This window comes from Durio zibethinus, chromosome 7 (assembly GCF_047325235.1).
Source record: "Durio zibethinus cultivar Kanyao isolate XHJ-2024 chromosome 7, ASM4732523v1, whole genome shotgun sequence".
NCBI classification, from domain to species: domain Eukaryota; kingdom Viridiplantae; phylum Streptophyta; class Magnoliopsida; order Malvales; family Malvaceae; genus Durio; species Durio zibethinus.
In genome coordinates this window covers 21862307-21934395 of record NC_143168.1, presented here as the reverse complement: position 1 = coordinate 21934395, position 72089 = coordinate 21862307, and the positions used below count along the sequence as shown (strand labels likewise).

The window sequence follows — 72089 nt, the reverse complement described above, 5'->3', positions numbered from 1 at the left end:
ATGGTGTTTAATATTGAACTAAGCACATATTTTTTGCATCATCTTGCTTTTTAAATTTTTAGCATTATCTAAGATAATCCTTTCAGGAAGTTCATATCTATAAATTATTTTTCTCTTGATAAACTTACAGACTACTGATTGTGTCACACTTGCATAAGCAGCTGTCTCAACCCATTTTGTGAAATAGTCAATCATTATAAAAATGAATCTATTCCGATTTGATGTTTTTGAAGCAATGAACTCAATGACATCTATACTCCGCATAAATAATAGCAAAAGTGGTGCCAAAACATGTAAAGTAGTAGGCAGAGCATGTATCTTGTCGACATAAATATGACATTTATGACACTTCCAAGCATAATCGATGCAATTAGCTTTCATTGTTAACCAGTAATATCCGACTCTCATAATCTATCTCGCTATCATGTGTCCATTTGCATGTACTCTTCACACTCTATCACACATATCTTTGATAATCTTCTTTACCTCAGCTATATTTACACATCGCAATAACACATAATCTCTGCTTCTTTTGTAAAGAACCTCTCCATCTAAAAATTTTTCATAGCCAATCTCCTCAAGATTCTCTTATTATTCTTTATTGCCTAATCTGGGTATTGCTGACTTCTTAAATATTGTAAAACATCATGATACCAATGGTTTCCACCTTTTTCCTCATCCACGTTGGCGCAATGTAATGGCATGTCTTTGACATTTAACTTGATGTGTTAAACCTCAACATTGTTATTCAGCCCGGATCATTACAGCCAAAGTGATCAAGGCATCCGTAATTTGATTTTTTTCATGAGGTAAATGTTCAAATTAGACTATTTTGAACTGCTTGCATAACTCTAAAATATACTTATAATATGGGATAAGCTTTGAATCTCTTATCTTTCATTCCCTTTTTAATTAATAGATAACCAAAGCCGAATCCTAGAACACCTTTAATTTTTAATTTTTCTATCCAAAGTAGTTTGTAAACTTATAATACAAATTGAGATAATTATTGATAATTAATCTTGGTAAAATTGGATAAAAAATTGAGAGTCAAATAATCAGACTTGATCTCGCTCGTGGATAGATCTAATACATTTTATTTTAGATTATATTTGCTGTATAAGATGATGAATAAAATAAGATAATAATTATCTTATATTATATTTAGTTTATATCTTAAAAAAAGTAAAGACGGATCTAGGATTTTTTTTTTCAGTGGGGATAAATTTATTATGTAAGGCTAAATGCTTAATTAAGGATCTGATGTTTACATGTTTTTTCAATTAAATATCTAAACTTTAATTTAGTTTAATGTAAGATACAACGCTTTTGAATTTGTTCAAATAAAGACTAAGTTATGGCTGTGACTTACACGCACTGTTAAGTGTACTTTCTGTTAACATTTTTTGTTAAAGCCATTTAACTCCAATCGAAAAAACATAACAATTGAGCACAGTAATAATTGATAATCAATATGGAGGTTAGGAGCAAAATTGAGCACAACAATTAGCCTTCAATAATAAAGCAAGGGAGGTTGGACAATAGTAATTCACAATCAGAAGCCATTGAAAAGCAAGAAATTTAGACAAAGTTTTGTTTTCATTGTCAATATTAAATTATATATAACTTTATTCAATTTCGGATATTTTCTTTAAAATTTACTTTCTCTTACTAATGATATTTGTCCTTAACTAATTTAAATCAAATATTAATTTAATTTCTCTATAATTTATAAGACGTAAGATAAGATATGAAAATACAAAATAGGACCAATAAAATGCTACTTATATATATGTTAAATTTTTTAATAATTTTAAAATTGATGTTAGTATTTTTTTCTAAATTTTAAATTTTGTTAGATTACATCTCTACAATATTATTTTACATCAAATATATATTATTAAAAATTCTAAATAATATTAAATAAAAATCTTATCACATTTCAATATAAGAAAAAAACAAGAAAAGAAAGTACTTTGATATGTTAAAAATGAATTTTTATATCATGAGTATTTTTTTTATGGTTCCATTTTACCTAAATATTTTACTATAAAAGATTATTTTAGCTTAATTTGTGCTTTTTTTCCCTTTTACAAATATTTTATCATTTTATACTTGACTTGGATATTTTTATAATAATATAATGATATTTTACATAAATTATAAAATAAAGTTTGCCAATGAAAAGAGAGAAAAATAGTCAATGGCGCAAAAGAGAGAAAAGTAATACTAATTTTTCACTTAAGTTAATTAGAATGAGACTTAGATAAAACAATTATTTATAAGCTAAAATTTATTAATATTTACATATAATACTTTTTTTTTAAATGTGAATTTTTTTTACTAAAATATATCTATACTTTATAATAGCTTTAAATCCCTCCCGTTTATATTTTTCCTCTTTCAATTTAGTGGGGGCAAAATGTAAAAATCTTAAAACTTTTATGTAATACATTAATATACTTAAAAACGGTTTTAGAATTTCAGTCAGAGTAGTTGACCCCACTGCCCTCGATGTAAATTCGTCTCTAAAATAAAGAAATAGAATTATAAGAAGGATTAATCATTCTCTTGATATAAGATGATTTAATCTTCTCAAAGCAAAAAAAATTATTTTTAATCAATGTGATTGAATTTATATGTCCTATTATACTCTTAAAAATTATATTAAAATTTTAATTTGTATAAATATTGAAGAAAGATTATTTTGACCAATAAATAAATTATCCTATTCTAATCATTGTACACATCAAATACATGATAAAATGATATTATTTAATTTAATTTTATTTATAATATCATCTTATTTTATCCTATTATATATCAAACACATTCTTAGTATATACAATGAATGATAAAACAGGATATAGAACAGAATGAATATCCTTAATCATATAAAATGAGATATTACATTGTAAAAATTAAAATTTGAGACTTTATCTTTTAAAAAAATCAAATATTCGAATTTCAAGATAAACTAGATGAGATTTTTTATATAGAAAAGGACTAATTTTATTATGTGGCACAAGATTCTTACACACAGAAACAAAATCATAAAAGGGATAAAAATTAGAAATATTGGGTGCTTTTTATGGTATTAGATTCATCCTTTATAATTAACCCATATACACAATTCTTTAAGGACCAAAGGCTAATTATGGACTCATTTTAGGCCTATAAACGATATTAATTGCATAGAAGCTTTCAGTAACTCGTCTGGATATGGCAAAGAGAAAAGAATTCGAATCCTAAGTTTTGATTGGAAAATAATTCTTAAGTTTCTTTCTTTCTATTGACACACAAATATGAGGTTTTTTTTTTTTTTTTTTCTGTTCAGTCATTTTCAGGACGATTTTCACGTTTATATTAATTAAGTATATGCAACTTATCTTAAGCAAAGTAAACGTGAAAAAAATTACTGTAAATTCGTTTGATATGAAATTAATCTTTGATAACTTTAAATATAAAAAAAAGCAAAATTTGTTAAAAGTGTAAATATAATTTTTAGCAAGCAAATTGAAACCAAAAGGAGTGATGGAGGCGGCCTTTTTTTTTTTTTTTTTCTTTTTCTATATGTTTGCGACAGTTTCTGAAGATTAGTTGTAGATGCCCCTTTTATAGAAAAATAAATAAATAAGAATCTTCGTTGAAAATTATTTTGATGTAAATTAAAAATTAAAAATTTATTTGAATATAATAAAAGTTAATAGTTTATTTAAATAAAATTGTAAAATTTTAAAAAAAATTTATTATTTTAATTTTTTAAATTTTCAAATAAATTATTAATTTTTAATTTGTACTCAAATAATCACTAACATAAATAATTATTTCATTTGAAATATGGGTTTATTTGAATACAAATTATAAAGTATAAGAACTTATTAAGATACAATAAAATTATAAGGGATTATTTAATAAAAATAAAATAATTTAAGGTTTTTTATAATATTTTAGCCTTAAAAAAATATATTCCAATGAAAAGAATTGAGAATTGACCATCATAAGTACCTTTTTTTAACGGGGAATTATGTATAAAAACAAATTAAAGAAATCCTTCCTCCTGTTCCTTCTTCACGCTTAGGGTGTCTTAATTTTTTTTCTTTTTTTTCTTTTTTTTTTTTTTTGGCCAATAAGGTGTGTCTTAATTTAAGTGATACACTTTTGCAAACAAAAACAGTTAGGAAAGCAAATTAGTGGAATGAGTTCATGAATATTCACTGATTTATAAATCAAAAACCATATCGCAGAAAAGGAATTGAACAAGAAAAAGGGGCAAAAGTTTTTCCCATCATGCAGAGTGAACCTTTTCTCCTTCCAAGTTTGAAAACCTTCATCGTTACGTTATATTTGGCTTTTTATTTTCAAGCTTTCACTAATCACTATCAAGATCATGCATTGACTATCTTGATTACAACCAAAGTTACAGAATCCTCAATGTGTTTGTCAGTTAGCAACTGAGGGAATGGATCTTGAAAAAACAAGGCAATAATTCAAGTTGATCAAAAATGTCTAGCAAAGGTAGTACACCTCAAAGAGAAACAACAGGCTCAGAAAACAACCCTAAGGTCTTAACGCACAAATTTTCTACCAGGGTAGTTAAAAAGCCATTGATAACTTTGGGTCAGATTTTGTACCATTTTCTCTTCACTTTTTCCTCCATGACTACAACAGGTCACAACATACATATACTTAATTTTATTGTCTGTTAGCATTCAGGGGAATGGATCTTGACAAAAAGGTGTAAAACATTCTAAATATATTAATGGGTCATCGGCTTTTTAATTTTAGGAGTTGAAAATTGTTAGATTTGACTAAAATTCTAATCAGAAATCAAATTGAATTTTGGTAGAATTTTATTAGTTACATAACTATTCGGTGATTAAATTTATTTAAAGGATAAATATATTTAATGGTTAAGAATTCTTAATAAGAACTTTTAGTGACCAAGTAATAGGTTCTATAAATCTAGAGTGGTGTTAACTTTTAGAATAATAAGAAAAATGTAAAATCCTATGAGTGAAATGGACTTGTAAGGATGTGACGAAAAGTTAAAAGAAAATATCTAGTTTCATGGTCTATGTGTTTAAGTATTATATAGCGTGGAAATTAAATTTGTTTCGGAGGTTGAAATTAGTGTTTGCTTTAAGTGTTTTGTATTATTTGTAATATTTTATTTATAATAATTTTTTTTATTCTTGGATATAGGCAATTGGGATTAAATTATGTTAAATATTATTCATTATGTATGTGATTTATTTTGTATTAATCTCGGATTGAACATCTCAACAAAAATTAACATCAAGCTCAAAGTCTAGATTCCTATATATAAAAATTTTCTTTTTCATGGCAGTTAAATTGTTATAAATGTCTTCATATCTTCTGTCACTTTTTTTTTATGGCTTTTTCTTTGCAGAGATCAGAAAAGAAAATGGAACTTGACAAAATGCACCCGTCTGGACTTTTGTTCAAAAGGCTAGCAAATTACATTATAAACTTTTAAAATCATCATGCTGCAATTTTTCCAGATAATTTTTTTTTTTCAAGTTCGGCGAAGTTCTTGAATTTATCCTCTCATTTTATTCATATTTTAAATCATTTAAATCATGTCTCTTTCATATTCTAAAATTCACTTATATTATTAAATCAAATACTCGAGTGTTTGATATTTCATTCCTCTCCAATTTGCATTGAATTTCTAATATATATCAAAGCTTTTATATGGCCAAGACTTACGTGACAATTTGCATTGATTAATTGCAGCTTTTCAACCTTTTTATTTCATTCAGCTGAAAATATAAATATATTTCTCCTCATTTTTCTTGCTGTGATTATGGGAATTAGTCACAAAATTCACATTCTAATTGTTTTTAGTGAGTAAGGGGAATGGATCTTGACAAATTGAAAGGGCACTGCAATATGCAGTTAGTTTATATATATAGATATGACCTCAAGGGTGGTTTAAAAATAAAGCTACGAGTAGCTAGGTTCAGTTAATCCCACTATTTTTTCTTAGTTACAATAATTAATTAACCAAGCAGTCATCCTTGACCGACTCTTTAAGATTTTTTTAACAGAGAAGTGTTACACCAGTAAATGATGATTACAGTTCTTTTAAATGACTAAATCCCAAAAAAAAAAAAAAAAAGACAAATTAGATGCAACCCAGAAGACAAATGATCCCAAATTTACCTAAATCTGAATTGGACTTTTACCAAGAAAGATAAAAAAAAAAAAAAAAGTCAATTTCGTATTAATCTATGTATTTGAGCTAACTGAGGAAAGAATTTATGAGGATGGTTGGTACTAATTTTTCTGCAAAAGCAAACACAAACTATTGCAATATTAAACAACATCTTAAGTATTAACAGTAGCATTGACAAATGACACGTGTTTTATTATTATTAAAATTAAAGAACGGGTGAGTAAAGGGATGTAATGGAACAAAGTTATTTTTACTCAGTTTGTTTATCCTCCAAAAAGATATAAATGTTTTGTTTTATAAATACTTTTCTCACGGTATGAGATAATTCTTGTTGAGAACAAAATAGAAGAGTTGGAAGTAAACCCATCCATAGATCAAGTGACTGCCATCGATGCAGGCTTGGTCTTGGATAAGGTTTTCCAAAGACAAGCCTGACCCAACTCAATTTGTGATAATATATTATCATTAAGTAATTAATTTTTTAGTAGTAAAATTTAAATTAAATGAGCTTAAATATTAGGCCGAGTGAAGCAACCTTTAGATATGTCAACTGAACTTGAGATAATCCAATTCGAACACAGTTAGCTGGAGTGGAAAAGCATACATGAACTCTTAAAATATGTGCTTCTTGCCATGGGATAATATCATGAATATCTACTGATTGATAATGAATATTTTATATAATATTTAAATTTAAAAAATATATAATATAATATGTAAATTACAAAATTATTAATTAATGTAATAATTAGATAATTATTTATTTATCATGTGTCATTATTTAAAATTAATCACATTAAAGATGAGTATCACATTAATCAATAGATTTATAATTCATATACCATTCAAATATTATATCTAGAGATGTCAATGGATAAGACAAAGCATTTCTCATTTTCATCCTTGAATTTTTATATTATATTCATTTTCGTACTCATATCCAATGAGTATTTTAAATTTATTCTTATTCTTATTTTTATAAATATTTAATGAGTATGAGTAATTATTATACCTATAGCTTTTAATAAAAAACTAAAAACTGAATTTTTTTTAGCTTTTTTCATCCTTGAATTTTTATATTATACTCATTCTCGTACTCATATCCAATGAATATTTTAAATTTATTCTTATTCTTATAAATATTTAATGAGTATGAGTAATTATTATACCTATAGCTTTTAATAAAAAACTAAAAACTGAATTTTTTTTAGCTTTTTTCATCCTTGAATTTTTATATTATACTCATTCTCGTACTCATATCCAATGAATATTTTAAATTTATTCTTATTCTTATAAATATTTAATGAGTATGAGTAATTATTATACCTATAGCTTTTAATAAAAAACTAAAAGTTGATTTTTTTTTAACTTTTTTTATTTTTATCTTATATATTTAGATCATTTTTTTATAAATATATATTAATATATATTTTTTAGTAAAAATATATTAATTTTAATTAATCTAAAATAATAATTTATTATTATTTAATACTAAATATATATAAATATATACGTAGGTTTTTGGTATGAGACAGATTCTACTTACCCATCTCTACTCTCATATCTAATAAAAATTTAAAATTATACTTATATCCATCCCCATACTCTTAATATGATACCCATCTCTATCCCTATTTGAATAAAAAATTAAATTTTTTATTAAATATGAATAAAATTACCATCTCTAATTATATCAAACACATTACTATAATTAAAGAACAAAACACTTTACCATAATTTAGGAACAAATCGTAATATTAAGCCATTTTGTCATTTTAAATCCATAATGAGCCTAAGGTTTTGGTTAAGCACAACCTCATATGATAACGGAGCCCATTTTGGTAGGACTTGGGCTAAAATCCCACATTTTATTGGGTTATTCAATTCAATTGGGTGTTAAGAGTAATAATGGATCTTGCTTATTTCGCCCAACAGATAACAAGATTGAAACCAAATTTATTTATCAAATTGGAATTTGATAATCTTAACTATAATCTTCTCACAAATATACGAGTTATCGGCCACCCACAAAAATTGCCTATAAAGAAGATTAACATATAAAGGATATAGAAATATTTTCTTATCTACTAATCTTATTGACAAAATATGAAAATTAGTTAATTCTCTTTTCCTATAACCAAACCAATAGATAATTGGAAGAGTAATTGTGTGTATATACAAGATATCAAGAGGGTAAAGATTGTTTTCATTTTTTTTTTCATTTAAACATTGTTTTCATAAAATAGAAAATTGAAACTTACTATATGTCACTAATGATTTTCACCATATTTTCCAATAATAAAATATTTTATTTAATAGACTAACGTTTTCAAAAATTTTTGTCTCACTTTTATCAATTAGCATCCTATTTCGATACTAATTTTATTTATAGTTTATATTTGTTATACTGTCAGTGTATAAATGTTATATACTATTAATGAATCAGATGATGATAACTCATTAATGAATAAATATCAATAATTAAAATAAATGTACGAAAATTAAAATAATTTACTCATTAATGAGGTATCATCATCTGATTTATTTCATTAATGAATTGTTATCATCTGATTTATTGATAGTGTATCAAATATAAATTTATTTATTTATTTATTTATTTATTTTGATAAAAATACTGATTTTATTTCATTGCAATGCAAACTCAACTTTAAATTCAACTTTCTATGCAATTAAATCAAAGGAATATAGATTTATTTCTAAAACTAATATATATTTGCTTAAAGTAAGGTAATAAAAATATATATAATTTTATCAAGTTGATTTATTTGCATTTTACAAATGTCCGGACATGTGTAATATTAATTACTATTTCCATCTCCCATATAAAATCTTGTTTATTTATCTTTAATTGTTTCAAAATAATGCATCATTTGAAAGTTTAAAAAAAAAATCATTTTTACTTTCTTTCATTATCCTTAACTATTTTTACATTTTTTTTCAAGATAAAGGTAATTCAAGAAAGAAAATTTATAGTTAATTAAAGTCAATTTTTAACTAAATCTTTTTTTTTTGAAATATCAAGTTAATTTTTTTAAAACTTTGTGTAAACTGGAAAAAAATTTTATAGTTAATGATAGTCTAACTTTAATTTAAAATTTTTTTGAACTTTGTGCAAAGTTAAAATGAGACATAATAATATAATTTAACAATTCGAGTAAAACACTAATAATTTATACACTTATTTTATATTTTACATAAAAATTACATGTTATAATTTGTGTCATTATAAGATATGAAATAATATTTTTATTTTTATTAAACACATATATGATTTTTACTAAATTTAATATATGTCATTTTCATATTTTTTTCGTATCATTTTCATGTTATATCATTGTGTTATGTTTTAAATTATCAAATTATTTTAGGTTAAATTATGCCGGAGATCCTTTACCATATAGAATTTTGAAATTTATTCACTTTACTATAAATTTATACAAATTTGATCCTCTTACTATTTAGATTTAATAATTTCAATCAAACATAAACAATATTAATTTATCTCTGTTAAAATCAAAGGTGTGATTTTTACTTGTTGATTTATGTGTTAATCATGTTTGACGTGACATGATGACTAATTAAAAAGATTTTTAATGTTGAAATGTAATAAAATAATGTTACATAAATTTAGTGATTCATATATTTATATCATATAAAATATTAAAAATTGTATATTTGGATTGTATTTTACATAAAAATTATATGTTATAATTTATATCAATATGAAAACATAAAATATATATTTTTGATTTTATAAAACTTATATATAGTTATTATTAAAATTTTAAGTCGTACAACTTTTGTGTCATATATTTGTATCATATATATGTTGTGTCACCGTATCGTATTTAAGATTATTAGATCTAATGTCACATGAATAATTTAAAATTTTTCAAATTAAATTTTAAAATTTATTTCTTGTATATTTTTAAATCTAACTAATTTCTCTTAATAAAAAATAAAGCCTTTTCTTTTTTTTTTTTAAAAAAAAACCCGTACCAAGCGAAATGAAAACCAAAATATGAAAGTAAACAAAAAAATCCCTAATACTTATTTCTTAATTAGTCGAAGATCTCAAATCCTTACTACCCATTTCTTAACCAATTAAAAGATCCCAAATCCCTAACGTTAAAATATTTGATGTTGTTCTTAACATATATCTAATTGTGCTACCATAGAATTAAGGGTAATAATAGTTTAAATTGGATTGAATTTGATTTAATTTTTTTATATAATGCATAATATTAGTTTTTTAAAATTTAATTCGAATCTAAATTAATCTTATATTGAAATTGATTTAATCCAAACTGAATTTTACATATTTGATTTCGTTTATCGGTTTTTTAATTTTAAATTTGAAATATTATATATTATTTTAATAAAAATTTTAATATATTTAAATATAAAATAATTATTTTTATTTTATAAAAATTTAAAAAATATATAAAAATTAATAAAAATATATAATTCGATTCGATGTAATTTTTTTTATTTTTAACATTTAAATATGAAATTTAATTTAAATTTAATATACACATTTAATATTCAAATTTGATATAAATCAAATAACAAACGAATTTAAATCGAATGCTATGATTTTGAATCGATTTTTGGTTTTTACAATTTTTTTCTCACCCCTACGTAGAATTCCATCCATTTGATCGGTTCTTTGCATTAGGTTCCATGGGCTAAAATCTAAAGATCTGAGATATATATATATATATATATATATATATATATATATATAAAAGATGCATTGACACATACAAGGGCCATACTATAGGCATTAGAACTAGTTTCGAGTTTACATTTCTTTGGGTTTTGCTGCGAAATTGGTATGTTTTTAATGATATTGTGTGCTTTTCTCTTGCTCCTTGTGTACTGTTGTCGAGCGAAATTGTGACTAAGGTTAGGGATGGTAAATTTATCTGAATTTGTTGGGTTTAGATCTAATTTTATAAGGTTGATTTTATCAAAAAATTAAGTTTTAGATTGGATTGGATTTTTTTTTTAATTAGGATCAATCAAAATAAAATTTTAGGTAAATCAATCTCAATTCAACCTAATACATATAATATATTTTATTATTTATTTAATTATATATATGTGTATTTTATTAATAAAATTATTATTTAATATTTTAATTTAAAATATTAACTTAATAAAAATATTATATTTATGATAATAAAGATGTAATTTATATTAAACAAATAATATTTTATAAATATTATACTAAATTAAAATTATTAAATTAATTTTAAATTTAATCAATTACGATTTTATACATATACAAATTAAATTCGATCAAGTACAAAAATAATAATGTTTTATGCCGGAGTCTAAGCAAGTAAAAATTCATCCCAACTGGCTCATTATTGTCTTAGCCAGGGCTTATTTTCAGTTGCTATGAGTTGGTTACCAAGCTTGCAAAAAGATTGGTGAGAGCTTGGGAAAGTTAAAATTTTGGGGTTTAAGGGGTTTTCGGAAGTATTTTTTAAATTCCAACAGTGGAAACCAGAGAATGGTGAGAGAAAAATCGAAGAAAGTTTGGTGATCATAAGAGGTGGTGATAATATTAGATCTAAGTTTTTAGGATTCAGATTTTTTTTTTTTTCATGAAAAAAGAGATTTTTTTGAAAAAATATAAGCTAATAGATTTGTAGAGGAAATTAAGAGAAGTTTTCAGGGTAAATTTTGATGATATTCCAATGATGGTCAAGGCGGTAGATGATGATTGACACAATCTTCGATTGTCGGATTCCAGGTTATTGAGGATGAAATTTTTGGGTTTATAAATTTTTAGTGTTTTTTTTTTTTAATTATTAATATTTAATAAAATAATAGAAATAAATTTTAAAATATAATTTGAAAAATTTTAAATTACCACATGACATTATTTTGTTACACCTCAGCACTAAAAATCTTTTTAATTGATCATCGTGTTACATCAACCCAATCAATGTATGTGTCAATGTAGCTAATCAACATATAAGTTAGTGAGTCAATTACCACCTCGTTGATTTTATTGGAAATAAATTAATACCGTTCATGATTGAATTAAAATTATTAAATTAAAATAATAAAAAATTAAATATATATGAAACATAATAAAAAAATTAAATTTCAAAATTTCATTTAGTATAGAGTTTTTCGGCATAATTTGGCCGATTATTATAAATAATTGATTAAAATTGAAAATTTATTTTATTTTAAAAAAGGAAATATTTTTAAGAAGAAAAAAATGAGTTTCCATTTCCAAAACATAGGGATAATCCCTCTGGCCCATAAAAAAACCCACGAAAGAAAAATCTTACTACCATTTGGCAATTAGCTTGATAGCCAGAAGCCCCGAAGCCAGAGGATAAACAATACCTCTTCCTCTCCCACCACCAAAACCCGTATAAGGATCTAGGGTTTAGTCTGACGACCACTGCCACCGTATTCCGGTCTCCGCCACCACCACTACCATCCCTAATGCAACCTTGTGAATAATAAAAAATAAAAAATGGGCAGCAGCAGCAGGTTCCTAATGCTCCTTTCCCCCTCTTCCCCTCTTCTCCACAACCATCGCCCCCCTTCCACCCTCCTCCGCCTTTCTCGCCACCGCATCCGGCTCTCCTTCGTCCTCCACCAACACCACCCTTCTTCTTCACTTCGCCCTTTGCACTCTACCACTAAAAACAGAAAAAACTCGCCCTTTTTCCTTCTCAAACCTTCCTCACGCCATTTCCACACCCAAACCGCCTCCGCGAATTTATCTAACTCCTCTTTATGGGCCCCACCCCATCATCCCTGGCCTGAATTCTCCGGTCTCCTTAACAACATCTCAACAGCCGGCTACTTCAATTCCACCCACACTTCCACTGAGTTTGCGGCGGCTGCTTCCGAGTTCCCGGAAGAGTTTCTGGGCGTGCTTCATGCGTGCGTGGCATTCGCGCGTGATAGATCAGACCTTTTAAGGTAACAAAAATGGAAGTGAGAAGAAAATTTTGCTCAAATTATGTCTTTTTCTTCGCTGTTTTGAGTTTTTCTTGTATTGGTTTTTATGGTCAGATTGCTTTCGAGGAAGGAGATTGACGTGGTGGTGCGAAATGGGAAGCCTTTTTTGTTCAAGGACGGAGAGGAGTCCGCGAGGAAGTTGAGATTGTTTCTCGACAGTGGTGAAGGCAATGTAAGTGTTGGGGATTTTGTTTAATGGATTGTGTTGAAAATATTTGCTGTTTCATTTGTTCGAATATTTGATGTAGTTAGATTAAACTGTCAATGGTGTTCAAAGTTTGCTTATTTTTGTTTTAACTTAAATGTATATCGTAAGGAGGAAGTTAAAGCGCATGTCTTTGTTTTAGGATGGAGAAGCCGATAAAAAGAATAGAAACTTTTGTGCTAGAAATCAAGGCCTTTAGTCAGTTAATCGTGAAAGAGTTCCTAAAGGCCTATTCTTGCATCGTAGGACCTCCTAGAAATGTTCCTACGTATGAATCTTGCGTGGTTGTATATGTGTGATTAAAATAAAATTTATGTTAGAGTTCTTTACATCTTTGATGCTGTTGATTCAGAGCTTTAAAACTAGTTTATGCTATGTTTCTAAGTGTTTTTCTGTTTTTAGGTTGCAGATGTTGATAAAGCAAACTTGGTTGATTTGATGAGGTTTTTATTGAGTTATGCAAGCAATCTTTCTGCTTCCTTTGAGAGAAGCAATCTCTACAACAGTGAGCCTGTTGAGTCATCCATCCGACATTTGCTGGGCGAGTTGGCCAAACTGACTGACAGTCCTGCAGTGTCAAACTATTCTGGATATGAGCAAACTCAACCCCCAGATAGATATAGACAAATGCCAAGGTCTTTTGGGCAGAATGTTGAAATGAAAAGAGGTGACTGGATTTGCCCAAGGTAGAATCATTCATTTTCTGTCATCTTCATAGATAGTCTAGCTGTGTAGGGTTATATAACCTTTTTGTAAGCTCTGGTGGTATACTTGAATAAGGTGGCAAACATTGAAATTTCATTCCCTTTTATCATTGTGAATCTTTATTGTTATCTCTGATTAATAGCATTTTATTCTTTGTGCAGGTGTACTTTTATGAACTTTGCAAGAAATGTGAAATGCCTTGAGTGTGAGGAAGCACGGCCCAAGAGGCAATTGACTGGTGGAGAGTGGGAGTGTCCCCAGTGAGTGTTGCTTTTATTACTCTTTTTTGTTTTGTTTTGGGAATTAAAATGGTGGATTTTAATTTATTCACTCCTTTATACAGATGTAATTTCTTTAATTATGGGAGGAACACTGTATGCTTAAGGTGTGATTGCAAGCGTCCTGGAGCAATCTCACTTGGTAATACCTACTCCAAGCCAGGTTTGGCATACAGCAATGGGATTTCTTCAAATAAATCTGATCTTGATAGGAGGTTAGCTGCCAATGAAGAGAAAGCACAAAGATGGTTTAGTAAGGTTTCTCAGCTTGATAGTACTTCTGATATGAGCAGTGCCATAGCAGATGAAGATTTTCCTGAAATCATGCCTTTGAGGAGAGGTGTTAACAGATTTGTTGTAAGTACAAGGAAAACACCTCTGGAGAGGAGGTTGGCCAATGCTCAGTACCAAAGAAACGTGGATAATGATGGCGTTGCTGAGCGTAATAATTTTCAGACTGGGGGAGTAAATAAGACACTAGATGCAAAAGTGAGCCGGAGTTTAGATGAGATCCTTGGTCGTTCATCCACCTCTTCTGGATCTAATGATTATAGTATCAATAGTGGAGCGGAGAATCCTGTGACTGCATCTACTTCTACTTCTAGGCAGGATGGTCATCCTAGAGGAACCGATTCCAATTATGTTCCATTTGTGCCATTACCAGCAGATATGTTTGCCAAGAAACCTGAAAATTCAAAGATACAAGAGAGTTGTAATACTGTATCAAACGACGACCAGTCTGTTGTTTCAAATGCAGTTGGTAAAACGGATGCTGTTTCCAGGAGTGAGGAGTTGAGCAAGTCTCTAACAAGTCAGCAACTCTTTATGAAGAATGAAAAAGAGAGCAGGGACAAAGAGCTTGAACAAGATGAAAAATCTGAGAGATGGTTTAAGAAGGTTACCAAGCTCCATAATGTTACAGATCTTGGCAATGCAAGTTCTTATGAGGACTTTCCTGAGACAACGCGAATGCACAAAGGAGAAAATCTAATCAGCAGAAAGAAAGACCGTTCTTTGACTTCTCCTACTTACAAGAGACGTGCCGCAATAGAGCAAGCTGGCAATACCAATTATGTTCCCTTTGTCCCTTTCCCACCTGACTACTTTGCTAAAACGGATAAGCAACAACATAAGGGAACAGATTCTAGTGCAAAAGCAACTGATGAAACCTCTACCTCTGTGATACCAGAGAAGTTATCTGAGGTGTCCATTACAGAGAGTATGCAGCCAGTGCAAAACCAGCTGACGCAAAGCTCAAAGCCTGCTGGAGAGAACTTAAATGAGATACAGAGAGATGCTGCTTATATGGCACAGACTAGTGGGTATTCAAACCAGAAATTTATCAATCCAAAAACGAGTAATGATGATAATTTGAGCAGTGAGTATTCTAAGAATGAGAGTAGGGAACGGATGACAGATTCAACAGGAAGTTCACCCCAACCATCTGGGAATCAGAATGTTACAAGCACCTGGAGTGGAAAGAGTTTGGAAGGTTCAGCGGTGAAGGAACCAGATCCATTGGACATGTCGGAGGAGGCCAAAGCAGAGAGGTGGTTTCGCCGTGTTGCCCAAATAAAGGACATTTCAGAGCTCAGCCAGATACCGGATGAAGATTTCCCATCGATAATGCCAATGAGGAAAGGGGTGAATAGGTTCGTAGTAAGCAAGCGGAAAACACCACTAGAAAGGAGGTTGACATCTCAACTGTATCGTAGAAATCTTCCAGTTGTGAACTCGGATACAGGAAAAAAGGACAGCGACAGTAGCTGAGGTAACAAAATCAATTTGTATTATCACCATATATCCATATCCTTCTGAAACATCCAATAATTATGTTTGTTGGCTGATTTGCTCCTCTTTATTATTGGAGAAGAACAAGAAACCTGCCCCATAAAGTGTACCATTTTACATTTTTGTGTACTAAAAAGTTCTACAATTGCAAAATATTTCTAATTTTGGATTACATATCTTTATCATTTTGTGTTTTCAACGCATTGTTTTGTGCATTAGTTAGGTAACAAAGAATATAATAAAAAAAAGTAAGGATTTTGTCAGCAATGTTAAAATATCACTGTCTTGTGATCATTTTATTATATATTATTGAGGTTTTTCTTTTCGATACTTCTATTATTCAGATTTCGACCTTTCACTACTAACGGAACTGAAAATATTAAGAAATCCTAACTAGATGCATAGGGAAATGAATAGAGAGAAGTAGAAAGGGTTAATGATACGAATTTTTTTTTAAATTATAATAAAAAAAAATTTAATGCGATACATGAAATTTAAAAATATTTAATGTTGTATTTAATAATAAATTTGTTAATTAATTTGATACTTGAAAAGTTATTTATGTGTTGTCTCGTTATTTGTAGCTAGATATCTTCCAAAAATGTAACTTCCAAAAATGTAACAACAATCTTTCTCCCAAGATTCTTAAACTCTTTCATTTACCTACTCTTCCTAACTTTTGCAGCCTGTGGCTCAACATTCATTTTAATTATAAATTTTCGTGTTGACCAAAATCATTTATATTTGTCTTTTAACCTGTGAGATACTATTTACTTTGATCAGAAAATTTTACAGTTTAGTCTCACAAAATACGTTTCACAGATTTTGGGTTTAGATTTTTACAAATATATTATATCATTTTTATACATTTTACTAATATGAGATTGGAGGTATTACAATATATATATATATATATATATATTAATTCTTGTCCATTCCTCAAAACTCCACAATTTTATTAGCTGTTCACTTTTCTTTAATTACCACTGCCCTTCACTTTGTTTTTCCATCAATATCTGTCTTAAATTTACCAAGAAAATTGACTAGGAAGTGTGGTACAATCTTCCTTGATGTCATCACTTTTCTTGTCTTTCTTTCCCTTGACTTTCTGGCTACTGTTCTTTGTGTGATATACAAGTTACTTGATGAGTTATTTCAAGGTAAAGGCTCTCAATGTTATTGTGAAAACAAGGGAGAGAAAAATGGGGAGTGTTTTGGTGAAGAGATCAAGGAATTGTCAGAGACTTTGTATGGGAGGAAAAATGTTTTCAGGGAAATGGGGTTTCTTGGTTTTGCAAGAAAGTGTGAATATGAAAAGAAAAATGATGATGATGGTGGTCGAAAAGAGTTGGTGCATAGGTGGTCTGATTGTGGATGCGAGTCCTTGGTTTCTTGGATGAAGAAAGATGATCAGAAGCTTCATGTTTTTGTGAAAGAGCTTCCACAAGGTAAATTTCAGGGAATTATTGTTTAATTCTTGATCATTAAGTTTGAACAGTACTGATGAATTAATCATTAAAAACGACATTGAATTATATATGTTCATTTTAAGTTTAGACCTTTTCCCTTTCTCTTGGATCATGTTTGATGTTTTCAAATATTGCTTCGCATCTAACTTTCCAAGTAGTCCAGCAAACAAACCCTATAAGGATAACATCTGAGCCTTATCTTTTTTTCGCTCAATGCTCTTGCATACAACCAGCAACCACTGATCAAAGATACTAACAGACCCAGTGTTTATTCTTAAAGAAAGTGAGCTACCAAACCATACCAATCTAGTCCACTCGCTCTGCAACAGAATATGCTCAATTGTCTACTTTTCTTCGCCACAAAAAGGACATTCCGGACTTGGCAGGATCTTCCTTTTATGCAAACTATCAAAAGAGGCCACTGCATTTAAACATGCTCTCCATATAAAACTTCTGATCTTAGGCAATATTTGCATATTCCAAATAATCTTCCAAACCTTGTCGTCAGGCACATGGGAGGAGGATGCTCCACTGTTTTTTCTCTCCCGTGCATTTTTTTTAGCAAATATAGTATCCAGATCGAACTGAACATTCCCCTTCTTCATTTGCACTCTATATCAGCCTATATCTCCCCCCAAATTCTGACGAATTGGAACCACCAGAATGGCATGCTTCTGCTGTGGAGTCACATAAGCATCTATATCTTCTAGCTTCCACATCCCTTTGTCCCAATCTATGATCTGTTCTAGTCTTTGTAGTCTGTTCATACCCCTGCCTTCTGATTGCTGTAATTCTTCCCTCCCAAGTCTTGGAATCCACCTATCAGTCCGAATGTTAACCTTCTCTTCACCAAATTTTCTTTAAGAAAGTCTTTACCATCCATTAAACTGCTCCAGACCCAGGATGCGCGTGCTCCTTAATTTTTCAGCTTCCAAGAATAAGCAATTTGGAGAGTACCTCCCCGTCAGTATCTTGACCTACAAAGCATTAGGATTTTCCATTGTTCTCCAACTTTGTTTTGCTAGCATCGCAATATAAAAAATACTTGAGTCGAATCCCATCCCACCACCTAGTTTGCTCTGAGTGAGTTTACTCCAAATGATCCAATGAATTCTCTGTTCATCCTTTTGCTGCCCCCACCAGAATTTAGCTATGATAGAATTCAGCGTATCACATAGCTTTTTGGGCAATCGAAAGCATGCCATAGTGTAGATGGGAATCGCACATACCACTGCCTCAATCAAAATTTCTTTACCAGTTGAGATAGCAAGCCACTCTTCCAATAAGTGAGACAGAATGGGTCCACTACGACTGATTTTAATACCATCAATATAATCATTTGACACAGCTTGATTTACCAATCCAAAGAGGACTTTCTGTCTGGTAATTGATGGTAAAGATTATCAAAGCAATTATGAACAGCTTAGCCATAATGTAGGCAATTCGTTGATATAAATACTAAAAGAGATTAGATTGAATTTTCTAGAAAGGTCCAAGGACAAATTGGGAAACAAAAATTTGCAAGTGCTGGGAACCAAACCCTAACCTTGTTGGAATCGACCTCCTAAAGAAGGTGGATGAATCATTTGAGTTAAACGAACATATATCCATTACTATAACTAGGATGTAACAGTTGAATGTTGAATGAAATTAGCTACTGATTTTGATGCCAATCTTTTTGTTTGACAGTGAGAACCGATCAGGATTCAGGAGATCCAGCTGAAAATATGATATTTTTACATGGGTTCCTTTCTTCTTCCTCATTTTGGACAGAAACAGTTTTTAAGAATCTATCTGGACCTGTAAAGGATCAGTACTACAGACTTTTTGCTGTTGACCTTTTGGGATTTGGCAGAAGTCCAAAGCCAAGTGAGTTTGTATACGTTGAATGATAATGTGAAAATGATTGAGAAATGTGTAATCTCTCCATATCAGTTGAATTCTTTCCATTTGGTGGCACATTCCATGGGTTGCATAATCCCTGTGGCCTTAGCTGCAAAGTACTCAAAGTTTCTCAAATCAGTCACTCTTGTTGCACCTGTGAGTAGTTTCATTAACCTTAAATTGTTCAATAGAATTTGAAAATCAGCCTTTTCAGTGCAAAGATTTCTAAAACACCCAAAACCAATTTTGAAATGTTTCTGTAACATGTTAATTGCTACATTTAGCCTTACTTCCCTTCTGCAAGAGATGGAACAAGTACTTCAATGGTGCTCAACACACTTGCTGAAAAAACGCTGTGGCCACCATTAGCATTTAGTAAATCTGTTATGTCATTGTATGAGCATGTGGGTAGATGTGTTTGTTTCCTCTTTTGCCGGAACCATAGGACACGGGAGCGGATTCTGAAGCTATTGATTCAAAGAAGGTAACAAATTACTGATACATGCATATACACAAATATATGCATTCAACATGACAAACATGATAATCATATGTTTTAATTTTAAGTTGTGTTTCATGATTTTACTATTCCAGGGAACTCAATTTCATGAAAGTAGACTTGACTAGGCATACCCATCATTCAGCTTGGCATAGCATGCACAATGTCATACGTGGAGAAGCAAAGTTCATGGATGACTATCCGGAAATTTTGATTAGATCTAGAGTAACGGTTTGTATCATCCATGGTGATAATGTGTCATGGGTTAAGTTTTCTCTCAACGAAGCAATAGATTGTGCAGCACTTAAATTGATGCTTCCACACAAGTCAATAAAAAATAATTCGATATTTGAATAGGTAACCAACAAGTCACAAGTTAAACTCAAGCATATACAATGATATATCGGAGTAAAATGGGAGCACACCAAGGTGACCCTTGGCATTTTTGTATACAAAAAAATGTTTTATTAATATTGAGAATAGTACAACGAGTTTTCCCACCATCATTGGAGCCAAAGAAGCAACCTTAGATAAGTGGTCTAGCACGTATCTTAGCCAGTTAGGTAGCTCAACAATATGCCGACTGCTTACCCCTTTTATAGAGCTAATGGGATTTTATAGCTACGTTACTAAGAACCATTACAATGTTTGAAATAGAGATACTTTTTCCTAGCACAAGAGATCTACCCTCCCCTTTGGTACCTCTACCTGGTCATGACCCTATACATGGGTGGCACATGACAACCTATTCTTGGTCATAACCCTATACAAGGTTGGCTCATGACATCATCCCCTACCTATTCTATCGATGTCCTTATTGACTTGTTAGCTTGGAATTCTTTAATATTTTGCTTGAGTGCTCAGAGGTCATAATCTTTTTCCCAACTAGTTTCTTCTGGTCATAAGCCTTTCTACTTCACTAAGTATTTATGGACTGATCTTCGAGATGCTTTAGATAACCTGTCAGCTAAAATTTCTTAAACTTGACGTTCTGATGGTGGCTTCATGGAAATGGTAGCCCTAGTTGATTCACTGTGATTTGCATTTGTGTGGTTTGCATGGTAAGGCTTTAAGTTGCTCACATGGAACAAATGATGCACCTTCATCCATTTTGGCGAGTTGATTTTGTAAGAAGCATTCTCCGCTTTGAAAAGGATCTTTATGGGACCATTATATTTTTGCACCAATTTACAATCCCACTTCTTCAAGAACCTAGTTTGTTCATGCACTAATCTAATAAGAATAAGATCACCAACTTTGAATTGTTGTACCCTTCGACCTTTGTTTGCCTATTTCTTCATGCGCTTCGATGCTTTTTATAAGTATGCTTACGCAATTTCAGTATTTTGTCTCCATTCTTTGCTAAGGTTGAAGGCTCGCGAATTCTTCCCTCGATATGGCTTAAGAGACATATGAGGTAGTCTTGATAGTTGTCTAGTGACCACTTCAAACCAACTATTGTTTGTAGAAGAACACTTGTTGGAATTAAAACAAAGTTGAGCTACATCCAACAATAAAGGCTAATTCTTCTGATTAGTTTGAACAAAGTGTCTTAAGTACTTCTTCAACAACCCATTAAATCGTTCAATTTGACCATTAGTTTGCATGTGATAACTTGAAGAGATGTTGAGTTGAGATTCCAAGATCTTGAGAAGTTTCCTCTAGAATGATCGAGTAAATCTTGGATCCTTTTCATTGACAATGTTTTGAGAAAGGTCCTAGTACTTGATTACATGCTTAAATATTAGTCGGGCTGTATCTTTCGTAATGTAATACATTTAGGCGAGAATGAACGTAGCATACTTTGAGAAACGGTCAATCAGCACTAGAATAGACTAGAGATCGCTAACTTTAAGAAGGCCTGATATAAAGTCAAGGAAAATACTTTCCTAAGGTCTTGTAGGCACAGTAATGGTTCAAGCATGCTTACCAGTTTCTTCTTTTCAAGTTTATCCTGTTGGCAAACAAGGCAAGTCTTCATATAATCTATTACATATTGCTACATGTGAGGTCAATAATAGCCTTGTTTCGATAAAGCCAAAGTACATTGCCAACCAGGGTGACCCACCTATGGTGTGTCATAGCATTCCCTCATTAACATTCAAACTTTTTTTTTGACATAAACAATCGAAGACCTTTTATCAATAAGGCCCTATTTTTCTGTCAAAAGTATTTGGACTTCCCTTTTTCTACTAGCTTCAGAATGGCACTGGCCTGTGGGTTTTTTCTCATATTATCTTCAATTAGCTTGCGAACATCTGTTGTGATTTTACTAGCTACCATTGGGGCAATTCTCCTAAGTGCAGCCAACTCTGCTCGTCTACTTAATGCATTTACCACTTGATTGGTTCTTCCAGCAGTGTGCTCAAAACAAAATTTAAATTTAGCTAAAAATTTTTACCATCTAGCTTGCTTAGTCGTGAGTTTTAGTTGGGTGAGAAAATGACTAACTGTCACATTGTTCGTCTTTACTATGAATTGTGAACCTAACAAATAATGCTGCCATGCTCTTAAACAATGGATTACTGCCATTAGTTCTTTTTCTTTAGCCATTTATCTTCTTTCGGCTTTGCTTAACTTTCGACTTTCAAATGTTATCGGGTGCCATTCTTGCAAAAGTACTTCCCTAATAACAAAATCAAATACATCTGTTTAAACTTCAAAAGGGTTTCCAATGTTGGGAAAAACCAAGATAGGGTCCTTCATCATGGCTTCATTCAATCCTTCAAAAGTCTCTTGACATTCACTTGTCCAATACCATTTATGCTCATTTTTCAATAGCTTTGTGAAGCTGTGATTCTACACGAGTACCTTTCCATAAATCTCCTATAATAATTGTCCAATCCTAAAAATGAACGGAGTTCATTGATATTTTTTAGTGTTGCCCACTCCTTGATAGCCCTAACTTTCTTAATAGCTATCGAATATGGCCTTGTTCAACAATGTGGCCTAATAAATAAATTTATTCCTAAGCAAATGCACTTTTCTTTCTTTTAACATACAGTTGGTGATTTTGTGGTCTTTGAAATACAAGACATAGGTGCTCTTAATGTTCTTCCAAGGTAAAATTATAGACCACTATGTCATATAAATAAATGACCATAAACTTGTCAAGATAGTCATGAAACACCTAATTCATTAAGGTACAAAACATGGTAATTAGTCAATCCAAAAGGCATAATAAGAAATTTAAATGCACCATACCAAGTTACATAAGTAGTTTTTGGCTTATCTCCTTCAACAACTTTGACTTGATGATAGTCGGATCTCAAGTCTAATTTAAAAAAGTACTTGTTTGGCTTAGTTGATCAAATAAATCCGTAATAAGGGGAATAGGATATTTATTTTTCATAGTGACTTTGTTCAGAACATTATAGTCCACACATAACCGTAACTCTCATCATGTTTTCTCTGAAATAGCACAAGTGCCCCAAATGATGCTTTTAATGGTCTAACGAACTCGGTTTGTAAAAGCTTATCTAATTGTTTTCTCAATTCAGCCAATTCTAAAGGAGCCATACGATATGGGGCTTTAGCTGATGGTTTAACTCTCAGAAGAAGCTTAATCTCATGGTCTATCGATCTTCAAAGAGGTAGGGCCTTGGCTAATTGCTTTAGCGTCACATTCACAAACTCTTTCAATACCTTTTTCACCTTATCAGGAATTGGTTCCAACTCAATCCCCTCATTGTAAATCGACATGGCCATATATGAAGGCTCTCTTCTCTTTACCCCTTTCTTGAATTATAATGCTGAAATAATTTTCTTCCCATTTTTAAGAAGGATAGTGACCGGCACAACACACTAGCGTTCCCTAAAGAACAATAGATAACTAGCAGCAGGGATTGAGATTTCTTGAGCCAATATCTTAAAGTCCAATCCTAAGACAACATTAAAGTCATCCATGAGGGAAACTATAAAATTTGTATTTTTTTCTCATGGCCTCAACTTGGTCATCACACTCTTAAAGCTTTCACTGAATGCAAAGGCTGACGAATTAACTGTTTTCATTTGCCCACAGTCTTTATTAACCTTGAAATCACACATTTTTGCTTGGTGTGATGAAGGTATCGGTTGCACCTGTATCTACCATGGCCTTTGTGATCTTTCTATTGAGTACTAGGTCCACATACATCAAACATTTTTCATGTTTTTTCTTTATCATGTTTAGTTGGGTATGAAGGGCATTAAGGAATCACATTAAGCCCATTCTTATTGGCTCTTTTTCAAATTTTTTTATTGTTTTAGACGCTTTAGTAAATTCTTGAGATGAGGCTCTTAGAGCATTAAGGGCACCTCTATGTGGGCATTTGGTCACCTGATAAGGCTTTTAGCATAGAAAGCAAGTTATTGGTTGCTTCGGCTTAAAATTCGATGCATTATTTACCTTGGGTTGGGTATTGTCTCAACTAGACGGTCACATATCTGATCTCTACTAAAAGGTTGATCCACTCTGACCATCTTTCTCTCACTCCTAAAGTTGGAGTTATTGTTACCTGATGAATGATTTTTCCTTTTTGAGGGGCCATCATTATAATCATGAAGACATTTGGCAGCAGCCATGGCCGTGGCCACATCTTGCACTTTTTATCTTTACAATTTCGTCATGGCCCAAGGTTTAAGGCTTTCAAGGAAATAAAACATCTTATCTTTTTTAGACATGTCTTTAATGTCCAACATCAAGGTAGAAAAGCTCATCACAAACGCTTGCATCATTTATGTTTGCACCAATTCTCGAAACTTCTTTTGGGTCATATACTCCACATTATCAGGAAAAAACTAATTTTTCAACTATTGCTTAAAATCTACCCAAGTTTTAATAGAGCATTCATCATATACAAATTTTGAATGCCACCATAGCTTGGCATCCTTGGCAAGATATATTGAAGCCATTGAAACCTTATCCTCATTTGATTTTGTGCGCACAGCTCGAAAGTATTGTTTCATGTCAAATAGGAAGTTCTCAAGCTCTTTTACATCTCTTACCCCCTCAAAACATCGAAGCTTCGGCACCTTGGCCCTTTTCTCTTTTTTCATCGAGCTAGAACTTGACCTAGCCACAGCCATTTATAGCACATTCACTTGGGCCATGAGCTCTTCAAACTCTTTTTGGAGGACATTCAAGGCATCTCTAGTCTTATCACCCAAGCTATGTGGAGTACCGAACAACTTTTGCTGGGATGTCTCAATCTCCTTCAGTCGATCATGAGTTACCACATGAGCTTTTAAGGCAGCCTTCATGGCCTTAAGCTCATCAATTCTCTGTTGGTCACTAAATCCACCACTTGTAGCCATTTTATCAAATTTTTAGCACTTTTCAACCATGCTCTGATACCACATGTCACGGGTTAAGCTTTCTCTCAATGAAGCAATAGACCGTATGGTACTTAAATGGATGCTTCCGCACAAGTCAGTCGAGAATAGTTCGATATCTGAATAGGCAACTAACAAGTCACAAGTTAATCTCAAGCATACATAATGATATATCGAGACAAAATGAGAGCACACCAAGACGACCTCTGACGTTCCCGTATATAAAAAAATATTTTATTAATATCGAGAATGATACAATAAATTTTCTCACTATCGTCGAGGTTAAAGGAGCAATCTTAGATGAGTGGTCTAGCACGTACCTTAGTCAATGAGGTAGCTCAACAGTATGTCGACTGCTCACCCCTAATAGAATTTTATAATTATACTACCAAAAATTATTATAATATTTGAAATAGAGATATATTTTTTTTTTAATGCATGAGATATATTCTCCCTTTTGGTACCTCTACTCGATTATAATCCTATGCATGAATGACATATGATAACTTATGTTCGATTATGATCCTATACAAAATTAGCTTATGACAATCCGATTGTTTCATTAGAGTGCAGCAACAACATCAAGAAGAAGTTCCTAGACGTGGAACTTGACATTATTCAAAATGCTGATCACGGTACTATAATCTTTCATAGAAAGAAAGATTTTGCTATGAGTTTAGAACATATATGGGCATCATCCCAGACGTGACCAGGACAGAACAGAATCAATTTGAAGCTGATACAACACCAAGCCGCTGTCCCTATATATTGTGTGATAATCCCAAAGCCTGTACCAGAAATAAAATTTAGGAACAGGAAATTATCCTTTTTTCTTTTTTTTTTTTTCCTTTTCTTCAGGTGATTATAACTAGTAATTACCATGTGAACAGAATTTTATTTTGGTATTGATGATAGTTTAAAATTTCAAAGCATCAACAATGAGGAGGGAATCTGTGATTGGAAAGTTGTTGGATGTAACTTACTTTATTTCTTTGTTGATTGTAAACCAATAAAAGGGTGCAATGAATTTAAAACTTGTGCTAGGGGACTAAGTGCAGTGAGAATCTCTCGTTTTCAAATGAGGGTTTATAAAGAAATAGATATGGTCGGTTGAAAGAATCTCTCAAGATTTAAAGCCTGATAATTAATTATCTTGTACATCACTTTCATCAGCACTTGATTAGTTTTCATTAATTTTAACACTAACCACACTAAATGCACGAGATAATTAAAGTGTTGGATTTTAAAATTTTTTTTAAAAAATTTAATCTACTTAAATAATATAAAATATTTATGAAATTTACCCTAACTTTATTTATTTATTTATTTATAGTTCTTATTATTTATTAATGTTAGTGGTGATTTTTTTTACCTAAAATACCTTATCTCAATGCAATTGTTTCAATGAAAGTTTTCAAAAAAATTCTATTGGTAGAGAATGCTAATAAAATGGTCTTTTTCTTCTTGAAAAGTACTTCAATTTGAAAAAAAAAAAAAAAAAAAAACGTGAAGAACGATGGATTTGATGGGAAAGACGCAAAAAATGCTAAATTGGATATAATTGTAGGGACAATTAAAAAGTGTGACATTTTGGTTTTTTCTTGAAAATGTTTTTTGTTTTCTTCCCTTTGAAAAATCTTTTTCAGTAACCATCAAAAAAGAGAATCTTATTAGTATTATTATATATATATATATAAAAAAAAAAACTCTTTGGATTATTTATTTATTTTATTAAAAAATTGGAGAGTTAAACGTAAATACTATCTTAGATATTTTTCCAAACATGACAAATACATCCCTATATTTGATTTGATTTGTCACTCTTTTACACCGAAAAATCATTTAAAATAAAAATAAAAAATTGAATAAGTGTATATTAAGAAAATAACTATTCTAAATTCGTCTTTTTAGCAAACTATTCTAAATTGTTAGACATATTCAAAAGCGATATAAACACATTACCTACAAATAAAATGATAAATTAAATAAAATCTCAAATAAAAAATTAAAATTTTCTCATTAAATAAATTATGCAATGTGTAACGAAAACAAACTACAATTATAAAAACATAAAAATTTTATATAAAATAATATGAGTTCGGTTTTAATGAAAATTTTTAATTTTATAAATAAATTAAAAGATTGATGAACTTTTTTAATTATTATTTTTATTTTTAATATACAATTAAAAGATATATCATTGGGCTAATTTTACATGAAAAATTTAAAAATTTTGCTAACAATAAATAAAATTATTTTCCTAATATTATTTACTCGAACAAAAAAATCAAACTAAGTTAAAGTTACAAAAATCTTTTTCATAAATCAATTCATTAATTAAATATGAAGAACACATGATTATTATAATTATAAAAGAGAATATATTTAGGTCCTCATCTTTTTTTTTATTTTTTATTTTAAAATATAAAAGAGAATATATTTAGGTCCACATTTTTTCTTTGTTATTTTTTTAAAAAATTTAAGATAAATAAATTATTTAATTTTTTATATCAAAATAAAATATATCATAATTAATAATTTAAAATAAATAATTACAAATTATATATTTAAAATAATCTCAATAAACAATTACCATAAAATTTAAACTCAAAACCTTTTTATTTAAAAAAAATAAATATTAACTAATCAAATCAATCACTTATTATAACTCTCTATCTTTTACCAAAGTATTAAGTCTCAAGCACAGTGGCTAGGTGCCCCAGATAATTCACTTTGGTCTTATTAGAAAGATTAGTGAAGTCTGTTCTGCACCCTACCATTGTCTATTCTACCATTTTCTCTTCTCTGCCAAGAACCAAAACAAACCAAATCACCACTGCAAAAGTTAAAACAAGGCATAAATTAACACCCGCTTTTTTTTTTTCTTTTGTTCAACCCATTAATTATAAATCTGGTGTCTTTTTATTACAAGGGTTAGATTTTGGGGTGGTTGGTTTTAAGATCATGGATTTGGAATTCTTGCAATCTGTGGATGTTCAGATTCTTGCTGGTGTAGCAGTAGCTGTTTTAGCCATTGTTGTTGCTGTTGCTTATCTGTTTTCCTCTAGGAAATTCAAAGGTATTGACTTTTCACTCAATTGGCTTTTTGCATATATTTTAGCTGTTAAAGTTTTGTCCTTTTATTCAAATAGTGTTTCTTTTTTTTATTTTTTTGATTGATTGTACTTTGAATTCTAAGTTATGGGTGTAGCAAATCCTTGATTTCTGTGCTTGTGTCTGTTGGTTAATGTAATAATGGGTATTTTTTTGGGTATGTTTGGTATTGACACATTAGCTTGTTAGAATGTAGTGAATAAAAGATGAAACTGGGATGTGAAAGTCTTCAAATTGGTTTAGTTGGTTGTAGCATCGTTGAGTCTTTTTTCTGCTTCTCATGATTTGTTCCGATTCCAGCATGTTTTGGCATACTGATTGTGGATAGAGTTCCGTTTCTTCTGTGGAGTTTGAAATAGAAATACTCTGGAGTGAACGACTTTCACATAAAACATGAACAGCTTGGTGTCTGGGATGGAATAGCCGTTTACATATAGCTCGTTATGGAAGTATTCCTTTTTTTTTTTTTTTTTTTTCTGTCAAAGTGCAATCGTATTTATAAAAAATGTCAAAACAGCTGAAGTACTTTACCCAGCTGTCAGAAGCAAGTAATACTAATCAAGTTGTTTCCATGTAAGCAATTTTATTCATAAGTACTGAATGCCTACTTGGCTTTCATGCTTAATTGCTGAGCTCAAGGGCATTGAGCAATTATAACTTTGCTAGGTCAGCTTGATGACTGATTGGGGCTGGTATTATGTGGCTCTTATAAAAAACGATGTACGCCGGAAGCACTTGAAAAAGTTTAAAAGCAGCTGGAGTCAATCCACTGCAATATTTTGTTGAATATTGTTCTGAATTCCTGATTGTAAAGTTACATGCTCAGACATGACAAGAGACCAATCTCTGTGTTGGATTTAACATATGACTGCTAGATTAGGCAATTGCTGGTTCAAGCAGTAAAGGTGGTTGAATCTACTTGAATTTAGCTTGTTGGGACTCGCTGAGCTCCTGATGTATCCTCTGTTGTTGCTTGTACTCTGTTTGGTCCCTAAATATTTTATTCCCAATCCTTGTATGCTTGCTTCCTTCATCATTCATCATGTTGAGCTCAAACTATTTTATTGTGGTTAGCTTTTTGTATCTGAATACACAATTATTTGTTTTGCCAAAAATTTGCATTAGACTAGTTTAAGATTTTGGAGATGGTTATTCGCTTTTGCAAATGGACTTTTCCATGTTAATGGCTATGTTAGAAGGGCAATCACCTTTTTTTGTCCCTGTAAAAGTTAACTTACTGAGACTTAAAATATGCCTCTGCTTCTGCGTAAATTCTTCCTGTCTGTGAGTTTTGGTACTGTATTCTCTTATGAAGTTGCTCACTTTATCATATGTGCTTTTAGGCTGTCTAGATCCAGAGAATTTCAAAGAGTTTAAACTTGTCAAGCGCCAGCAGCTGAGCCATAATGTGGCAAAGTTCACATTTGAACTTCCTACTCCTACTTCAGTTTTGGGTCTTCCCATTGGACAGCATATAAGCTGCAGGTTCAGTTGATTGTATTCATCCTTTATGTATTTTTCCAAATGCTTGTGAATTGGAGTACTAGATAAGTTAGATGTTTTTCATATTTACAGGGGCAAGGATAGCCAAGGTGACGAGGTTATTAAACCATATACACCTACAACATTGGATTCTGATGTTGGTTATTTTGAATTAGTTATTAAGGTACTTGCCTGCAATTTCTTGTTGGTTGGAGTCGACTTCAGTGTGATACTTAGATATCTGGGTGTTCACATCTGCTAACTTTATAATGGAATTTTGCTTGTAAGTAGATGTATCCTCAAGGAAGGATGTCATACCATTTCAGAGAGATACATGTTGGTGATTATCTTGCTGTGAAGGGACCCAAGGTATATGGTTTCTTTCATATGAATGCATAAAGTGCTCTTAGCTGTAGGTTCTTGGTTCCTTTTTGCCCTGTTTCATAGGGCTTTGTCAATTGAGAAGATATGCTGGTTAACATTCCTATTGGTGTTAGCAACAATGATTTTTTGTTTTTTTTTCTGCAAGCTAGACATTTTGTCTTTGTTGCAACCAGAAATATTAGATTATCCAAACAAAACTGATTGTTACTTTCATTGTTGTTGAGTATGATGCAGTCTGACCAAACTTTGCAATGCATTTCCTATAGAATATGAAAATATCATGTTTGTTTTATTATGTGTTCCTCTTATTATTAAAGGCTTGCCGCCTAGATGGCTTTCTTGCCTCTTCTAAATTATGTTCCACATGATAATTCACATTTGGTTCTCATTTCTTTGTTTTGTTGTTCTGCAAATTGTTTCTTCTAGGGGCGGTTCTCATATCAACCCGGTCAAGTTAGAGCATTTGGGATGATTGCTGGAGGCTCTGGCATTACTCCAATGTTCCAAGTATGTCATCCTCTGTTAAGAAGTGCTTCTTTAAATTTATTTTCCCTTATTTATGAGATGTTGGCTTGCCATATGTTTTAACTATAGTCTTTTGCAAGGTTTAAGTGTTTACATTCACCCTCTTTTTTTTTTTTTTTGGTTTTTGTTTCTGATTAGGTAGCCAGAGCCATATTGGAGAACCCAAAAGACACGACAAATGTACACCTTATTTACGCAAATGTCACATATGAGGACATTCTTTTGAAGGTATTTTACTTTCCTATTTCTTTGTTGTTAATCTTTCTACTACCTACTTTACTGATCGCTTCAAACTAACAAACCTAAGACAGGTTTCTTCTGTCTTCCCCTATGGAGAAAAGAATACAAGCCTGCCTCTATGGGCAACGCTCAGCTATATTGGGCCCTGAATGCAATTGTATACTAGGCAAGACCTTTTTTTTTTTGGTGGCAGCAAGGTCCAAACATAAGATTGGCTGAAGCCCTTATGTTTTTACTACCTAAGTCTAGGCCTTTAGACTCACCTCATAGGACTTAGAATGACTCAAAATTTATTTTATTTTATAATAATAAGCATCATGACAGATTTCATTCCCTTCTATCATTATTAGAGATCACATTATGAGTTTCCTCAAATAGCTGTAACTATTTTTAAATGTTGCACATTTAATGTGCAATGATTATTCTGGTTACCATGGATCTACTCACACAGATGAAACACAAGCATGGGTGGTTGGTGACTTGTTCATAGGAATTAAGAAATGTAATACTTCAAGATGTAAATGGATCAAAAGTAAAATGCAAATGATTTATTTGCAGGAAGAGTTGGATAGCCTTGTTGCCAAATACCCTGGTCGCTTCAAAGTCTACTATGTTTTGAACCAGGTTAGTTGCCTTTCCTATGTGGCAGTCTCCTTACATGTTTTTTTCGTACTTCATCTGGCTCATTTTTCTGTAAATCTTGTCATAGGCCTAGGAGCAGAGTAGCTTTATCTGAATCTGAAGTGCTGTTATATTCTTCCCCTTTCACTTTTTCATGCATAGCAGCAATGCAAGTACAAATATGATGGATAATGTTGTTAAGCTTTTATTGAAATAAAGAATAATAATGCCAGAAAATTTTCTGCTTTGACTAGACCATGAACAACAACGATTTTCGAAATATAAATACTTTTCAAATGTAGAAAGGACAACCAGAGTGGTGCCTGTTAGATAAAATATTTGAGAAGGAAGTGAGTTTTGGAGTTCATATCCATTGTATTTGTTACTCCATGAAAGTCGACACATACAATTTCCTCTGATTCTGTAATGCACTTGCTGTGTGGTTTGAACCACTTGAACAATGTCTGATAAGTGTTACTTCATTCGAAAATCATGACTTGTTGGACTAATTAATGGTATTCTTACATGATTTACTGAACTGTTCTGACATGTGCAATAAGCCACACGCGTAATATAGATTTATAGTGGCATCCGAACAGCATTTTTGATAAATAAACGTTTCTATTCCTTCATCTCTTTCCATTTGTGTGTAGTCTTGTGCTTGAATGGCTTTGGTTGGCGTGTTTTTACATACTGCATGACCGAGCTAATGGCCATTTTATTAACAAACTATATTATGATGATGTTATTTCCTCAGCCTCCTGAAGTATGGGATGGTGGTGTTGGCTATGTGTCAAAGGAAATTATTCAAACCCATTGCCCCGCACCGGCACCTGATATCCAGGTATATTACCTATTCCTTTACATTCTTTATCTTAGCATTCCTGAACTCTCTAAGCGATTTACGAATATTGCTACTGATATCATGGATAGAAAATGTTTTAGAATTAAAAGCACCAAGAAGAAACTCTAATTTTATATTGGATCTGTAGATTCTAATGTGTGGCCCGCCACCCATGAACAAGGCCATGGCTGGACACCTTGAAGCTCTTGGATATTCAACCGATATGCAGTTCCAATTCTGATCCCTCTAGACGAGGTCAAGCTCCACTCGACTGTTATTTATCTTGTTCATTGGTGCGAACAAAGCCATTTGTTATGTGCTCTTCTCCTGTTCTAATAGGAACTTTTTAAGCATTTGGAGCCAATGGCCACTTGTTATAAGGGTTTACCATGACCCATGTACTGGAATAATTTAGATTTAGTGAAGCAAGTGAGCTATTTTCCTTTTATTTTTTAAATAAAATGAAGCTAGTGAATTCAGCAACCTCATTCTGCAACTTTTATAAGTAGAAATTGTCCCCATTTTGATGTTACTATTGAGGAAAAGATCAGTCAACATTATCCCATTTTGATGTTACTAATGAAGAAAAGATCAGTAAATATTATCCCAGCAAGAAGATGACAATGTAGCTCAGTAGCAGAGTTGCTTTATATGAGTATTTTTATGGGGTTAATGTGTGATTTGGTACTTGTAAAAAATCACGAATTTTATTTTTGTTGAACATTGTTTCGCGTATTAATTTTATTAATGGTAAGATGATATGGTAAAAAAAAAAAAAACAGTAGGTAATATCATGCTATGTGGTATATTTTTATTATTCAATTTTTGTTATGATAGTATTTTGACTAACAATGTTAGTCAATGATGTAAAATATTTGATGAAAACAAAATTTAGATATTTAAATGTGATTATTTTTATAAATATTAAATCTTTAAAAAATAATATAATTCAGGATCAAATTATGTATTAATATTTTTTTTTTCATTTTAGTGATATGATATGATGAGAATTCAAAAGGGTTGGATTAATGAGAGTTTATACACATCACATAAGATTTTAAAATATTATTTTGTCAACATCTTAAGTCTTTCGATATTATTTACAAATCTATTTTTTTATTAAATATAATAATTATTAATTAATTTGATGATTTTCAATATATTGCATTGATTAAGATGTTATTTTTTTTATTAATAATAGTAATATTTATTAAATTTAATAATTTAAAATATGATATAATCATATGATACAAATAATATAAAATACGAAAATGATATTATTTAAAATTTTAATAATAATTATATTTAAATTTAATAAAATAAAAATTATATTTATATTTTTATATCGATAAAATTTATAATATATGAATTTTATATTATATAAATATATAAATTATCATATAATATTATTAAACTCTCAATAAATAAGATTTATTATTTGATTTCGCTCAAACACTTTTTTTTATGACCAGTAGCTTAGATCTAATCCTAGATTTATTGTGGCTTCCAAAAAACCTACTCAACATAGATTTATAGATATATGTGACCACTTATCAGCATCCCCATGCAGCTTTGCTCAAAGCACTAGGAATAATTTATAAGGTGGCAGCCGGATCTGCTAATTGGTTTATATAAAAACCCACGAGGAAGGGAAATTCAATAAAAAAAATAAAAAGAAAGATTAAAGATTGAGTGGTTAGGTTTTCTAGCTCAACTTTCACCTGCCCTATGACCTCTTTTTTTTTTTATCATTTATGTTAAATCATATAATTTTTGTTTACAAAAATACTTCATTCTCATGTAAAAGAAAATATTATAAAATTTAAATTTTAAAATTATTAAATATTATCTTTTAAAATAATTATATAAATTTATTGAAATAAATCCTTAGTTCTAAAAATGATAGTTATACCAAAAATAAAAAGGTCTTAAAGTATATGCTAAATTGCTAATTAAGCCATCATTTTTATTAAAAGGGAATAAAAATTGGGTGGAATAAGTTATTTTGATCCATGCTTTAATTACAAATAATTAATCTGGATTAACTTTGTTGAATTAAGTGAAGGAAGTGTTAAATTCATGAAGAGAAACTGGATGAACACACACGTATTAATTATAGCTTTAATTAAATTAAAAAAGGGTTTCTTGCCATTGAAAATTCACATCCATTTATTTAAGCAGGCAGATTGTGTGTTCAACCTACTATAATAATCATGAAATATTAGAAGTTCATGATTTATATTTATAGTAAATTTGATTATTCATATATTTATATTATATAAAACATTAAAATTTATATATTTTAATCATATTTTATATAAAAATTAAAAATTAAAAATTATATTGATATAAAAATTTAAAATATATTTTTTATTATATTAAATTCATATATAATTAATATTAAAATTTTAAATCATATTATTTTTATATTATATTTATATATCATATATTAAATTATAAAATTTATTTTATAATAAATATTTAAATTTAGCATTATTGACTTTAGGTCAATTGTAAATTCAATTTCAATTTGAAACTTTTTTTTTTTTTTTTTGGTATTATCCTAGAGCGATGTGTCACTCTCCATTCTGATCTACAAAAGCGGTAAAATTTGTCAGCATTACAATATTCAACCCATTTTATTATTGCTAAGTTACCTGCCCTAGATTTCTCATATGAATGAGTTCTACAATTTAGTCCAAAGCCATTAATGAATGGGTTGACCACCTACTTCCTTTTCACCCAATTTGATAGCTTTAAGGTCGTTGGTTTGGGGTTGTTATAGCTATAGGAAATTTAGAGAAGAAACCACTAACAAATTTTGACTTGGAAAGAAATGTGAAATTTATTTTAAATCGTTGATAAAATTATATTTAAAAATTTAATGATCAATAAATTTAAATTTTAAAATAGATTTTAATGTTTTTAATTTTTTTTATTCTTAAACTGATGATTTTTTTGTAGTAAAAAATGTTTTAACTAAGGGACTTTGGAGATTTGTTAAATTAATTTGGGTCATAACAAATTTTAAACTATGAATATATGCATATATTCCATAAGAAAGAAAAGAATATATGCATTTCTTGATAAAAGAAAAGTATGTGCATATGTTAAATTAAAAGTTACATGCTAAAATGAATTATTACTACAAACATTATAAATCATCAAAATGGACCAAGTTTATTTCCAAAAAAAAAAAAAAAAAGGAAATGCCATAGCTGAAAACAAAAGAACTGAAAGCATTTTAAATATGTATATCTATATTTATTTATTTATAAGAAGGGAAAAGAGGAAGGCAGAACACCGGAGGAAGAAGTCTTGTGCAAAGAAAACCAAAGCCCGCTTCTTTAGAAAGACCCTATTCCCACGCTTTGTTTTCTTTCAATCTTTTGCATACGAGTGAACGAGGGAGAAATTGAGAGAAAACTGAAAAAGAAACAACAATCAAAAGCGTCACAACTTGAAACAACAACTACTTCCCATTGTTTGGTTTGCTTGATTCCAATTTGACAGTTTTTCTCCATTTCCTTGCTGATCAATAACAATTCACAAACAGTGGTTTCCGTTCCAATCTTTTTGGATTGGTTTTTCACTCTGGGTTTGTTTTGTTTTCTACATTGGTTGATTCCTTTGTCTTGCGGTTTGAAAGAAAGTAGATAGAGATATTATGGTTGTGGATTCATGGCTTGTGTAAGTGATTTGAATCTTTTTTCTACATTGGAATTCAATATAGAGGTTATATAGATTCTTGGGAATTGGATACGTATTCTTTTTGTTATAGTGGATTCAATTTCTTGGATTATTATATACATCACCATGGCTGAGAAGCAAGGATCTTCTATCACCAGGAAATCTTTCTTTTGCTTGTTTTTGACAACTACAATGTTGTTTGTATTATCCTGGTTGTTTGTGTTACGTTCAACAGGCCATTCTGGCTTCTTTGATCGTAAATTGCTGCCAACTGAAAAGCTTCGTACCGTTATAAACAATGGCAATTCTGAATCTTCTAGTCAGAGTAATGTTGAATCTTCAAATGGATCAAGTCGAGCAATTCTTGCAAATAATGAAGAAGGAGAAGGAGAAGAACCTCCAAAGAGAGAAGAAGGATTCCAAGATAAGGATGGTGCTATGAATTGTAATGGGAATGTTAAAGAACCACTCAAGATTTTCATGTATGATTTAGACCCTGACTTTCATTTTGGACTCTTGGATTGGAAGCCCGAAGGCGGTAGTGTTTGGCCTGATATTAGAACTAGTATACCATCCTATCCTGGTGGATTGAATTTGCAGCATAGTATAGAATATTGGCTGACATTGGACCTGCTGGCATCAGAAATTTCTGACAATCCCAATAACCGTGTTGCAATCAGAGTGCAAAATTCTAGCGAAGCTGATCTCATATTTATACCTTTCTTTTCTTCGTTGAGCTATAATCGATTTTCCAAGGTGAACCCCCATCAGAAGAGGAGCAAGAACAAGGTGTTGCAAGCCAAGTTGGTGAAGTTTGTGACAGCTCAAAAGGAATGGAAGATGTCAGGGGGACGAGACCATGTTATCATGGCTCACCATCCAAACAGCATGTTAAATGCTAGGATGCAACTGTGGCCTGCAATTTTCATACTCGCAGATTTTGGTAGGTATCCACTGAATATAGCAAATGTTAACAAAGATGTGATTGCACCTTACAAACATGTAATCAAAAGCTATGTCAATGATACATCTGATTTTGATAGCCGGAAAACTTTACTGTTCTTCCAAGGAGCCATATACAGGAAAGATGTAAGTGCCTTTTCTCTGATATAATTCTGTTGGTTTTACCTGGAATTCTGTTTTATGTATATGCTTAGAACTTATGTTAGTGTAATCATATGTAAGACTGGTTTTGCATGTTATGTTTTGTCTATTTTGTAATTTGTTCTTGTTTTTCTGTCATCCAAGTCAATGTTCTGAGAGAATTTCAGGACGGAAATTGTTGATTGAATTGACTCACTGAAAGCCCTTTATGTTTGTAGGGTGGATTTGCTCGACAAGAGTTATATTATCTTCTAAGGGATGAAAAAGATGTACATTTCTCGTTTGGAAGTGTTAAAAAGGATGGGGTGAACAAAGCTAGCCAGGGAATGCACTCATCCAAATTTTGCCTAAACATAGCAGGTGACACTCCATCATCAAACCGCCTTTTTGATGCCATTGCCAGCCATTGTGTCCCTGTCATTATCAGTGATGAGATTGAGCTCCCGTATGAAGATGTTCTCAACTACTCCGAATTCTGCTTATTCGTTCGTACATCTGATGCTCTCAAAGAAAAATTCCTTATAAACCTCATCAGGAGCATTAAGAAGGAAGAATGGACTCGAATGTGGGAGAAGTTGAAAGAAGTTGAGCCTTTATTTGAGTTTCAATATCCATCAAAGGAAGGTGATGCTGTTCAAATGATATGGCAGTCATTGGCACACAAGGTACCTGCTATTAAGATGAAGGTAAACAAATCTAGGAGATACTTTCATTCTGTTCCTCGCAGAGAGAGAGGGTTAAGAACTATTCCTGCACCACATAACTTCTGGTGAGAATTGGAACACAAATTCTCATCCTTTTTATGGATTTGAACCATTTTAGAGATCTTGATATCAAAGGCATTAGGATTTTGAGACCGAAACAGATTTTTTTTTTTTTAAAGAACAAAAAGCCCATAGGTCTAGGCACTTAACCTTTCAATTGTGAAGAATCCAGAAGTTAGTTCAGTTGGCACATTCTGTCATCGTGGCATAAAACAAATCCGAAGTTCAAATCTCAGCACCTGTATCTCATTCCCTTGTTGTTAAGACTTTGGTCTCCCTTATACACCCCCCAAAAAAGGGTATATGACTTCCATGGAACTAAAGTCTGAATCAGTTGAAGTATTGAAAATTGGTTCAAATCTTTGTATTTGTGTACACGTTTTTACGCAACTTATTTGTCCTGAAAGAGTGGTACATAGTGGTTTGTTTTTCACAAAGGTTTTGCTCAGTTATGTGGAAGTTCTATGCCTGGATTGAAGAGGTCTGCTGCTATGACCTGTCTATTCTATAATGTAAAATTATGTTCTTTTCTGCAGTTGAACATCAGATACCAGCACATTCTCCAGTTTTATAATTTTGTAATCCAAATTAAGCTACTTGTCTTGAAGAACCCCAACAAATTTCTCATGTCCCTTTATAATTTCATATTCCAAGCTGTGAAAACACAATTTCATTTTAAGTTATACTTTGTAGATGGTTTAAAATTTTTAATATGAAACATGGTTCACAAGCCATAATACAGATCAAAATTTTAAAACAATTGTTTTATATACTTAATCAAACACGTTTGAACTTAATTATTCATATAATATTTGAACATTTAATTCAATAATAAATGTATATTTTTTAAGGAGTTTATGTTTATATTCTCCAAAAAAAGTCATTATTACATAGGAAAGTTTTGGGCTAAGGCCCAAACAGGAGAAGGGACTAGACTTGACTTTAGCCCATAAGTTTCAGAATGGCAATTGGTAAGAAAAGGGGAAGGTAATAAATAATAAAGAGAAAAAAAGAGGGGCATAAGGGCAATTTTTGTAAGGTTAAATATGAAATAAAACGAAGATATAAGGGTTCTACAACAAAAAGGAAAAGAAAACCCGATCTAAAACCTCATCAGTAAAGGGCAAAAAAAAAAGAAAAAAGAAAAGAAAAGAAATGGCACAATCATCTTCTCTGCTTCATCTTCCTCCTTCAAAACCCTTTATTTGTCCACCCAAACGGCACCCTTTTCCACCCTTCAAAGCTTCAGTTAACTTTGCATTATATAATAAAACTAAATTCAATGTACAGAATGGCTCCTTTGCTGCAACAAAAGGAGCTTCTTCTTTAGTAGTTGAAGAAGAAGAGGAAGAAGAACAAGAAGAGGAATTTGAAGCTGTTAACATTGCTGAAGATGTAACCCAGGTTTTTTTTTTTTATATCCATTTTCCCCTTCAATTCCAGGAAATTATATTGTATTTTTTATGTTAAAGTTCTTGTCTTTTGTTTTCGTTTTGGGGTTTGAGGCTAAGATTGTTGATGGGTTTTTGGTAATTTGTCTTGAATGGGAAAAAGCAAAAGTGATTGGCGTGGTTTAAGAGCATTTTGGTTGTATTTAATGTTTGAATTTCTTTGCTTTTATTGTTTTGAAGGATACCATTTCAAATAGGTGTAGTGATACTTTTCCTTAAATTGGGGAATAGAAAGTGATTAGTGTGATTTAAGAGTGTATATGATGGCATTTTCTTTGGCCGTTGAGAAAATGAGGGGTAAAAATACTGTGCAAAAGATATTCTCCTACAGAATATTGATTAATTTTGCTTTTTGTTTCTTCCAGATAATTTAATTAACTGATTGATTACATTAGGATAGACCCTGTTATTAGGATTTAGTCATTTACTGGTTATGAAGAAAGAGTTATGTTAAAAAAAAATATGATTGTGAATTATGCTGTGAGATTTGCTACGGATTTGGATGTGAAAGGTTTTCCCTTTTTTGTTGTTTCTTTAACCTCCTTCAGTTGCTGGTAATTACATCTCCATCTTAAGAGTTGGAATGATTCATAAAGTCTAGTCATCATTGTGGCTTACTGCCTATCCTTTCACCATGTTGTTGTCAATTTTATGCCATTACCTTTAATTGGTGCCTGTGGTAAGTGTTGTGCCTTAGTTTGTTAAACTTTGATAGTGCTTATGTTTCATAGCTTTACTGATTTTGTGCAACTGTGACAAAATTGATGTAGTTGATTGGTGGTACTCCGATGATATATCTCAACAAAGTTACAGAAGGATGCGTGGCAAACATTGCTGCAAAACTTGAATCCATGGAACCTTGTCGGAGCGTCAAAGACAGGTAAATATTTTGTCTATTAAGCGTTCAATAGTGTATTTAGCCTTTAATGGTAGGTAAACAGCAATTTCTGTTAATGAATGATTCGCCATATGGATGGGATCATCTTTTAATGCAACTTTGGGGCATGAATCATCTCTCTGGTTGTGCTTCAAGTCATCAATGGAACTGGAGGCTCTTAAAAGTTGTGGATGACCTCAATATGTACCATAATGTGCAAGTTCATAGTTTTATTTCTTGTATGCCTATTGAAAATATGTTAAAAATGACTGGTTTTTTCTGTTTTTCAATGGTTGACATTTTAGGATTGGTCTTGGTATGGTACTGGAGGCTGAAGATAGTGGAGCAATTTCTCCTGGGAAGGTTAACATTGTTCTCTTTATTGCTAGTGCTCTTGAAGAAAGTCCCTGCAAATATGCCATTGATTTCCAAAAATTCAAGGGCTTATAGTCTTAGACACGTTTACACAGTGGAAACCACCTGTTCTTTTAGCATGATTACGTATAATATTTTTTGCGGGTTATGTCCATCTGCAGACCATATTAGTGGAACCGACAAGTGGAAATACAGGACTTGGGATTGCTTTTGTTGCAGCAACTAAGGGTTCTAAGCTTATCGTAACTATGCCTGCTTCTATAAATCTTGAAAGGAGGATCCTTTTACGTGCATTTGGAGCAGAGATTGTTTTGACAGACCCAGAAAAGGGCTTGAAAGGAGCTGTTGATAAAGCTGAAGAAATTGTGCTCAACAATCCAAATGCCTTCATGCTTCAACAGTTTGATAATATGGCTAATACAAAGGTAATGTTTTTTTTTCTCACAGTAGACCTCTTTGAATGATGTCGGTTTACCTAAATGGCTAAATGTTCATATCCGCTGATATTTTATTCTGAGATAGTTATGTTAAAATATTCTTACGTGAACTGCAGATTCATTTTGAAACTACAGGACCAGAAATATGGGAGGATACTTTGGGTAATGTTGACATACTTGTTGCTGGAATTGGAACTGGTGGTACCGTTACAGGCACTGGATGTTACTTGAAAATGATGAACAAAGAAATTAAGGTCTCTTTGCTATTTAAGCCTGTTATGAATTTCATTACAATTTTACAGCCTTAGTGCTTACTGAAATTCTCAAGCTTGCTACTATTACTCACCTGAGATGTTTTTTGTTTTTTTAGGGGTGAAATTTCAATAACATAACATTATTGAAAATTTTTTTCCTTTTCTTTTTAATAATGTCAGTATTACACATTTGGGAAAGGTTGGTGCAGCAGGAAACATTGATTTGTATTTTTTGTAGTTCTTTTATGGTCTTGCTGATTGGCAGTGTTAATGTGTATTTTGCTGCATCCATCTCAATCTTTTTTATCTTCTTATTGACTACATGTAAGTTTTCCTTCTTTAATATTATTGTTTACTCAGGTAGTTGGTGTGGAACCTGCGGAGAGGAGTATAATCTCTGGAGAAAACCCTGGTCAAAATCTTTTTATCTTCATAACATAAATTCTTTTGCCTGTTTCTACCTCAATGTATTTGTTTGGCTTTTGCTGCTAATAGCATAAAAAATTTTGGTACAGGTTATGTGCCAAGCATCCTGGACGTTAAATTGCTTGATGAAGTTATCGAGGTGAAGATTGTCTTTCCCTCTATTTTCTCACTTCTTTTCTTTTCAGGATGTAGAGGAATACCACTTGGATTTCTTAGTTTTTCTCTGGTTCCAACATTCTGTTCTGTAAAAAACTAGTTTTATGGCACACATTATTGCGATTATGTCAGATATTCTTTTTGGTTAGTTGTTTGTGAATTTTTCCTCTCCAAGTATGTAGGGTGCTCATCAGTTCACTTCAGTGCTCTCTTATTCATTCTTGCAAATGACTAGTCTGACTGACCTTCAAACAAGATATGTCAAATGTTTTTTGTATAACTCGGAAGTGGTCTCATTAGAGAGCCTGTTTATCTAAGTTGTTAGAGGACATAAAGTGTGTAAATCCATTGAATACAAAATTTCTTTGAGTGACAGACTAACATGTAAGAGCTAGAGCATACCAGCAGGTTAACTTGTAATGAAATGCTAGGTTCTTTATCAATAATCAGTACTATTCGCTTATTAAAGTTTTGCAAGTGCATCCTAGGCATCTTGACATTAAGTATAAGCCTTTTTCATGAAATGTCACTGATAACTTTTGAGCAGTTTACCCTGGGGGGGGGGGGGGGGGGGGGGTCCTCTTTTATATCATATCAAATGATCTAAGTCTAATATGCATGCGCTTCTCCTGTCTCTGTGTAAGACAATAAGTGTTTCTGACTTGGTTATAATCTTGTTTTTAAATGGGATATCCAACAAAATTAAGGTTCCCCCAACCCTCAATCCACCATGTCTTTTGAGATGATCTTGATGTGTTGGTCTATAAAGATTCCACTCGTTATCTCTCAAAGAGTCTATTTGTGGTATTCAGGTGTTTGGACTTGCATTCAAAATGATGATCTTGCAGGATAATATTGCATTTGAGTCCCTGCATTCCACTAACAACTTGATCCATTGGGTTTGCTTCTTATTGGTTTAGCATGTGGTTTTGTCTTGCTATTTAGTTACATGAACCTTTTTATATTGATTTTGTTGGCATAAAAAATGTAGGTCACCAATGATGAAGCTGTTGATATGGCAAGGAGATTAGCACTTGAGGAAGGTCTGCTGGTAATATGCAAAGATATTTCAGTCTAGATCCTTTTAATAGTGTTTCCTCGTATACCATGAGCTCCCACCTTTCATGAAAAGAGGTCTACTTATGATTCGGCTGAAAGTTTTTCACTAGCAGAATTGAGATGGTCTTCTTAAAGTTCAACCCTAAAGCTTTTGCTAAAAGTAGGCAGCAAAGTCAGACTGCAACTTTTTTTTTTTTGGGGGGGGGGGTTGTTGTAGGGGGTTTATGGAACTTTCTTACCTGTGTGTGTCAGTCATGAAAAAAAAAAATGCAGTTTGATCCTATAATTTAAATTAAGGCAGTGTTTCAGAACCGGCCACTATTTTTGAACAAAAAAAATTCATCCAGTTTTACTAATTGATTAGGATTCTTTTGTCTTTAGGTTGGTATTTCATCTAGAGCTGCCGCAGCTGCTTCGATTAGCTTAGTGAAAAGGCCTGAGAATGCTGGAAAACTTATTGTGGTGAGAAATTTTTCTTCCATTTTCTGAGTGATTCAGGTAGCCATTGAATATATTTCGAATATTCTTACTTAAAAACTTAAGCCTGACATGGTTTTTATTGCCTTTCAATGAAAAAAAATCCTTGCTAGTTTTTACTTTCTTTTTGCAAATTTGAAAGAGTAAGAATAAATATAGATTGATTGACATTCGAAAAGATCACCAAGAATACTGCAATAATCTGACATCAATTAATTATAAACATCCAATGCTATGCCTGCTAGACTTGGCTTTCCTTCATTACTTTTTTGGACCGATAATAATCAATACCCCATTATCATGATTTGCATGTGTGGTTTTTGTATTATAGATGGCGATGATAAGTATATTGGTTATTATTGGTCCAAAAAGTATTGGAGGGATTTTCAACCAGTAAAGATTTGAGAGGCTCACATAATACTTTGAGGGCATCATACTTTTGATCAAGATTGAGTAAATTACATCATTAGTCCTTGACCATTTAGTAATGTTTCATTTTCATCCATTATCTAAAAACCTCGATTTTTCCACAATGATCTTTTGCGTTTGTTCCAAATTCATCCATCCTGAGTACACCATTAGAATTTGAATAGAATATGGATAGAATTTGAATAGAATATTGATGAAATTTGTCACGTGGGACTTTGGTGGACATATACGTGGAAGATTCCATTAAATTTTAACTGGATGTTGATGGAACAAATTCAAAAGGTTGTGGATGAAAAGGTTAGTTTTTTAGGCCACAGATGAAAATGAAACATTTTGAAAAGATCATGATTAATGATGGAATTTACTCAACGAGATGAGTATTTCAAAAGTGGAAAATTTTCTGGTGCTTGCTTGATACCTTATATGCTATTGGTTGTGGGCTGAGAGATGGACTGATTTGGAAAAATGATAATGTTCCCGTCAGATCCATTGAGGTGACCTATTTGATTCCATATGAAGGTGGATCAATGAAATTCAGGATAGCGAGTTCAACCGATGATAATTAGTTTAATAATCTCTTGCTTTTATTGTCAATAGGACTTCTGACTAAAATTTTACATTAATTTGTTTACTAACTGCTCCAGAAAATTCAACAGCCCATCATTATATCCTACTGTATTATTTTGGACAAATATAATAGGTTTACCTACAAAGTCCAAATGCTCCTAATGTGCTCTAATTTTATCAAAAGTGAAGCTATGCAGACAATTATGTTAAAGTTCCTTGGAAGGAAAGCAGGAAAAATGAGCAGTATGCCTTTTTTATCCCAGTGGCAGATCAAAATATGCTTCCAATTTAAGCTCTCTTTCCTGTTTACACTAGCTTCAAGGCAGACAATACAGCATGCAAATTTACATACAGAAACCTCAAACAAACAACAGACGTATATATTTCTGGTGTACACTAGCATCGAGGTAGACAAGACAGCATGCATACTTGCATGTGTGTGTATATTATACATACACACACACACACACACACACAATTTGCTAGCATTGTCGCAAATTTATTAGATAGCTACAATCAACTGGGTTACTTCTTTCTAATATGTCTTTCAATGGTCCTTAACGATGTAGGTTATATTTCCTAGCTTTGGTCAGAGGTATATTCCAACTGTTCTTTTTCATTCTATCCATGAAGAGGTTCAACAAATGCAAGCAAGATAGTGTCGATTTGTTCTGGAAGATTCAGATTACCATGGAATTCAATTCTCATTCATTCAAATGGAAACTGGCCTCTATACTAATTGACAGGTAAGTCCCTTTCTCTATAAACTTTTCCATCTGTATTCCGGGACCAATAACCCTTGCTTTATCTTTTACCTATTGTTTTCCAGGTGCAATTTTCATGAAGGCACCAGAGTCCATACAAGATTTCTCATGATAACTAACTTTCCAGTCATCCTTTGACCATGTTTTCCTACTGGTATTTGAAATTGTTTGGCATACACAGTGCATACCATGTTGCTACCTACTGATTGTACTATTGTAGGACGATCTCAGGGCTAAAGAGTAAATTTGAAGATGGGCAAATTGTGAAGTATGTGATTGCAGCCATTTCTCTGGTTGCTAAATTTGGTACTTCTAGAGGCATGTAAGACTACTATAGATGTTTGAAAATCATAACCAATTTCTCATTTGTGAAAAGCCTATACAAGAATTTACTTGGAAACATTTCATTTGGTTGCTTTCATTGGAAGCATCCGGTCTTCCAGACAGGCTAGTAGTTTTACTAAAACTAGCATTATTAAAAGCTTCTTCCCATATTGTATGTTGTTGCATTTCCATTCTTAGCCGAAACTTTTCATTTATATCAGGTGAAACAAATCCAGTTCAGTGAAGCTCCTCATCTCTCAAGTTATTGCTACGGGAAGTCGAAGTCATTGTTTCATATCTCATTCTCCCAGGTTGTCATTTTCAACCCAACCGGCAAAGTTATTCAGTTAACTTGTAATAGATAGCTGGAAATCCACTTTTAGAAAAACAATCGATTTCCAACATTTGTTTGAATGCAGAGCAAGAAGAATCATCCGAGTTTCTTGTTTTGGTATTTGAGGTTGTCAACATTTGGACACTGATAACTAGAACAAAGAGTTAATCATTTTACCAACAAATCATGTGATTGTTGGTGAATCATCCTAGTTTCAAATGCTATTTTTGGTGAAATTATCTGTTTTGGGAAGTGATCTGTTGGATACAAGGCTAGATAGTGCTAATCGAGGATTTATGTCATGAAAGAACTTCATGCATAAAGCTGGTTGATATCAGGGATTCACGGATCCCATTATTGGGAATTTCTTTTAGAAATACAATCTCTTTTTTTGTTTTTTTTTTTTGGTTAAGCAATAACTCGTACAATACTTAATCGTGCAAGATATAATTAATTTTCTTGTAAATAAACAGTCCTCGAGTTTAATGTATCAATGATCAGTGGAAGATTGAATAGATTTAGATGAGAATTTTTTATGAACTTTCCATTGATGCAGTCCAATTAAGCAATGATATCCTATCTTCATTGATGACAGAAAGCAATCTCCAAAGATTTTTCTAGATGGTTTGGATGTTCATTCAATCTATATGATTGATCCGTATAAGCCCTTTAAACATCAAGGAGCACTACTTTAAATGATTTCCAAATTACAATTATTTCGAGGTTGTTGCCTTGAAAATGTTTAGAATAGACGTGGAATATTTCTAGAGATCAACTTAATTAGTATTAGGAATCTTACGAAAACGCTTTTATTCATATTTTTAGTTTTTTTAATTACGATCAAATTCAAGATCTTTAGCTTAAAACTGAATCTAACATCATTAAATTAACCTAAAACCAAATTCAATATCATTAAATTAACCATTTATTGATTTTTAAGCAGATTTTTTACTCCAACTTAATTAGTAATGGAAATTTTGTGAAAATGTCTTGTTTAATATTTTGAGATTTTTTTAAAAATTTTTTGAATTACGATTGATATTCGAATTTGAAACTTTTAATATAGTACTTAATCAAGTACCATTGAACTATCCTTAATTTATTACTTGATACTAGAATTTAAATATATTATAGGATAAATAATTGGAAAATATTCAAATACTCAAACTTGCACTATAAGTAATTGTCATTTTCTTAGGATTTATACCAATTTAAGAATTGTCCTACAGTATTATCTTTTGATGTATTGTTCGTTTGTTAATTACTTGAACCAATGGTCTATCATTTCGAGAATAAAAATCCCAAAATGACCATTTCCTTAAAAGTATCAAGTGTGAAAAATTATTAAAAAAAAGGCTAATTTGGATTATAAAATGACCATTCAATCCTGCACAAATTATCGTATAATAATATTATGAAGGTCTGGTTTGCTTCTTCATGGATTCAAGCACCAATTATCTGCTTTAATGCCTTATGGTTAAGACTTATGGCCTGCGGTTGAACATTGGCAACAAAATCATGACCCAAAATATCTAAACTCGAAAATCATGACGGATTTGTATCGGATTATTTGATTTAACGATAAATACATCATATTTTTTATTAAAAAATATGATTCAATTTTTTTTTTAAATGAAAAAAAAAATGATTGGTTAATGATTTTTAGTTGAAAGAAAATACATGCTTTATAATTGACTTTATTACTTATATATAAACCCGATTTAATTTAGTTTAATTTATTTTGTTTTATAATTTCTAACATAAAAAAAAAAAAAAAGATTTGGTGCCATTTGTTTGGAACATTAGTCTCCGTGGTCAAACAAGAATTCACATATATATTCGATCATATGGATGAACTCAATAACACAATAACATTTATAACTATATGAAATTCAAAATTTGCACCTCTTCCCTTTTAAGAAGAATTTTAAGAAGAATTTTGGCTCAGTTAGTTAGAAGAAATTTCTTGATTCCAAGCACCTAATTCATCAACTTCTATTTTAATTTTCTTTTTTTTTTTTTCTAATAAAATTATTAATTGAAAATTTTTCTTATATATAGATATTATTAGAATTTAGCCATGTGGAATGGACCATGGAAGATTTATTCTAATCATTGAAGGACACCAAAGAAACCAGCTGTTGCCTGTCTCCAAGCACATGCTCCATCTTTCTTAGTCTTAAAAATTATAAATTAGCTCATTTACTATAGCAATTAAGTTTCTTTTTATGAATTAAATTCCATTGAAGAACCCCCCTACTCCTTCCCCTCCAATTTCCTTTCGTTTTTAATCTGAATTAATTATTAAAACCACATTGATTATGCAACATATAGAGAAAAAAAACTTTAACCAGAAATTAATTTGAAGTTATTATTATCATTGAAACTGATATTATATATATATTTTAAGAAATTTTATATTACCCACAAAGATTAATTCAATTGGTAAAAAAAAAAAGTTTTCTTTCTTTGTTAATCTAAGCTAAATATTTTTAGAAGCACTTTAAAGATAAAATTTTAAATGAACTAGATCAATGTGAAGAAGTGAATCTTTAAGATTGTATTAAATTTAAAAAAAATTTGAAGAAACATTTTATCGTTATAAACACTCAATTTTGTCTTAAATGATTTAATTTTGTTTGATTTTTAGACTTGATCTTAGCATATTAATTTGGGCTAACACAAGCATTTTAATTCATTTGGGTTTTATCAATCATTTTTGGATAATTTTGCATGGTTAAGGCCCAATTCAATTTAATTATGAATTCAAAGTTTTATTTATTTAGACTTAAAGGCCTAAAATACAATGTTAGCCCAATTTCAAGTTTTAAAGCCTAATTTCATTTTATTATGATTAACTAATTAAATTAATTGAAATAAAAAATCAAAGACAAAAGATAAAAGAAAAAAAAAAAGGGTGAAGGTTGACTGTCATAGCAACCTTTCTACTTTGCCTTAGATTGACTTTTTCTTCCTCCCAAATTGCTTACCCAATTCTAGCTCTCTCATTTTTCCTTACTTTTTTAACCCTCTAACTTCCTAACACAAATTGATCATAAGCCTAATAACCCAAATGCATCAAGCTCCAATCTTCCAAAAATAGCACCATTGCTGCAATAAGCTCAAACTACTAAGTTCCTAAATTTTGGATGGTTTAGAATTATAGTGCTATAATGATCTCATTTAAACTCTATAAAGAGAGTTTCATTTTTGGGGGCAAGCAATTTTATAAAGGGGAAAATTCATACAAGGAGGATAGCTCAAAAGCAAGTTTTTTTTTATTCGATAGCTTACCGATCAAACAATCTTCAACTATACATCATCGGTCATCCTGCACCACCACTTAAACCGCTATGATGCCCCTGATCCCACATTGAAAGAATGTGTGAATATTTTATGATATATATATATAGAAATCTAAACATATATTTGTAAGACGTCTTTTGTGAAATAAAGCTATGAAACCTTTAGGTTAAAATAAATAATATCTCACAGGTTGGGTGCAGGTCTCCACAAATAGTATCAGAGCGGTCACCAGTCGGTGAAAACTAAGTGTTACATCATGAGAGTCACTAAGTGTTATACGGTGGGCCCGTAAGAGTCACTAAGTGCTATACTGTGGAGAGTCATCTCTAGAATCCCAACATCTTGTATGATTTTGATTATATGATTGGACTCAACTTTATAAGAACGTCAAGCTTTTAAATTGGAAAAATAATGTATAGATATGGTATGATATATCTATAAAGATCTAAACTCAAATTTGTGAGACATCTTTTGTGGGATAAACTGTAAGACCTTTAAGTCAAAATAGATAATATCTTGCAAGTTGAGTGCATGTTTCTAAAATCGTCCATTCACCACCATTAAAAATCATCATACACCAATCGACCACTTATAACACCACCAAATTCAAACGAACTAGCCTACATGAAACCCACCATTACCAAAGCCATCTAACAACCTCCCTATACTAACCCACTACCAACCCAACCTAACTGAAGCCACACTACTATACCCACACACTCAAAAAACAACTTGTCTCCACGCTCTTTCATACCCTAAAACCAAAAATCATAAAAAAAAAAATGTCATAGTCTTCAACAAAGAACCCAATCAAGCAAAGAATAATAGCATCAAGTAACACAATATCACATTAAAAAAAAAAGGAAACAAGCAATAAAAAACATACAAAGAATAAATGGTGAGAATAAAGGTTTTTTGTTTGTTAGGATTTTTCTTTTTGGGTTTATGGGTGTTTTGGAATAGGTCTTTTAAGTTTGTAGGAAAGGAAAATCAAGCGGGTCAGCCTGACCGTGGCCTATGACCTGACTTGGATCCACTCCAAAGCTTTCTACCCGGCCCGTCAAACCAAATCCAGTTGTGGCCCATTTCATGCTAGATTTGAACAATTTTGGGCTTTCTTTTTCATTAGGTTAAACCCAATAGCTTGGTAATTATTAGTTTATTTATTCTTTTTCAATTGCATTCATTTATATGAGATTTTAAATAATTGTTCTAAAATAATTAGTATCATTTTAATTAAATAATAAAAAGAAATATGTTACAAAATTTGAATGTTTGAATAATTTCAATGTTGGAGATTTAAAGTAGTATCATGTAAGCATTTTTGTAGCATGTGCATTTGAAAAAATAAAAATTTTTATGAATTTTTTTATGATGGAATTTCGAAATATCCTAGTAATTCCAAAAAATTCTCTAGATGAGAGAATTTTGCTAAAAATATTGTCAAAGAATTAGAATATTTAGAATGATACTCCATGCAAAAAAATTCTCAGTTATTTTTCATTTCTAAAAATGAACTTTCATGCAATAACATCTCGAATTAATCTACGTGCATTATTTTTATACCGATTATAAAAGTAAATGAAAAATCTCCGAAGATAAGATTCTAAAGAAGTCAAAGTAGTGATTCTTTAGGAATTTCTAAATAAAAAAATTTATCCAAAATACCGCCAAATTATTAGAGCATTTAGTATAATTTTTATAACGATTTCTCATTTTTTTAATATAATAAATAATGTATTTTTAAAACACTATTGGGATTAAATTATAATTATTATATTTTATACTATGCATTACAAATATGGATTTTAAATATAAATATGAACCATTGATGATGAAATTTTTGAAAATTTCGAATAGTGATTCTTAATAGATCATTAAATGAGGAAGTTCCTTTTAATATTGCTAAAGTATTGAAATTTTTTTGAAATTTTTTTAATATGCAAGGCTCTTATTTATTTTTCAAAAATAGAAAAAATACTAAAAAAATAATAATAAATATGTTTTTTTTACAATAAAGAAAATTGAGAAAATTAATTTTTTAAATACCAAAATTATTTTTTTTAAATACCAAAAGTAAATGATAACACATAATTAATTGGATCATTTTAAATAGGTGCCGTGGTGGTGCTAATCTTTTTTTGTGTGCAATTGACTCCCGAGCCTAAACTATTTTTACAGACCTAAAAAATTATTTTTTTGATAAAGTTTTAATTAATTTTAAAATTTTTATTAAAAGGATAATTTTTAATAGGTGGCCAATCACACCTATCCAAAAAAGATTGGTGGTAACTCTTTTTTATTTTCAAATTCGTTTAGCGGCTTGAAAAACTGTTACGAAAGCTTAGCGTCTCCACTTGGGAAATCATATTTTTAGAGAGTCAGGCCAAAAAATTAACTAGGTGTTATCCTCAATTTTGATTTAATGGTCTTAATTGGTATTTAACTCTAAATTTTGTGATTTTGATTTTGTTTTCTTTAAAATAACAATAGTAATAAAAATTTACATACATTTCATTTTAATTATGTCATTTGTTCATTATTTATTTTATGTATATATTATTCTTTATAAATTATAAGGCATATAAAATAAAAATTATGATACCATTTTCTTTCACACATAGCACATTCATATTATGCATGAGCTATATACCCAGGCTCTATCTCTTTTAGAAGGGAATAGAGTACTTATGCTCTCATGAGATGATAACATCTGCAATGACAAGCGAAATACTCTCATTTAAATTGAATCCATATATTCATAGTCTATAATGGGTGAGAATTATGGTGCCTTATTAGTCTTGTGTAGACGTCAGTGATGAACAATTTGAGAACCTTATATAAATTCTCACTTAGCATATAGTGAACGTTAGGAACCAGCCTTCGATAGAATGTTGCCTACCTTTTTGTAAAAATAACCCAAATATGCATTAAAATTTTGAAAAAAAAAATTTCTTTTGACATTTAGTTCATTCATTTGGTGGTTATCCAAAATTTTTATTTTCAAAAAAAAATTTAAAATAAAATGAAAGAATCTTTTTCAGCATTATAAAAAAAAATTTTTTCAAACAAAAATAAAGGTTTTCTTAAATTCTTTGTTTATTAGCCAAATAAAAATTAATGAAAAAGAGAAAAATTTTTAAATCCAATTATTCTGTGTGATAAAAAAATATATGTGTTCTTGAATTTTTCCTTTTTCCAAACAAAAAGAGAAAAAAAGAAAAAAAAAAGAGAATTTTAGGTTTAAATGTTTTTTCATCTTTCACATTTTCATTTGATCTTTTACATAAAATAAAAAAGAAATAATCATATAGTATATACACCCCATCCCATGTATCTTAATAGTACATGCATCACATTTTAGGCATTTTAATAGGTAATATATGTATCTCATCTTATACACATCATAATAACTTAATATATGCATTCCATTTCATCCATATTAATAAATAGTACATACATTCTATTTCATGCACATATTAATAAATAAAAAATGCTTCTCAAGCACATCTTAATAGGTAATACATGCACTCTATCTCATTACATATTTTAAGTTAGTGTCAGTTTCATTAGGTTGACATAACACAAGTATTGCATTTCACATAGATATATCTCATGCACATGATAGGTTCATGGATTTATACAAGTATATTGCATTAGTCATAAGAATATATCTCATCACTCATATAGTATATCATTGCATTTCATGCACATAGATTCATGAATGGTAGGATTTTATAAAATATGCATTCCATTTCCTATCCCACCATCCATGCAACATAACATTACATTTCATGACATTTTTTTGACATTTTCATCATATTCATAAAAATGCTTTATGTGCCATATAAGTTCGAAATTGTTTTGTGGCATTCATTCAATAAGGGTAATAATATAAAATTTTTTGTCTAAGTCTCAAAATAAAGTGTCTATTTTGATGAGAATCAGAATGACAAAAATAAAAGATCATTTAGAAGCAAGAATTAGTGCGTTGGCATTAATTAAGAGGAATTTTGACTCGAGTTTTGAGATATAAAACAACAAATAGCTTAAATGATATAAATGGTTAAAGGTAGTGGTAGGGTTAAGTTTGTTACTTTTCAAGGATCGTTGTCACTTTCAATTCTATTAAATCAAGATTAACTGGCTCTTGTTAGTTCTAGTACTTTTTTTAGCATACTAAGGTATTGAGTGATTCAAACAGTGACCATAGTTTGGGTGAACTCAAGAGAGGAATTGGTGAATTAGCCATACAAATGACTGAACTCAAAAGTTTAATTTCCAAGATTGAGTCATTAGACTTCAAACAACCATCACCAATTATCTAGAGTCTAAACCACACCTAAGTCTTTCTCTGTTTTTGATCTCTTTTCCAAGCACCTAGGACTAGACCCCTAAATTTTTTACAACCTCCAAAAATTTCACACTTGAATTCATGTCCACCACCTCACATTTCACAACCATTTGTTCGCAATCCCATCACCATATTCTCAACCCAAATTTTGACTCAAAGTTTCCCAATTTGCTCAAAGACCAACTATACCATCGTTTTTTAAGCAAAGCAAATCAACCATAAAATAAAAAAACTCTTGCAACACCAAAGGCAAAACCCTTATTGACCCAATACCTATCTCTTACACAAAGTTATACCCACTGCTCTAGGAAAACTACTTTATTGGCCTTGTCCCTATTGAACCCTTTAAACCACATTTTCCCAAATGGTATCAACCCAATGTCCAATGTGAATACCATCTTGATATCACAAGCCATTATTTGAAAGACTGCACATCTTTGAAACATAAGGTACAAGGATCGATAAAATTTAGATATCGGGTTTTTGACACCAAAATGAAGCCAGTTATTTATAGAAAATCCTTTATCGATCTATGTTGAAATAGCAAGCAATGCTATAAGCATTAGTCAAACTGGCCAAGATAATGAATAAAAAGTATAAGCCTTAAAGTAAAGAGTCATTCTTACCAACAATCATAAGTAACTTCTTTTGGATTTCTTAGGCGAGGTAAGGGGAAGTAAAAGCTAGTATAACACTTTACAGCCCTTGTCCTAAGATGTTTCATAATGTGTAAAATTGAAACTTTTGGGAATGAATGAAAACTTTTAAATTTTTTATGAATTGACATCTCTGTTTGCATTTTATTTTTAAATAACGGTATGCCTAAAGGAGCTCATGAAAAAAAAAAAAGGGTGTAAATATACTTTCATCAAAATTTTAAGGTGAAAAGAATGTTTATAATAACCCGACTTGAATATATGAGGGAATTTGAGCTCATTCTTAATAATAAAATTTGATTTGCATATCATACATTATTTGTTTGAATTTATTGTTTTTCATGCTAGTTAAGAATAAGGAATGGTGATTGTTAATATGCTTCATCAAACTTTCAAAGTAAAAAGATATTTTTGAAAGTTTAAATAATATAATTCATGTCATGTATTTCTGACTTTTGATAATTAATAAAAGGTTCAAAAATAACGCATCTTAGTAAACAAGATCAGTCAAATCTATATAGTTATAACACTCGAGCTTGTACCAAAATCATGTTTAATAAAAATGTAAGTTAGATGAACAGAATGGAAAGTGCCCAAGGAGACATCAGCAAAATAGTTACTGAAATATAACAAAATATGGATAGACTATTGGCAGAATTAAAATAAATGTTAGCAAGTTTGACAAAAGGAAAAAGAATTGTTGGAACACAAAGTGTAAGGGTGAAAACAATAGTTAAAGAACCATTGTGTCCACTTGAGTTTACACATCCAAATGTTCGAGACCCTCATATGTCACAAGCACCTCCAGTAACTCATGAACCTTATACTGATACTTCTACCAAGTTATCTCCAGTTTAGATAAATGTCAATCCCGGGCCTATTCCTTATGACTCCATTAATGTGCCTAATTTGGATTATCTAAAAAAATGAAAACAAATAAATGGTGTTAGATCTATTAAGAGATATAGTGATGAAGGATAAATATGACTTATTGAAAAAGAGGCTGAATGCAATTGAAGGCCATGATACACACGGGAGTGGTGATGCCAACAAGCTTAGTCTAGTGCCTAATCTTGTCATTCCATCAAAGTTTAAAGCTCTAAATTTTGAAAAATATGATGGAACGAAATGCCTCTAACACACATCACCATGTATTGCTAAAAGACGATAGGCTACACTTATGATGATAAGTTATTAATCCCTTACTTTTAAGATAGTCTCATTGTGTTTGCAACAAGGTGATATGCCCAACTAGACCAAAGTAAGATTTGTTCTTAGAATGATTTCTTAGCACAATACAAGTATGTTGAAGATATGGCACCAAATAGGTTGTCCTTGCAGAACATAAAGAAAAAGACAACTAAAATTGCCAAAGAATATGTATACAAATAGAGAGACATGACAACCATGGTTTAACCATCTTTGTCAGAAAAAAATTATTGTTCTGTTTTTTAATTCCTTGAACACTCCTTATTACAAAATGATGATTCAAAATATTTTTCAAAAATTTTGTTAAAATGGTGATTGCCAAGAAAATGATAGAAAATACAATCAAGAATAGTAGGATTAGGCTGAAAGATGCAACTAATGTTGAAAAGAAAAATACATCAAAAAAGAATGAAAAGGAAATGCAATCAGTCACACTTGAAGAGCATCTACCTAATAACTTCATACCATGTAATTCTTATCCTTTTCATCAACCCTACTTTCTTATTATGGTTAGTATCTCTTAAAGCCCATATATTTGTCAACCAAGCTAGCATTTGGGTTCTTCAGCAAATTTCCATCCTTATAACCATTCACAATCTTGTTCCTACACTTGAGCCTATCACCCAACTAATAAAAAATAAAAAAACGAAAAATAAATTGTCCTTACAAAACATGAAGAAAAAAGTAACTAAAATTTTCAAAGAATATGCACACAAATGGAGAGACATGGCAACCCAGGTTCAACCACTTCTATCAGAAAAAAAAATTACTGTTATATTTATCAATTCTCTGAACATTCTCTATTACGAAAAGATTATTTGAAATATCTTCAAAAATTTTGTTAAAATGATGATTGCCAAGAAAATGATAGAAAATATAATTAAGAATGGCAAGATTAAGTTGCAAGATGTAACTAATGTTGAAAAGGAAATACATCGAAAAAGAATAAAAAGGAGATACAAGCAATTACACTTGAAAAACATCTACCCAAGAACTTTATCCCATGTAATTCTTATCCTTTTTATCAACCCCACTTCTTTGTTATAGGTAGTATCTTTTAAAGCCCATATATTTGTCAACCAAGCCAGCATTGGCAAATCCCCTTCCTTATAACTATCCACAATCTTATTCTTACATTTGAGCTTACCACCATACCAACAAAAAATCAAAAAAGAAAAATAAATTGTCCCTACGAAACATGAAGAAAAAGGTAACTGAAATTTTCAATGAATATACACACAGATGAAGGATATGGCAACCCAAGTTCAACCACCTTTGTTAGAAAAAAATTACTATTTTGTTTGTCAATTCCTTACACATTCCCTATTACGAAAGGATGATTCAGAATATCTTTAAAAATTTTATTGAAATGGTGATTGCTAGTAAAATGATAAAAAATACAATCAAGAATGGCAGGATTAGGATGAAAGATACAACTGATGTTGAAAAGGAAAATACATCGAAAAAGAATGAAAAAGAGATGTAAATAGTCACACTTGAGGGGCATTTACCCAAAAACTTCATCCTATGCAATTCTTATCTTTTTCATCAACCCCACTTCCTAGTTATAGGTAGTATCTCTTAAAGCACATATATTTGTCAACTAAGCTAGCATTTGGGTTTTTTAGTAAATCCTAATCCTTAAATAACCATTCACGATCTTGTTCCTACACTTGAGCCTACCACTCGACCAATAAAAAAAATGACAAAGAGAAACTTTTAATCCCTATTTTTATCCTTTTGCCTTTGCTAACAGAAAGTCGGTACCTCAATCATGTGCCTCCGAAAACAACACCAAATCCATCGACAAGGTTTTATGATCTTAATGGCAAGTGTGATTATCATATGGAGGTAATCGATCATTCAACTGAAAAATGTAGATAGCTAAAGAAAAAGGTTGAGGATCTTATCAAAAGTGATATTTTAACTCCAAAATTAATGGAACAATAGAAGTTGGCTCTATCCAATTATAAAATATGAAAAGTTGAAATGTGAAAGAAGGTCTCGAGTGTTGAAAGATCAAGATAGAATGATTTGCTTTTGAACCTTTGACCTGTTGTGTATGACACGTATATAGTGTCCTTAAGAGTTATTTAAGTTAATCTTGTTGAACTTCATTTTCAAAGAAATAAATGCTTTTTATTTTTTTATGAAATTTTATCTTTATGCATTTATTTGAATAGCAGTCCCACATAATTAATTCCAAAGTCATAAAATGAAAAATGCTTCGAAAAAAAAAAGTTGATTAATTCGTAATAAAGTCCCATACAAGGGGTTTTCAAGATCAAAACAAAAACAAATTGACAAAAAATAGGCCTTTTCAAAGAGAAATATACGTTTTCTAAATGGTGAGGATTTCAAAGTAATTGGTAATTACTATTAAAAAATAAGCTCATCCAATACCTTTACACTTTTTCTTTATCACTCTTATGTTTCAATACTTTTGAATAACTTCACTCACCAGTCATAATTCTTTAAGGGGCATGAATTTCAATTTGTGAACCATGTCATCATTTGATATATTGAGATAATAATATTTTCTTAGGCAATAAATAAAATAAGTTAATTTTGAAAATTCATTTTCAATTTCAAAAACCAAGTAAGAATCTCTTTCAAATTTTTAATTGGTAATTCAATGTATGTCAAATTTTGTCAATATAATTGAACAATCCAAATTCTTTTGATGACCATAGACACAAAAAATGCCTGAACCTTCTCTCAAGTAGCTTTTTTTTTTTTTATGTCTTAAGGCACATTGACTAAAAGAAACAAAATTTCTTTTCACCTAAGATAATTTGTTTCATGCATTAATACTTTTTCCATCATTTTACCAAAAATACTAGATAAGTTTGGAACCAAAGTGATCCTTTTTGTGAACTATTTGATTGGATTTAGGACATTCCATACAACTTTATTTTCATCATTTTAAGAACCTTGAATGAAAAACAAGATTAGGCATCAGTCACAAAAAAATAATTGATGGTTATAACATAAAAATAAAGAAAAAAAAAACCAAAAAAGAAGCTTCTTATCTCTTTTTTCAAATAATTTGCTATTCTAACTAAGTGATCGTGTTTAAAATGATAAATGACCATCTTTCTCTATCCTTTGTATAAAGAAAAATTATCTACTCGCTACTTATCTGAACCTATTAAATTTTTCGTTTCAAAATGAACCTCAGCCAATGATCATTTTTTACACCATGAGCAAAATAAAGATATCTTCAAAAGCCCAACTTCAAGAAAAATGTTTAATATTAAGAGCGTTTAACATGCACCTCAGAGATAAGAGTTCAGGGCAAAAGGTGAATAACGTTTCAATTAGAATCCTAAGAATTTGATAAAGTAGTTTGCAAACAATGAAGCCAAATGTTTAAAAAAAAATGAAAAAAAAAAACATGCACCTCGAAGATGAGAATCTGGGGCAAAAAGTGAATAAAGTTTCAATTAGAATTTAAAAGAATAGAGCAAAGAAAAGAAAGACATGTATCTCGAGATGAGAATTAAAACTTTAAGAAAGTAGAACTTTAAGAAAGTAGAACGCTGAAATTGAAATCAAAAGTTTCAAAAAAATAAAATAATAAAATAAAATAAAGCAATAAAGGAAGACATGCCCCTCGGATATAAGAACCTGGGGCAAAAAGCGAAAGAAGCATCAATTAAAATCTTAAGTAAAAAGAAACAAAATTTAAGAAAGAATGATGCTAAAATCGAAATAAATTGTTTCCAAAAAAAAAAGAGTAAAGAAAGAAAGACACGTGGTTTTGCTCTATAAGATCCTTAGCCTAATTACCCTAAATAACATATTTTAAGCCAATTTATCTATTCTTTCAGAACTCTGAACCTTGGCCTACATTACATACCTTGAAATGTTCATTCTGATCAAATGTAAACACTTGACTTAAATAGCTATGTCTTTAAAATTTTGTATATACTTGTTATTGATTGGCAAGATGTTACCAAGTTCTTCATTGTTAGAAAATATAACTCTAAGGTAAACTCCTAAAAAGACAGTTTAGAGCTAGAGTCACTCTTAAGGCCTCAAAGGAACTTTAGAGTTCTGAGGTTCTGTCCAAAATAAAAAGTCAAGATGCAAAACCTTTTGAAGGATTAGTACCCATTAAGGACTTTATATTTCATTAAAGAGTGAAAATAAAAAAAAAAATCAACCATTTTCTCTTCCCAAATCATTTTCGAAAAAATAATGGTTAGTTTGACACACATCGAAATATCATGTGTTAAATAAAAGAAAAATGTTTTAAAAAATGATTTATTTTGTAAGTCCAAAAGTAATCCTTGCAACCATCGTCAAACCTTCCTTGAGATATGTCCCATCATCAAGCATTTCAAGTAGTAATAATCAATTTTCAAGAGATTCGAAAGTTATGAATTTTTAACTTTTCTCATTGATTACGAAGATATTTTATGTAGGGCAATTTGTGATCACTTTTGAAAAGTTCAAAGATTATTTTAGCATTTTATACAAGATACTGAGATCACTATGGTAAAGAGTAAACATTGAAAATTTGAACAATAATCTTTAAAAAAAAAAAGAGTTTTCACATTTGCATTACTTTTCAAAAGACATTTGACTTGCATGTTGTAAAAAAAAAAAAAAGACATTTGCGTTTACATCACTTGCATTCATGCCGATAAGTGCATTATAAGAAAGACATTTAATCTACATGCTGTAAAAATAAAAAAAGACATTCGCATTTACATCACTTGCATTTGCACTTGCATGTACGTCATGAGAAATACATTCGTATTCTCATCTATATCATAAAAAAGACATTCACAATTACATTGCTTGCATTTGTATCATAAAAAAGACATTTGCATTTAAATCATGGCATCTGCATCATAGAAAAGTATTTGTAAGGGCATTTACATGAAAGAAACATTGGCATTTGCATTATGAAAAAAGTCACCTGTATTGAAGGGGAAAAAAAAAAGAAAGTTTATCTTGAAAAAATGAGAAAAATAGAAAATAGTTTGACAAAAAACCAAAATGTTAAAAAAGTTTGAAAAGTTGAAAGAAAAATTATCTGTAAAAAGTGAAAAGGTTGTTGAAAAAATAAAAAAAGATGATACAAGATAAAATTTAAACACAGCTTAGCTGACAAATTAAGCTAAGATCAACTGGCACCCAGATGATATTTAAATCCAATTTAGCCAGCATAGTTGAGATTTTAAACTCAGTTTAATTGATATTTTAAGCCCAATTTAACTGCTACTCAGATCAAACTAGGCCCAGTTTAGCTAGCACACTAAATCTAGTCTAGCTGGCACCTAGAACAAGTTAGCACCAAAATCTGTAAGACCTCCAAGCAAAACAATTTAAATTTTTAAAATTTCAATTCCTCTTTTACAAGAAGCATTCAAAGATTTTAAGATTTGTAAGACTTCCAGTTAAAATTTTTTTAATTTTCAAAGTTCCAACACCTTTTCTACAAGGAGCATTCAAAGATTTTGATATTTGTAAGATTTTTTAGTGTAATCTCTAAGTCCTCTGGGTATAATCACCCAGACCTCTAGGCAAAATATTTTAAAATTTTAAAGTTTCAACACATCTTCTACGATGAGCATTCAAAGATTTTGAGATTCGTAAAACCTTTGGGCATAATCTCTAAGACTTCAGGGTAAAATATTTTAAATTTTTAAAATTTCAACGCCTTTTCTACGATAGGCATTCAAAGATTTTAAGATTTGTAAAACCTCTAAGTGTAATCTCTAAATCCTCTAGACATAATCTCTAAAATCTTCATATAAAAAATTTTAAATTTTTAAAGTTTCAACGCCTTTTTAACGATGAGCATTTAAAGATTTTGATATTCGTAAGACTTTCGAGCATAATCTCTTAGTCTTTCAGGCATAATCTCTAAGACTTCTAGGCAAAACATTTTAAATTTTTAAAGTTTTAATGCTTTTTCTACAATGAGCATTCAAAGATTTTAAGATTCATAAGACCTCCAAGAATAATTTGTAAGTCTTCCAAGCATAATCACTAAGACCTCCTGACAAAACATTCTGAATTTTTAAAGTTTTAATGCCTTTTCTACAATGAGCATTTAAAGATTTTAAAATTCGTAAGACTTTCAGGCATAATCTCTAAAACCTTCGGGTAAAACATTTTAAATTTTTAAAGTTTCAATACCTTCTACGATGAGCATTTAAATATTTTAAGATTCATAAAACCTTCGGACATAATCTCTAAGACCTTCAAGCATAATCTCTAAGATATTTGGGCATAATTTTTAAGACCTTTGAGTATAATTTATAAGATCTTCATTTAAAACATTTAAAATTTTCAAAGTTTCAACACCCTTGATACAAGGAACATTCAAAGATTTTAAGATTTGTAAGACCTCTGGACATAATCTTTAAGTCATCCGAACAGGATTCGTAAGTCTTCTGAACTGAATCTATTTTAGTTTCAAGATTTGTAAGATCTCCAAGCATAATCTTTTATTTTATTTTCAAAAGTTATTGAGTTTTTGTTTAAAATAGTTTTTAAATTTGTTTTCAAATGGTCGACTTTATTAATCTAAAACAAATTTAAAAAAAACAAAAAAAGAAAGAGAAAACTTTTGAAAAACTTTGAACCATTAACTTCGAACAAATTTGTTGTTTATGTTTTTGCCCTATTTTTTTATTTTCAGTAATGTGCAAAGAAAGACAGCTGTAGACACTCAATTTAGTCTAAGTTAATTCAAATTTGTTTGATTTTGTTTATTCTAAATTTGCATGTTTTTATTTGAGTTAATTTAAGTATTAAATTAAATTGGATTGTTTTAAACTCATTTAGGATTAGTTATTTTTTAGTTAACTATTATTCTTATCTTTTATTATTAATTAAATTAATCAAAAAATATATTTTTTTAAATTAAATTAAATTAAAATCAATTAATTACAGAAGAAAAATTAATTAAAAAAGTGAAAAATCACAAAACAATAAAAATACACCAAAAGACAACTTATGGCACTACTTTGCTTTACTTTAACCTACATTTCATAGTCTCTAGTCCCAGTTCCACTACTTTATATTCTAAATATTTTGGATATTCTGAACATTCTGGACTGTTTTGACAACCATTGTAGACACTAAATTTTATCCGGATCTACTGGATTAAATTTTCAAGTTTTATTTATTAATATTAAAATTAATAATTAAATATATTAATAATAAAAAAATACAAAAAAAAAATAAAAGAAAAACAGAAAGTAGTTAGGCTGGTGTACAGTACCGTTGCTGCCCCCTGACCAGCCCCCTTGTAACCATCAGACCAACCACTCTGTTGCCACCTTACAAACACCCCTACAACCTACCTTAGCCACAGTTGCAACCACCCAAATCCCCAGCCCTATAAAACACCCATCATCCTCCCTTTTGAGCCTTCGAACACATCTTCGAATGCCCAGGAACCCATTCATTCCACCCCTACTAGAAACCCCAAGCTCAGACACCTTGGCCACCTCATCTAGCTTATACTAGAGAACAACCCCACTCTTAGCTAGAAGACCCACCCCAAGAATGAGCTCTCTTTCATACCTAAACACCTCTTCATTACTCCTACAAAACTTTTTACCCAACAAAAAACCAAATGAACACAAAAAAAACCCAAAAAAAATCCACATAAAAATCAACACAATCCTCCCCGTAAAGAGGAACCCAACACCAAAGAGGTACCTACAAAAGAAAAAAAATATCAGTTTTGGTTTATAAAAAAAAAAAACTTTGAGCTCTGATCTACGTCTAACGGGGTCGTTTTCAGAGAAAATGACATTATAATAGGAAAGATTGAGTTGAAGATAGCTTCTAGAAGAATTTTGATGTTTTTTGACAACCAGTGACCATCGACAACAACTGTTAGCGGTGACCCAGATGGCGGCTAGCACAACAGTCCAGCTCTAAATTCTAGCTAAGCCAAAAAGTTTTCTGGAGCTGGAGGGATTTTTTTTTTTTTTGAAAAAAAGGATAAAATGAACCAAAAAAAAAAGTTGACTTTTATATAGAAAGCTAAAAGCAAAACGACATCTTTTTGCTTAAGAGGAGAGTTTGTGCATGGACCCAAATCTGACCTGGGATCCATACATCTAACCTGCCTACCCGTTTTTCTTCATAGCCTTAAACTAATTCAATCAGACCGGGTCGAATCACCAGTGAATTGGTTTGAACCTGTTTGAATCACTTCTGCTTAAAACAACCAAATCGGACCGAACCAGTGTTGATCGATCCGGTTCATGTATTTTTTTAATTTTTAATTTTTTATATTATTATTTTTGTTATTTTGAGTTTTTTAAAAAATATTTATACATGATAAATTTTTAAATTTGTTAGAATAAATATTTAATTGTTTTAATAATAATAAAATGAAAACAAGTAGGATAATCACTAAAATTAAAAATGCTAAAAATAATAATAATGGTCTAAAAAATGCTTATAAAATAGAATAATAATTTTTCTTCTATCTAGATATTGGAGGTAATACAATCATGTTTTAAAAATATAATTTAGCCTAGATGTTAGAAAATAATAATAATAATTTGATAATAATAATAATAAGTTTTCATAAAAAGAAAATATATGAAAATTTTTTAATTAATTTTTTAAAATCATAAAAATCGAACTTGCTCTGAAAATCTACCTAGATGTTGGTGATTTTTAGAGATGTTCACATTTTTTTCAATTACAAAAACAAAACCCTAAATCCTTCAAACCCTAAAATAAAACCCTAAACCCTCCAAACCCTAAAATAAATCTCTAAACCCTTTAAACTCTAAAATTAATCCCTAAACCTTTCAAACCTTAAACACAAAATCCTAAACCTTTCAAACCCTAAAAACAAAACCCTAAACCCTTCAAACTATGAAATGAAACCCTAAACCTTATAAACCATAAGAACGAAACCCTAAACTCTCAAACCTAAAATTAAACCTTAAATCCTCTAAACTCTAAAATCAAAACTCCAAACTTTCAAACCTTAAAATCAAAACCCTAAACCCTAAAATCAAAATCCTAAATCCTCCAAACCTAAAACTAAAACCTTTAACCCTTTAAATCTTAAAATTGAAACCCTAAAACATCAAACCCTAAAATCGAAACCATAAATCCTCCAAACTTCAAAACTAAACCCTTAAACCCTAAAATTAAAATCTTAAACCCTAAAAACCCTAAAACTAAAACCCAAAATCTCAAACCCCAAAATCCTAAATCCTAAACCCTAAAAAATCTAAAATCCTAAACCCTAAGATCCAAGGTTCTGAAAACCCCAAATTTGGTACAAAATCTGAATCATTGCCCAAAAGTCACCAAATCTTAAAACTTCGACCTAAACCTATACCCAAAATTATTTTAAAACTCTAAGGATACGTGTGAAAATCTCACATGAAATGATTTGTTCATGAATGCCTCCTAGACGATGGGGTATTTAGAAAATTTTATTTCATTAAATTTTTCATATGAATCTTTTATTGGCATTAATAATGGGATTAATAAATAAGAAGTATAATATTAAATTGGGGTCTTAAGTATAAACAGTTGCACCTAAGCTCTGGCTAGATATTGGAGAGTTGGGATGGTCCATTATACTTAAGAGTCTAACTTTAAAATTGCATTTTATCTTACATAACATTCATTGGCATCACACATTAGCATGTTATCATTGGCAATCATTTGCATTCTTCTGTCTTTAATTTTTATTTATTGCTAGATGATAAAAATTTTTTATAATAAAAAAGGATAATACGCTTTTTTTCAAATTTTGTGATATTATAAAATAAAATAAAATTAACATTCTGAAAGAAATAATTCTTGGTGCTCTACTTAGATGTTGGAGAGTCACTAACAATTATCTTCTATAAAGAGTGTTATTTCATTTTAAGGATTGTTGTGTTAAATCTTAAGCGAAAAGAGTTATTTTGAATTTTGCCTACATGTTGAAAAATTTTAAGATAATTTTTTAACTTAAAGATTTTCTCAATATTCTTAAATAAAGAGTTTTAGTAAAATTTTAATTTTTTAAACGAAAGGAATTATTATTAAATTTCAAACCCAAACTATTTCATTTAACATCAAAAATAGCACATAACTAATTGGTACCAATTTATGGGCGTTGTGGGGATGCTAATCCTTTCCCACACGTAACCGACTTCCGAACCCAACCTAGTTTTTGTATATCAAAATTTACCTTTTTAATAAACTTTAAACTAGCTGTTATAGTTTTATTAAAAAGATAAACTTTTAGGTGATCAATCACACTCAAAAAAATAATTGGTGGCAACTCCTCATTTTTTTCAATTTTAAAATCCTTTACGTCTAGCGGTTCCAAAATCATTACGACAATCATTCATAGATAAAAATCATAAAAACCAAACACCTTGAAGGGAGCCAGCATTTTTTTTTAGCATTCTTGCTCACACCAAGCTTGGGTACCAACATCCATTTTCACCAGCTCCAAAACACACCATAACCACCAACCCTTCACCTGAACCGTACATGTAAGAAAACCAACCCTGGTCTCCACCATTCCTCGACCTTAACCACATCCACAACAGACACCAGACACCATTTGACCATTTAACCGGCACTCAACAACTAAGAAAACCTTCCAAGACCTTAACCCTTTCCTTAGGTCTCCTTAGCCTTCACCCCACAACCAGGGAGCCAAAAACCATACCAAGACCTTTATCATGTGACCCTTATAAACACCCTTACGCCCCTTACAGTCTCTCATTCCTCACCCTGCTAACCTAGAGCACCCATTCCTTCAAACAGTCCCAGCCTTTGCTAGACCTAAACCTACCATTGCCAACACCTATCTCCACTCTTAACCGACCTTTACATGAAACCAATCCTAGTCTTCACGCATGGATCCAACCTTAATACCCTTAACACAAGTCCCAACCTTAACCATAACCCTAGCTTTCACGTACAGAGTGAGCCTCACTCGAGAGAGCCCTGGTACCTATTTGTTCATCACTGGTCCTTCAATTTCAGAACCCCCAAAAGCACGCATGTTACCAGCTCCTACCACCGTCACCAACCTTGCCATAAGCCCATACCCACACAACCATGCCCTATACCTAACTCTTCTTCTAACCACAATGGCCATCATCGCAGCCCTTGAACCAGAAAACCCATTCATCCTTAGCACCAACCTAACAACCCTTCCCTTTTGCCCCCGTCATGCCATGATTACAAACACATCATCCACTAGAAACACTAGAGAAGCCCATGAAAAAACACCTAGCCAAAAAAAATATTAAAAAAATACATAGTTCTCCCCTAAATGAAGAATCCAACAACACCAAGCCAACCTAAAAAAAAAACAAAAAAAAAAATTAGTTTCAATTTTAAAAAAAGAAAAAACGTAGAAAAGATAATAAATGAGGGGGTTTTGGTCAACAAAAAAATAGGGGAATAAGGGAGAAGAATACCGAAGCCATTGTTGGCGATAGAAAAAAAAGAAAGAGAAAAAAAAAAGTAGAAGCCTCAACGAGCAAAGATTGTGCAAGTAGAACGATGGCTAACGATGGAGAAGCGGAGGTAACGACGTAAGGAAAATGACGGCTAGCAGCTGAAGCTTGGGAATCAAGTGTGGTTTTTCAAAAAGAGAAGAATTTTTTTTTTAAAAAAAAAGGGAGAAATGAATTTTTAAAAAAACTTAGGATTTTATAGTATAAAAAAAATCAAGCGAGTCAGTCCGACCTACGGCCCACGACCTAACTCGAATCCACTCCAAAGCCTTTTGCCCAACCCATCAAACCAGACCCAATTGTGGCCTATTCTAGGCTAGATTTGAACAATTTTTAGCTTTTTTCTTCATTGGGTTAAACCCAATAGCTTGGTAATTGTTAGTTATTTTGTTAGTTTATTTATTCTCTTTCAATTGCATGTATTTATGTGAGATTTTAAATAATTGTTCAAAAATAATTAGTGTCATTTTAATTAAATAATAAAAAGAAATATGTTACAAAATTTGAATGTTTGGATAATTTCACATTAGTGGAGATTTAAATTAGTATGATGTAAGTATTTTGTATCATGTGCATTTGTAAAAATAAAATTTTTATGAATTTTTCAATGATGGGACTTTGAAAAGTCCAAGTAGTGATTCTCAATTATTTTTCTAAAAGTATTGCCAAAGAATTGAAATATGTAGATTAATTCTCAATACAAAAAAAATTCTCAATTATTTTTCATTTTTAAAAATAAACTTTCCTACTATAGCATCTCGAATTAATCCACATGTATTATTTTAATACCATTATAAAAATAGACAAAAAAATCCCTAAGGATAATATTCTAAAGAGGTCCAAATAGTGATTCTTTAAGAATCTCTATGCGAGAAATTTAAATGCCACCAAAGTGTTGGAGCATTAAGTATAATTTTTTAGAGCAATTTCTCTTTTTTTAATATAATAAGAAATGTATTTTTAAAATATTATTAGGATTAAATTAAAGTTATTATATTTTATCACATACATTATAAATGTGGATTTTAAAGAAAAATATGAATCACCGATGATAAGATTTTTTAGAATTCTGAATAGTAATTCTCAAAAAATCCTTAAGTGAGAAAGTTCATTTTAATATTGTTAAAGTTTTGGAATATTTTCAAAAATTTTTCAATATGCAGTATTCTTATTTATTTTTCAAAACTAAAAAAATACTAAAAAAACAATAATAAATATATTTCTTTTTACAATAAAGAAAATTAAAAAATTAATTTTTTAATACCAAAATTAAGATCATTTTAGGCAAAAGTAAGGGATAACACATAATTAATTAGTACCATTTTAAACTGACGCCATGAAGGTGCTAATCTTTCTCCATGCGTAACTGACTCTGAAATTCAAACTATTTTTAGAGACCTAAAAAATTATCTTTATGATAAAATTTTAATTAATTTTAAAATTTTTATTAAAATAATAAATTTTAATAGGTGACCAATTACACATAATCAAAAAATATTGATTACGACTCTTTTTTATTTTCAAATTCGTTTAATGACCCAAAAAACTGTTACGACAACTATGATAACCATATTATAAAAAAACTAATATTAATTTGTTTATAGAAATTATAAAGATTTTAATAGAATTTTTCCTACCCATACCTTATGAGAAATTTTGCCTTTGCTTTCACTCACTTATCTTTTGTGGCCCATATACATAACCTAATTTGAAGGCCACAAAGCAATGTCATTTAATGCAATTAAACTTGTTTGCAAGCTTAACAATTTCATTTTCTCGCCATTATAGCTTAGATGTTGATTTTTTTTTTGCCAAGAGAAAGAGAGAGAACAGTAGAAAGCATGTTAATTTTTGTGGATGGGACAGAATTTATGTTTGCATTCAAATTAAGCGGTGGGATCAGATGGTGATTTGGGGGGCAGCTACTAGGATTATCCTAGACTAATCTTGTTTCTTAATAATTAATATTTTCATTTTATTAGTAATAGGAAAACTTGTTTAGTAATAGGATTATTCCTATTGTTACTATTAGTAATAGGAAAATGTTAAAGAGTATCTGTTGAAAACTTGTTTAGGTAATATTCGTAGAAAAAAATTATATTTCAAATATTATCATTTTTTTAATGAGAATAATGTATTAAATAAAAAAATTGATACAAAAATATCGCAAAATGAGAATAAAAAAAAAAAAAAGAAATTATCAAAATTGAGATTTAAATCTCACACAACCAATTCAACTAAATTTCAATTTCAGATAAAAAAAAATTTCTAAATCTAAAATACTAGTAACAAGTATATAAATAAGCATCCAACAGTATCAAAGCTTAATAGTATTATAAATTCATTTTTTTATTGATAGCCAATCATAAATCAGAGCTCAAATGGCGCAACATAAAATTTCTCTTCCAGCTTATAGTGAAATGCCAATTTTTTTTTTCTCTGAGATGAATAAGTGTTCTCTGCTGTCTAATTAAAACATATATATATATATATATATATATATATTGTGGTCCCAAATGAGGGCAGTAGTGCTGCATTATATTTTGCAATGGAGAAGGGGAGCAATTATTATTTATGAGGATCATAACCATTGGGGTTGGCTCTTATCTCACATGCCAACCTTGCAAATTAGTTAGGTAGAGATTATGATAATGCCGGAAAGCGATGTGTTTGGCCTCTGATTAAATTTTTGGAAAAAAAAAAAAATTCAAGATTGTGCACGGTAGTCACATATTAAGTGCTCGTTTAGATTCCACCGAACTTCCAATGGGGTTTTAGTTGTCATGAAAAATAATGCTAAACACATTGAAGAGATCCAAATGAAGCATGGGAATGGCACGATTGGCTCCAGTTGCTTCAACATTGGCCTTTTTTAAAAAAAAAAATTTTTTTCAATTTTTTTTATCTTTAAAGTTTAGTTATAAAGATAAAAATATCTTTATAAGTTATTTTTTTATTTTTTTAGTTCAGTTTTTATTTTTATTTTTTATTATAAAATAATAAATAAATAAAATTTATTAGTATATAATAAACAAATAAATAAATTTTAATTACATATTATCAAAACTATTATTTGATATAAAATAATTTAATAATTTTTAAATTATTAATTAATTTTATAAGTTTTAAATGATTTAAATTTTTTATTATATACATTTTAATTTAATATTTTTAATATTTTTTTACTACAATTCATTAATCATCGTTGTTATATTTGCATCGAAACGCATAATGTGATAAGAACCATTCAATCGTACTCCCAAACGAATTGTTAAAACAATGTTATGAGTTTTAGGAAATTACTTGATCTAATTTCAAGGTTTAGTATATTAGTTCAGGCTCCATTTATTGGGTTCATTTCCTTAAGGGATAAGAGGCTCCCAATAGACCTATGGTTAAGTAAATTAATTTGTATCATTAGTCCATTGCCTTATTTTTTTTTTTTTTGCAAATTTTATATTCATTTGTAACTTAAAATTTTTTCCTTTTTTGGCCTATAATCTTTTAAATTCATTTTTCCATCAACATATCGTTAGAAAATGAGCAAAATATATGGATGGAATTTCTGACATCGTGCTCAGATAAATAGATATGCGATCAATTCTATCCTTATTTTAACAGTATGTTGATGGATGGGTTTATATAAAATAAAATTAATTAAATTTTGGATGAAAATACATAGAAAAATCTCTTTTTATCTTATGCTTTTCATTTGAAGTAAAAAAATACAAATATATATGTACAGTGAGGTTTATATATATATATATATATATATATAGATATAGAGAGAGAGAGAGAGAGTAAACCTAACAAGATAGGGATCATCAAAGCAGAAATACATAAGAGAGATAGAACTAAACCTAACAAATTAATGGATATTAAAAACCTATCAGATAAATGCTTGTGGACCTTCAATGTAACATGAAGGAGTCCCATGTCTCACATTGGAGTGTTGGTAGATTCGGTGTGTCAGTTTAACTCAGTGTGAAAATTACTTACAAAAACAACAGATCCGCTCAGTTTGTCTTTGTCCCTGCACCCACGCAAATGCACTTTGCAGAACTAGGGAGCACAAAATTGAAGTACATCTAAAACGACTCTGCACTTTTCTTTTTCTCTTTTTTAAATTACTCATTAATTAACTCTTCACAGAAGCAGACGATTGCTCCGTTATCTTAAGGGGTGAAAATTTTGGCATTAGGGACCTCTTATATATATATATATATAAATGAATTGCTTGAGTTGAGACAACAAGGTAATTAATTCAAAGTTAAAAATGAATTTGCATGGGAAAAATTTTTCAAAAATGAAACTCCATATTTTCCAATTTAATGCATTTTTACAATTTTAGAGTCTGTGCAAACATAAAGCTGTCAAACATTAAAAAATATATACTGAAAATTCAGTGCCGACGTATATACTTATTTTGATAGTGAATATTGTAACCTGAAAAGCCAAAAATCCAACCCTAATAAGAAGACAAAAATTTTTTAAATTAAAATTTTTAAGCATTGCAATATGCTTGTAAAAGCATATACTAAATAATTAAGGAAAATTAAGCTTTCAAACTTTAGACTTTCCCATATATATAGGAGAAAACACACACATACATATACATACATACACACACACACACATATATATATATATATATATATATATTATTGTCTTTCCTGACTGTGAAGCAAAGTCATTTAAGAGACAGCGTTACCTCAAAATAAATGAATGCAACTCATACCCTTTATCACAGGCTTATATCTCATTCAATTTTTCCAGCCCCAGGAAAAAAAGGTCCCTCATTTTCACGTAGTACCTTTCACATGCCCTTTATTCAATAGTAGTTATTTAATTAAAAAAAAGAAATTATTGGGAAATTTTCCCAAAAAAAAAAAAAAGGGAAGGGAAAGTTGTGTCTAAGTTCTCTAGCTAGCATACAACATGGCTTTTAGACTCGGTATAAATTGTTTGTAAATTTTGCAGTCCTGTAGTGTCTTGTCTAACAAATAATAGTCATAAAACAGAA

The 72089-nt window shown here is 30.5% G+C and overlaps 4 protein-coding genes and 1 pseudogene across 22 annotated transcripts; all 5 read left to right on the top strand.

Annotated features, from left to right (window-relative positions):
• Positions 1-12539: 12539 nt before the first annotated feature.
• LOC111276995 (zinc finger protein VAR3, chloroplastic-like) lies at positions 12540-16373 on the top strand. The gene is made up of 5 exons (XM_022863067.2): positions 12540-13183; positions 13277-13394; positions 13830-14113; positions 14294-14392; positions 14476-16373. The coding sequence occupies exons 1-5, from the start codon at positions 12729-12731 to the stop codon at positions 16178-16180; spliced, it is 2661 nt and encodes an 886-aa protein (XP_022718802.2). The 5' UTR covers positions 12540-12728; the 3' UTR covers positions 16181-16373.
• Positions 16374-17126: 753 nt separating this feature from the next.
• On the top strand, positions 17127-26151 carry LOC111277478 (putative lysophospholipase BODYGUARD 4; annotated as a pseudogene). Its single transcript, XR_016343432.1, has 5 exons — positions 17127-17649; positions 19360-19710; positions 19839-20038; positions 20149-20408; positions 25906-26151. The product of XR_016343432.1 is annotated as a putative lysophospholipase BODYGUARD 4 (transcript).
• A 1904-nt stretch (positions 26152-28055) lies between these two features.
• LOC111277791 (NADH--cytochrome b5 reductase 1-like) lies at positions 28056-33059 on the top strand. Its single transcript, XM_022864208.2, has 9 exons — positions 28056-28445; positions 29824-29965; positions 30056-30146; positions 30254-30331; positions 30773-30853; positions 31010-31099; positions 31670-31735; positions 32490-32576; positions 32725-33059. Exons 1-9 carry the CDS (start codon positions 28331-28333, stop codon positions 32815-32817), a joined length of 843 nt encoding a protein of 280 aa, XP_022719943.1. The 5' UTR covers positions 28056-28330; the 3' UTR covers positions 32818-33059.
• A 2722-nt stretch (positions 33060-35781) lies between these two features.
• LOC111276992 (putative arabinosyltransferase ARAD1) lies at positions 35782-38757 on the top strand. The gene is made up of 2 exons (XM_022863055.2): positions 35782-37355; positions 37589-38757. The coding sequence occupies exons 1-2, from the start codon at positions 36393-36395 to the stop codon at positions 38141-38143; spliced, it is 1518 nt and encodes a 505-aa protein (XP_022718790.1). The 5' UTR covers positions 35782-36392; the 3' UTR covers positions 38144-38757.
• Positions 38758-39207: 450 nt separating this feature from the next.
• Positions 39208-46300, top strand: LOC111276993 (S-sulfo-L-cysteine synthase (O-acetyl-L-serine-dependent), chloroplastic-like). 18 transcript variants are annotated; one of them, XM_089763840.1, is made up of 15 exons: positions 39389-39529; positions 40134-40264; positions 40356-40465; positions 40768-40825; positions 40999-41262; positions 41391-41528; positions 41889-41940; positions 42044-42093; positions 42923-43009; positions 43102-43161; positions 43551-43631; positions 44958-45049; positions 45212-45388; positions 45472-45853; positions 45952-46300. In XM_089763840.1, exons 3-14 carry the CDS (start codon positions 40374-40376, stop codon positions 45542-45544), a joined length of 1224 nt encoding a protein of 407 aa, XP_089619966.1. In that variant the 5' UTR covers positions 39389-39529; positions 40134-40264; positions 40356-40373; the 3' UTR covers positions 45545-45853; positions 45952-46300. The 18 variants fall into 18 exon arrangements, with proteins under 18 accessions (XP_089619967.1, XP_089619968.1, XP_022718795.2 ...); XM_089763841.1 differs by lacking the exon at positions 40134-40264 and having other exon boundaries at positions 39208-39538; positions 44832-45049; XM_089763842.1 differs by lacking the exon at positions 40134-40264 and having other exon boundaries at positions 39208-39538; positions 44827-45049.
• The last annotated feature ends 25789 nt before the right edge of the window (positions 46301-72089 follow it).

Coding starts and splice junctions, on each gene's coding strand:
- LOC111276995 (XM_022863067.2), top strand. CDS start 12,729: ATGGGCAGCAGCAGCAGGTTCCTAATGCTCCTTTCCCCCTCTTCCCCT. Junction 13,395..13,829: donor TCGACAGTGGTGAAGGCAAT/GTAAGTGTTGGG, acceptor TTCTGTTTTTAG/GTTGCAGATGTTGATAAAGC. Junction 14,393..14,475: donor GGAGAGTGGGAGTGTCCCCA/GTGAGTGTTGCT, acceptor TCCTTTATACAG/ATGTAATTTCTTTAATTATG.
- LOC111276992 (XM_022863055.2), top strand. CDS start 36,393: ATGGCTGAGAAGCAAGGATCTTCTATCACCAGGAAATCTTTCTTTTGC. Junction 37,356..37,588: donor GAGCCATATACAGGAAAGAT/GTAAGTGCCTTT, acceptor TTATGTTTGTAG/GGTGGATTTGCTCGACAAGA.
- LOC111276993 (XM_089763834.1), top strand. CDS start 39,290: ATGGCACAATCATCTTCTCTGCTTCATCTTCCTCCTTCAAAACCCTTT. Junction 39,539..40,355: donor TTGCTGAAGATGTAACCCAG/GTTTTTTTTTTT, acceptor AAATTGATGTAG/TTGATTGGTGGTACTCCGAT. Junction 41,263..41,390: donor ATAATATGGCTAATACAAAG/GTAATGTTTTTT, acceptor CGTGAACTGCAG/ATTCATTTTGAAACTACAGG.
- LOC111277791 (XM_022864208.2), top strand. CDS start 28,331: ATGGATTTGGAATTCTTGCAATCTGTGGATGTTCAGATTCTTGCTGGT. Junction 30,854..31,009: donor GCATTACTCCAATGTTCCAA/GTATGTCATCCT, acceptor GTTTCTGATTAG/GTAGCCAGAGCCATATTGGA. Junction 32,577..32,724: donor CACCGGCACCTGATATCCAG/GTATATTACCTA, acceptor TTGGATCTGTAG/ATTCTAATGTGTGGCCCGCC.